We start from the raw sequence: 72,089 nt of genomic DNA, 5'->3' as shown, positions 1-72,089 counted from the left end.
GCCACAACGCAAGCAGCCGTCCTCAGGTGAGAAGACCAGGTCTGTCGGGGAGACAGACCTAGTCTACGTGACTTTACCGAAAGAACCAAGAAGAAGAAAATAATAAATTAAATACTTAGCGGAGGCTCCCTTATTTACCCACACCGACGACAAGGGCACGGTCTCTCTAACACCCGCCACCACCGAGACGACACGGGGGACACACTCAAAGCTCTGCACAGATTCATGAAACAATTTCTCGATGTGGCCACCTTCTTTCCACCCCATATCCACCCGACAGAGCAATTGATCCTGACAGCCCAAACAAGTACAAGAGCGAATGAATGAATGAATGCACGTGGTCTTTACACAGTGTCGAGAGAGGGTGGGCCATTATACTCGGCAGTGTGAATTGTCTTTTATTCATCCCTCCACCCGCCGCCCCCACACGAAATTAAGAAATCCGTGCCAATTACTTGTGAACTTGTGACTTTATTTGATTAAAAACACACACATTCCAGGGTAGATACATTACACGCACATATGTGGCCACCACTTTGAAGAAGAACAAACACAAAACTTAGTTCATGAATACGTTGCGACCGTATCTGTTGCGACGTCTCGCAATACCACGATTCACATGACGTGAAAATGGACCGTGTTTGGTCACATGATGGTTCCAGCAATATATGTTGCTAAATTTGAGATGTATACACACGGGTGTGGGTTTCAACCGGCGTTGTACTGTACTACCCACTCGGCTTTCGCACAGATTTCATTCCAACCAAAGACTTTGTAGCTCCAGCAAGTCTGCGTTGACGACGACGACGCAGTCAGATCGCTTTGTCTCGGCTCCATGCGCCCCCTCGCTCGCGTTAATGACCTCGCAGCCAGCACCCAACCGTTATTCTTTGGTTCTTTCGGTAAAGTCACGTATAAAGATAAAATAATAAATTAAATAATAGCATACTACGACGTTTCGATTGCAACACAAGCAACCATCATCAGGTATAAAAGAAATAGCAACAAAAATCTAACCAGAAAACTATAGACAGACATTATCTTTATACGTGACTTTACCGAAAGAACCAAAGAATAATTCCTGCAGTCACGAAAGCTCCAAAATTAAGATTAGCACCCGACCGGTTTGGCATTCGCATCTTTTGTACCGAGGACGCGTGGTCGGAACAGATTGTGTGGCATTGTCGGGCAAAGATCCCCCATATAGCCTTAACAGACTGTCGGGGCAAGTGTTGTTAGCGAGCACCTATTGAGGCCGGCACGGCACACGATGTGGTCGGTGGCCAGCACCACGCCCGGCCGCCTTTGTCTCCCCAGTGGCGATGTTTACACACCGCACCAGGAACTCATGTTAGGCTGAGTAGACCTAGGGGAGGCCCAGGACCGGTTCAGATAATCCTCACTGGGTGTTGGCCGTGAGCGGGAGTCGAACTCGGGTCGCCGGGTTCGTAGCGCAGCGCGCTAACCGCTGCACCACCGCTCCCCGCTCACCGTATGGCTCTGGGCATTGCCGCAACACACACACACGCACCTTAGGGATGATGTGCCACTGTTTCCATCCACTTACAGTTGAGGACATCAAACATCATCAACGACATGATGTTTCCACGCAAGAGAAATTGGCCTGCAGATATAAACACGAGCCAAAGATCATGCTCGATGGAAGGAAACCATTAATGTTGATTAAAAGTATTTAAAAAAATCAGGCTACAATGTAGCGTGATTGCACAAGATCACCCAGGGCATTCTATATTCTAAAGGTTTGCAAAACTCGTAAGGCTGCAGCTATTAATTAGTACAATTGTGTAATTTAAAAGGAGTAACATCCGTATTATGTAAGACTGCATGTTAATAATAAAAAAACACCCGTGACCTAGATCAATAAAGGACAAAACATCGTAAGACGTGCTTTCAAATGCGTGAACAGCTCTATATATAAGAAGGGAAATGTGTGAATGTGTGTGTCTGTTCGAAATGTTTAGCGTACTTCCCAACATGCAACAAACTTGAAATTTGGCATGTGGTATCTTCCAGACTGTACACAATGCAAACAAGTCTAAAAATAGACTTTTGTATTTTGGGGGGGAGGGGTGGCGCAAACACATTCCTGCGGAGGGAGCTGGTAGGAACGGTGGGTTGCTCGTTCAATGGCCAGGGTCAACGGCGGCGTGGTGTATTCCGCAAATATGGCCGTGGGCGGGCACAAGCCGGCGTGAGTTGGTTAAACGTTGAGTTTTATAAGGGCACCACGGGGTGACCAGCCCCACCCTACCCAGCCCCACCCCTCCCACCCCCCACCCAGCTCCACCCTCCCCACCCTCCCCTCCCCACCCAGCCCCACCCTCCCTCCCCACCCAGCCCCTCCCCACCCTCCCCTCTCCACCCAGCCCCTCCCCACCCAGCCCCTCCCTTCACGACGAACGGACGGACACAATAATCCCCTGTGGGCTGGTGGAACCAGTGGGTTCCTACCAGTATAGGCATCGTCTGTACTATACCACTGCTGTATGGCTGTGAGTAGGGTAAATGCATATCCACGTTCTACGTGGAAAATACATGGCGATCCATTGCAATCTATCCCACTGGCTTCTAATGCCCCTCCTAATTCTCTTCTCGACAGGCGATTGCATGTTGTGAAAGCGATGGCTCAATTTCTCACGGAGGCGCTGCGAGGTTTAATCGGTGTGTTGTTGAGATTGGTGGCGACCCACATCGAGGCTTAGAAACACACGGTGTATCGATACATGGATCATCACGTTTCATAATTGCGTGGGGTTTTTTTTGGTTGTTGCTTCAGATCGCGTCATGCACCCATCGTCTACCCGATCCAACAACGTATGATTAAACGCCGTGGACAACTTTATTAATTGGCTGCGTCGGGTGAGGACCGCAACATTTGACTCACGCGATGTGGCCCAAAAAATAAAAATTGTGAATCACAACGCTGCTGGCGGGACGACGTCGCTCGGCTGGCCTGGGAACGCCTGTGTATATAGTAGTGTTTAGTGTAGTGTTTAGTGTAGTGTTTAGTGTAGTGTTTAGTGTAGTGTATAGTGTAGTGTATAGTGTAGTGTATAGTAGTGTATAGTAGTGTATAGTGTAGTATATAGTGTAGTGTATAGTAGTGTATAGTGTAGTGTATAGTAGTGTATAGTGTAGGGTATAGTAGTGTATAGTAGTGTAGTGTAGTGTGTAGTAGTGTATAGTGTAGTGTATAGTAGTGTATAGTGTAGTGTATAGTAGTGTATAGTAGTGTATAGTGTAGTGTATAGTAGTGTATAGTGTAGTGTATAGTAGTGTATAGTAGTGTATAGTGTAGTGTATAGTAGTGTATAGTGTAGTGTATAGTAGTGTATAGTATATAGTGTAGTGTATAGTAGTGTATAGTGTAGTGTATAGTAGTGTATAGTAGTGTATAGTGTAGTGTATAGTAGTGTATAGTAGTGTATGGTGTAGTGTATAGTGTAGTGTATAGTGTAGTGTATAGTAGTGTATAGTGTAGTGTATAGTGGAGTGTATAGTGTAGTGTATAGTAGTGTATCGTGTAGTCTATAGTGTAGTAGTGTATAGTGTAGTAGTAGTGTATAGTGTAGTAGTGTATAATAGTGTAGAGTGTAGTAGTGTATACTAGTGTATAGTGTAGTAGTGTATAGTGTAGTAGTGTATAGTGTAGTAGTAGTGTATAGTGTAGTAGTGTATAGTAGTGTATAGTAGTGTATAGTGTAGTAGTGTATAGTGTAGTAGTGTATAGTGTAGTAGTAGTGTATAGTGTAGTGTATAGTGTAGTAGTAGTAGTGTTTAGTGTAGTAGTGTATAGTGTAGTAATGTGTAGTAGTGTATATTAGTGTATAGTGTAGTAGTGTATAGTAGTATATAGTGTAGTGTATAGTAGTGTATAGTGTAGTGTATAGTAGTGTATAGTGTAGTAGTGTATAGTGTAGTAGTGTATAGTGTAGTAGTGTATAGTGTAGTAGTGTATAGTGTAGTAGTAGTAGTGTATAGTGTAGTAGTGTATAGTGTAGTGTATAGTAGTGTATAGTGTAGTAGTGTATAGTGTAGTAGTGTATAGTGTAGTAGTGTATAGTGTAGTAGTGTATAGTAGTGTAGACTGTAGTAGTGTATAGTGTAGTAGTGTATGGTGTAGTAGTGTATAGTGTAGTAGTGTGTAGTAGTGTATAGTAGTGTATAGTGTAGTAGTGTATAGTGTAGTGTATATTACAGGTAGGAGCAACAGTTCCACACACCCCACCAGGGATTATTTGTCTGTCTGTCGTGCATAGCCCCGCCCCACCAGAGTCCTCCCATTGGCTCGGGGGCGCCGACCAATGGGAGCGGTGGGTTGGGGTTGGTAGAGGGGGGGGTTAGTGGTGGGGGGGGGGGGGCACCGCCGCGACTCGGGCCAATGAGGAGACGGACGATGTTTCATTCACTAAATGGAACTGGGGGAGGGTGTGTCCGCTAATTAGTAATCATTGGTAAGATGTTATCAACCATGCAAAAAAGATTTAATTACACATTTTTGGACCATCTTATCTGACAGGCACTATTTTACTTTACCGAGTGTTAACATCCCTAGCGTTTAACAGTATTCTCTTTATTGTCAGCCAACACTGGTATAAACATGGGCATTTTCGTTCCTTTTCTATTATGTACATTCATAGTGACTTGCGCACAAACACATCCACGACCACGAGTACCCCGTCCCTCTTTTAGCCCCCCCCCTCCCGATACGTTCCATTCATTGTCTACCACATTCTGATAAGCCCCTCTCCCCCTCTCCTCCCCTCCTTAACTGGTACTTAAGAGCTTGCATCTTGAATCCCTCCCTCACTTGATGCAGCAAATCTGGCTGTGACGGTCCCACCTGATGACGGACACTTGTGTTACCTCCGAAACGTCGTGATTTTATTGTTTTATTTTTATTAACTTTAATTTAATTTTTTACCTACGTGACTTTACCGAAAGAACTAAGAGTATGAATCCTTGCAGTCACGAAAGCTTCAAATCTAGAGATAGATACGCAGTCACTTGTATTAGACTGAGCGCGTGTATTTTGAAGCCCGTTTTGCACGAAGGCCTCGTTTGACGCCGTGCAAGATCGTAGGGGTTTGTTCGACCATACTTCACCACGTGGATCAGTGCGTATTTTGGTTGAATGGAGAATTCAAGACAAGCCGCAGCGGTGACATTTTTTGGCCATGTAACCCAAACTACATCGACCATAACAACCCACAGTGCAGGGTGGTCAGATGTCCTGTGACCCCTCCCCCCAATTAATTGACCCCCTAACATCTGTTTTCTCATGCACATTCATTTCCGTTTTAAATAAACCTTTAAAAAAAAACATGACGTTTCAGAGAATTAAATGTGGGTCACAAGACATATGGACCGTTTCGATTTAAAGCTTTCGTGACTGCAGGGATTCATCTTGTTGGTTCTTTCGGTAAAGTCACGTAGAAGGGAAGTAATAAAATAATAAAAATAAAACATAATAAAATAATTTATTATTATTGTATTACTTCCCTTCTACGTGACTTTACCGAAAGAACCAAGAAGACATATGGACCGCCCTGTAGTTGGCGCTCTCATTTAACGGAGGAGGACTGTCACAACGACACGACATCTCTTCTGAAGCCCCCTCGTCGTGGCCAGCATAGCTCATGATTAGCATTCGGCTCCTGAACACCTCGCCATACGCAAACATCGAATACCAATGCGCGTGGCGGTGGAGGTGACCACTGCAATACCTGGCAACCCCTTATCAGTGCCCTATCAGATCTTATTGGTCACCCCGTGCACTTATAAATCTCAACGTTCATCCTACAAAGTGCCATCGCAAGGGAGAAACACAAACAAATAGACACAATAAAATGTGCAGGTATTGAAACGAATATACGCGGTATGGACCTGAAAACTAAATTTTCATGTACAAGGGTTGACAGGCGTGACATACATACTGCCGACGTGAAGGCAAAGCAAGGACCGAACAACCGAGAAGTTACTGGGCTGCCTTTCTGCTATCCACAAACTGCCGATGACAACTTGCCATGCATGGGAGTGGTAGGTAGCCCATTGAAAGCCACATCCAAGGTCGACTTTTTTGCCCATCAGCAAAACATGGCTTCTGTGTTTACGAACTTTAGTTTTGATTGTCACCTCGGCTTCCTTTGTACCGTTTATTTTATTTTTAAATCCTTTATATTAAGTTCGCTTGCTTGCTTGCGTGCTTGCGTGCTTGCTTGCTTACGACCGTGCAAATCTTTCGGTCGTTTTTTAACCCACTTCCCGTGATCCAATCGAGCTGACATTTTGCACACAGACTCGTTGTGCGAGACAATTAATGTTCGTTTTTTTTCAAAATTTTACACTGTTTAGGGAAAACTAATTAAATATGTAATTACCAATTGCTTAATACTGGCAGACAATCATCTGACCCATAGGTGGCAGCCATCTCAAGCCAGAGGACGAGATGACTCTAGCCGCCACGCATATAAAGGATTTAGAGTGAAAAACTTTGTTTTTACGGGTTAATTTTTTACAACCGCAGTCTCATCCCCGCGGTCTGTACTATTACGTCTGCCAGCCCCTTCGCTGCGTCATCCGAGTGGAAGAGAAAACTCCCCAAGCGCTGCTTGCAGCAGGCGACGAGATAACGGCCGATACATCGCCGATGAACCACAAAAAACATCACCCCGGCTAATTAGCGATCGTTCCGTCGGATGTAGTAGAGGATTACGCACACTTTGCATAATACCAGATAATGCAAAAGTGCGGGCCGTTTATTCGGTGTTATTTTCTCACCCTAATCACGGCTTAAGGGTTCTCTTTAAAAAATGCACGTTTGTATGAATGCGTCATATACTTTAAAGGAGCACACACACACACTTCACCTTCATTAATAATGCGCCATGTAAGACTGCGTGTGCGTTTTGTTTTACCAACCTTTATATTATCATTAACATCAAAGCCGGCGAGAGCTTGCCAATATTGGTCTAACTATATTTTTTGTGCATTGTTAATTGCGAGCGGTGGCGCAGCGGTGAGGTCACCTGCACCCCGATCCTGGGGTCGAGCGAGTTCGAATCCGGCCCACAGACATCCGATAATGTCTGAAACGGTCCTGGGCTTCACTTAGGTTCGCTCAGCCTTAAATGAGTATCTGGTACGTGCCTTAACAGCACTTGCTCTAACCCAGCCGTCTATAACGCCGTGCTGATGATTCTTTATCCACGTGTATGTAGTGGTGTACTCGTGTCAATCCATGCGGAGTTTAATGATGCACAGGCGTTAGGGCATTTACACCTCACGCATAGCCAGAATCCAGCGAGTTGACTCGTTGTGATTTTACGATCAGTGTCAATAACTCCGATCACGATTTAGGGGTTTCCTCCCCCCCCCCCTTAATCGTTAACGCCAAAGGCGTTGGCCGAGAAAGTTTGCGTGTCAACGCACGCAGTGAGTGTCTCCACGTGGTCACGTCGCCCGCACATGCAGCGTGCAGTTCGTAAACAATTCTAGATTTGAAGCTTTCGTGACTGCAAGGATTCATATTCTTAGGTTTTTCGGTAAAGTCACGTAGGTAAAAAAATAAAAATGTATAAAAGTAAATTACTTTTATTAATTTTGATTTTTTACTTACGTGACTTTACCGAAAGAACCTAAGAATTCGTAAACAATGTTAGAACGTGCGCACGGGCCCTCAAAATTAATAAAAGTTATTTACGTTTATTAATAAAGTAATTTACTAATTTACTTTTATGAAAGTAATTTACTTTTATTATTTTTTTATTTTTTACCTACGTGACTTTACCGAAATAACCTAAGAATTCGTAAACAATGTTAGAACTTGCGCACGGGTCCCTCTGTAAACTACCTCGTTGTATATTTAAGAAGCCTGCACTGTTCAGGGAGAGAGAGAGAGAGAGCGAGATACAGTTTGCTATGCTAAATTATAAAGTGGCTTTACACTAGAAACAATACTACAACTTTCATCACCTTCAGTCACCTTTTTGCAGCGAGAGATGCAACGTGTCGACTAGCCCCTACTAATGTCAGTCCACCGTTGGACGAGGTCATTTCCAGGCCGTTGCGGGTCGTGAGGCTTATTTGACCATACTTCGCCACGCTGGTCAGTTCGGGTTGGCAACATAGCCCACCATTCTGGCGAATTGCCCGATGATGCTGGATGCAATTACCAGCGAAACGTCGTACTACTCAAATTGTAAATGTTGTGGTTTCACGCTTCAACACACCGGTGGGTTAAAGCAGTGAACTATTTGTCTTTTGTCAACGTGACACTTTTTTTACTGATTGGCCGTGTCGGGTGGTGGATGGTTACGATACATTTATAAATAACGCGATCTAAACCCAAAAACGTTGATTATGAATAATATTGGTCGCGAAAGCCTGCTACGTGTTAAACTGAGCATAGCCCAGTACGGCGTAGACTGCGGCGATAGATGGACTCTACTGTGCGTTGCACCACGTAGCCCCCGCATCCTAGAGCAATCCCTGAAATCTCCAAGACTTCTTTTCAAGAAAGCTTTCCTCTAGACGTTTGGCCCTTTCCCGTGCGGCTATAGTTTGCTCGTGCGAGAGACAAACCACGCGTACAACCTACCTGATGTACTGCCTTTACAGGCGCCATGATGGCCATGCAATGAGGTGCATAGGATAATGAACAGGAGACGGATGACACGAACCGACTAAAGATGGAGGGATACATTACAAGGCATTCATAGAATGTCTTATACAATACAATGGACAGTGCAAGATAATTATATATCTCTTTAAATGCATCCACGTCCCAAAAGTGCTGCGGAGAACAGTGTCCCGTGGCGGGGAGGAGGATGCAATGCTCGTTCATTTAATAGGAAGAGACAGTCATGGGTTGAGGGCAAATAAATAAAGTTTTGAATCTGGACTTGGCCATGGAATGGGACTGGGAGTCGATAGCACGGATGGCTGGAGGAGTGAGGGGTGGGTGGGGGTATGGAATGGAGTTCGAGGCGACAAAGAGCGAGAAGCAGACGGAGGGTGTCTAAGATCTTGTGTTCTGGGAATACAGATAAGATGAAGCAGTCCCGACAACGGCACAATTTACGCAGTGGTGGAAATGGGCCGGAACGCCGATTGTGGGAGTGAAAATGTTGAACCCTGTGACTGCGTTCCAAAAGGAAAGAATGATTCATCTGTTTGTTTTTATTTGACTCACAGATAGACCCCTGGACTAACAGAGAGACCCACAGAGATACACAGAGACCGACAGACACGCACAGAGACCCACAGACACGCACATAGACCCACAGAAACACAGAAAGACCCACAGACACGCACAGAAACCCACAGACACGCACAGAGACCGACAGACACGCACAGAGACCCACAAAAACACACAGAGACCGACAGACACGCACAGAGACCCACAGACATACACAGAGACCCATAGACACACACACAGACCCACAGCAACACACAGAGACCCACAGAAACACACAGAAACCCACAGACACGCACAGAGACCCACAGATACACACAGAGACCCACAGAAACACACAGAGACCCATAGACACACACACAGACCCACAGCAACACACAGAGACCCACACACGGGGCGAAGTTCCTCCTCAGATCTCCGATTTGCACGGTTGGCTACGTACGGTGCGAATGAAGTTTAGCATACATACGTACAGATCTCGGGTACGGTCCAGATCTAGTGGGGGGCGGTCAAAGTTCCCCCCCGTACCCCAACATACCGCTGCGATGGCGAGATGTTAGCTCCCTCGCCTGCTATGCAAGAGGTCGTGGGTTCGATCCCGACCGTGACGCCTGTTTATTTGGAGTTTGCGTGCCTCTCTCTCTCAGTGGGTCTTACCTGGTGAAACGTTAAAAGTTTAACGCCAAGGGCACGCTGCTGATGGGACAAGTTCGCTCGGCTAGTGTAGTAGTGTGTAGTAGTGTGTAGTGTATATTGTAGTGTACAGTGTAGTGTGTATAGTAGTGTATAGTAGTGTTGTATATAGTGTATAGTAGTGTATAGTGTGTAGTAGTGTATAGTGTGTATAGTAGTGTTGTGTATAGTGTATAGTAGTGTATAGTGTGTAGTAGTGTATAGTGTGTAGTAGTGTGTAGTGTGTATAGTAGTGTTGTGTATAGTGTATAGTAGTGTATAGTAGTGTATAGTGTAGTGTAGTAGTGTATAGTGTATAGTAGTGTAGTGTATAGTAGTGTAGTGTATAGTGTATAGTAGAGTAGTGTATAGTAGTGTATAGTAGTGTATAGTGTAGTGTATAGTAGTGTATAGTGTAGTAGTGTATAGTGTAGTGTATAGTGTATAGTAGTGTAGTGTATAGTGTAGTAGTGTATAGTGTATAGTAGTGTAGTGTATAGTGTAGTAGTGTATAGTGTATAGTAGTGTAGTGTATAGTAGTGTAGTGTATAGTGTATAGTAGTGTAGTGTATAGTAGTGTAGTGTATAGTGTATAGTAGTGTAGTGTATAGTAGTGTAGTGTATAATGTAGTCGTGCTGGAGTGTGTCGCCAGGCACAGGGAGGAGTGGACCCCAAACTGCTCAACACGCTGCTGCCGCCGCGACCCTCGGCGTGAACGAGCCAAGAAACGAACGAAACGAATGAACTGAACGAATTTCCAGCCCTGGATCCACGCGGTGATGAATGCCCCCCAGCTTGCAGTTGGAGCGATCGTGCGCGAGGGGGCGTTGCAGTGCCGCTCGCCATCGTATTCCATTACATTCGCACGTCTTGCGCCGTCCAAAACAATTATTCGGAAAAAGCTAAACGCCACGTACACGCTTGTCCGCCCCGTTGCTCCTGCACGATTGCAACAAAATGGGCTTGACAGCAGCGCTACTGCAGCAGAGCTTCGAGTTGAGTTTGCAGGGGACGAGACACGAAGCCAACTGCAGTGATCATCGACGCAAATTAGTCAATCAACGAGCCCCGTGTCCAACCCACTGCTGGATGAAAGCCACGCCGGTTCGGTCACGGGCTCTCTTTGACCATACTTCACCACGCTGGTTAGTACGGCGTTTGTAACGTCATGGTGGTGGTGGCGGTGGTCATTGATGGTGGTGTTAACAGTGTCGAAGTGGCGATCTTCGTATTTTGACCTGCGCTATGAACCCGGCGACCCAAGTTAGATTCCCATTCACAGCCAGCATTGGTGCCGAATACCTGAACTGGTCCTGGGTCTCCGCTAGGTCCACTCAGCCTTCAAACGAGAACCTGGTTACGGCGTTTAAACATCAGCACTGGGGAGACAAAAGCGGCCGGGCGTGGTGCTGGTCACCCACCCCCTCGTGCGCCGTGCTGGTCTTAATTGGCTCGCGAATTTCACTTAACCCACTAGGCGATCTTTGTCTGTCTTTCCCGTCGTGGTGGTGACAATGGTAACGGTGGTGGTCGCGGTGGTCGTGAAAATGACAATGCATGATAATAAAACAATGGTGATTTAAAAAAAAAATTATCCATGAAGCCTCACTGAGTTGCAAGCCTCTGTTTCTTTTCAGGAGGGTCCTGCAACTGGACTGTTTGGCCAGTGCAATTAACTCGTGATGGACATGCGGAGGGTAACCGGAGCACCCAGAGAACCCCCCCCCCCAAGGAAAGAATAACTCTGTGCTCTACATATATACACAGACTCAAGAAGCACTTCCAGTACTGTCAGCAATGGCAGCTACAATCATCGAGGACAAAAGATGGGCCACAGTTATTGGGACTCTACGAAACGCCACAATTCGATTTAAGACTCGAATCGTGTAGCGGCATTACGTGGCTGTAGTTACATTGTCCACGTGGTTCCACCGCTCATGAAATATTCACGCCGACAACATTGATTCTTAATTTGGAGCTTTCGTGACTGCAGGAATTACTCTTTGGTTCTTTCGGTAAAGCCACGTATAAAGATAAAATAATAAATTAAATAATAGCATACGACGTTTCGATTGCAATACAAGAAATCATCATCAGGTATAAATGAAATATAAACACAAATCTAGTATACTTAGAAATGGAATGTAATACAACAGAGAGTCGGATAACATAACAGTCTCTGTTGTATTACATTCCATTTCTAAGTATACTAGATTTGTGTTTATATTTCATTTATACCTGATGATGATTGCTTGTGTTGCAATCGAAACGTCGTATGCTAGTATTTAATTTATTATTTTATCTTTATACGTGACTTTAAAGAAAGAACCAAAGAGTAACATTGATTCTCACTCATGTGATTCGTTGGAAGGATGATGCAGCCTAAGCATCCTCATCAGCCACGATCCATCCCGTTGCTAGACTAAGACCGTGACAGATGGCATCAACTCGGACACAAAGTACCGTATCCGCATTAAACGCTTTCTCATGTTAAAACGTCTCGTACGTCGTCTTATATTCCCCCTAATTTGTACTTGCATAACTTTTTTTTCCCCTGGCATTCGTTTCATTTCTTCTATTTGAAATGTACAATTGTGTGTTGTTTCGTTACTTGATGTGGTTCTGTATTCATCGCGTAGACGTCTCCCGCGGAAACAAAGAGACTTCTGCTTTTCAAAGGGCGCTCTTACCCGGTTTAAAACAAAGCCAATTACACCAAATCACAATCTCAAATGATGTGACTGTGCGTACGATGTCTAGACATTCACTGTAGTCAAACGAGAACCCCACGGCGATGGCTACCCACGTGGCCGGCAATCCAGCGCTGTGAAGGAAGTGAGGGTTACATTTCGATTTAAAGCTTTCGTGACTGCAGGGATTCATCTTCTTGGTTCTTTCGGTAAAGTCACGTAGAATGGAAATAACACAATAATAAAAAATTAAACATAATAAAATAATTCTCACGACGTTTCGGCCACAACGCAAGCAGCCGTTCCTCAGGTGGAGAACAGGTCTGTCGAGAAGAGTCTGAATGACACACCCCAGGCTTGGAGCGACTATTTAAGCTGGGATGGAGGGGGGAAGAGCGCCTTGACAAAATAATTTGCATATCAAGAGGAATTTAGCATATTTATGCTAAATGCATCGCTCCAAGCCTTGGGTGTGTCATTCAGACTCTGTCTTCTCGACAGACCTGTTCTCCACCTGAGGACGGCTGCTTGCATTGTGGCCGAAACGTCGTGAGAATTATTTTATTATGTTTTAAATTTTTTTAAAATTTTTTTATTTCCATTCTACGTGACTTTACCGAAATAACCAAGAAGAAGTGAGGGTTGCTGGATTACCACACAAATGGCTCGATGGATCGCACACATGCTTTGAAACTCCCTGCACGAGTTTGCTGAGGTGCCATACCCTGGCTCTCCAGGAAAACGCAGTACAGCAAGTGGAGAATTCAGTACAGCAAGTGGAGAATTCAATACAGCAAGTGGAGAATTCAGTACAGCAAGCTGAGAATCCAGTACAGCAAGTGGAGCATTCAGTACAGCAAGTGGAGAATTCAGTACAGCAAGCTGAGAATTCAGTACAGCAAGTGGAGAATTCAGTACAGCAAGTGGAGAATTCAGTACAGCAAGCTGAGAATTCAGTACAGCAAGTGGAGAATTCAGTACAGCAAGTGGAGAATTCAGTACAGCAAGCTGAGAATTCAGTACAGCAAGTGGAGAATTCAGTACAGCAAGTGGAGAATTCAGTACAGCAAGTGGAGAATTCAGTACAGCAAGTGGAGAATTCAGTACAACAAGTGGAGAATTCAGTACGGCAAGTGGAGAATTCAGTACAGCAAGCTGAGAATTCAGTACAGCAAGTTGAGAATTCAGTACAGCAAGCTGAGAATTCAGTACAGCAAGCTGAGAATTCAGTACAGCAAGCTGAGAATTCAGTACAGCAAGTTGAGAATTCAGTACAGCAAGCTGAGAATTCAGTACAGCAAGCTGAGAATTCAGTACAGCAAGCTGAGAATTCAGTACAGAAAGCTGAGAATTCAGTACAGCAAGTTGAGAATTCAGTACAGCAAGCTGAGAATTCAGTACAGCAAGCTGAGAATTCAGTACAGCAAGTGGAGAATTCAGTACAGCAAGCTGAGAATTCAGTACAGCAAGTTGAGAATTCAGTACAGCAAGTGGAGAATTCAGTACAGCAAGTGGAGAATTCAGTACAGCAAGTGGAGAATTCAGTACAGCAAGCTGAGAATTCAGTACAGCAAGCTGAGAATTCAGTACAGCAATTTGAGAATTCAGTACAGCAAGCTGAGAATTCAGTACAGCAAGTTGAGAATTCAGTACAGCAAGTGGAGAATTCAGTACAGCAAGTTGAGAATTCAGTACAGCAAGCTGAGAATTCAGTACAGCAAGTGGAGAATTCAGTACAGCAAGTGGAGAATTCAGTACAGCAAGTAGAGAATTCAGTACAGGAGGACCTTGGTCGCGTGGATTTATTTTCCTCTGTGCCCTCCGGATTTTTTTCCCTTCCACATTTAGAAACAGACGTTTAGATTACTGAGATGATTTTGCTGCTATAAATTAACGCACGAACGGCCACTTCGTTGAGCTATCAGTTTTTTGCCAGGTCGCTTCTGAGAAAAGAAGCTAATAGCATAGTTAGCCTTAAAAATAGCTTAGTTTGATTCGTTTATATATTTAAGTGATTTGTTACTTTGAACTCCCATCGTGTTTTATTATTGTTTTGTTGTTGTAACGTTCTTAGCTGCCCCGACTGGACCTTTGTAACAAAGCGCTTCACAGCTCATCGAATTCCTTCAGTATGAATGAATAATTTCTGATTCTGAATTGCCTTTATGCCCAAACCCTCTTCCTCGCCCTCCCCCCTCCCCACAATGGACGGCCCTGACAACAGCCAACACTCCAACACTCTTTGATCAGCTGTAGGACAGTCTGCGCTGTGGAACATTCATATATGTGCAACGGGGAACGCGCGTGCGGTCGCGCAAGAGAATCGATCATCGCTGCGTCCCGTGCTCTTTGCACGAGAAGAGTAATCCACACGGACAACGTCAGTGGGGCTTGCGGGACGGACGCCCTTTGACGATGTCGGCTTCACGGCGTCACGACTCAGCGAATGGCATCGCGCATCAGTAGCAACCGGGTCGAAGACGCGACAGTTCTTGAGTTCGTCTTCTTGGTTCTTTCGGTAAAGTCACGTAGAATGAAAATAATAAAATAATAAAAATAATGAAACATGATAAAATAATTCTCACTACGTTTCGGCCACAACGCAAGCAGCCGTCCTCAGGTGAAGAACAGCGTCTGTCGAGAAGACAGAGTCTGAACTCAGGTGAAGAACAGGTCTGTCGAGAAGACAGTCTGAACTCTGTCTTCTCGACAGACCTGTTCTTCACCTGGTCTGTCGAGAAGACAGTCTGAACTCTGTCTTCTCGACAGACCTGTTCTTCACCTGGTCTGTCGAGAAGACAGTCTGAACTCTGTCTTCTCGACAGACCTGTTCTTCACCTGGTCTGTCGAGAAGACAGAGTCTGAACTATGTCTTCTCGACAGACCTGTTCTTCACCTGAGGACGGCTGCTTGCGTTGTGACTTTACCGAAAGAACCAAGAAGATGAATCCCTGCAGTCACGAAAGCTTTAAATCGAAATAAAAGTTATTGGGTTGGCCACCACAGTAAAAGTTACAGACACCCCCCCCCCGCGCCTCACTGCTCGTCGAAGGAGTGAAATGCCAAGGGGTGGGACGCCGAGGAGATGGAGCGATGAAATTAGCTCGTGTGCAGGTGCTAAGGTGAATTATGATTATTATTGTTCTTCTTCCATCGGTTTGGGGAAGCCTTCGTCCAGCAGTGGATTGATGATAGATGATGCACGACAAAGAATGCAGAGAGTAGGCTGACATTTCTGGGAAACACATTCCTGCGGAGGGAGCTGGTAGGAACGTTGGGTTGCTCGGTCAATGGCCAGGGTCAACGGCGGCGTGGTGTATTCCGCAAATATGGCCGACTGTGAGGGCGGGCACAAGCCGGCGTGAGTAGGTTAAACGTTGAGTTTTATAAGGGCACCACGGGGTGACCAGCCCCTCCCCACCCAGCCCCACCCCTCCCACCCCCCATCCAGCCCCACCCTCCCCACCCAGCCCCTCCCCACCCTCCCCACCCTCCTCACCCAGCCCCTCCCCACCCTCCCCTCCTCACCCAGCCCCTCCTTCCTCACCCAGCCCCCCCCCCCTGCACGACGAACGGACGGACACAATAATCCTCTGCGGGCTGGTGTAACCAGGAGGTTCCTACCAGTATGACACCGTGTGAAGAACAGAACGTAACCGTGCATCCTTAATGACAGCTCCGGTTAGGCTGTTTTGATCACATTAATTATTGCCCGCGCTGCCGTGCTACCGCCAGCGGCGTTCCCCGTACAATTCGCCTTTCCTGTAATCTCACAAACAGAATGACAACCTGGCAAGTAACACTTTGTTCCTGACTCGCATCAGCACCGCGCGGCTCCCAGCAGAGGGCAACAAACCATCGTCGCCTTTGCAAGATCCACTTTGGCCGGGCCGCCGGTATTTCTCTGTGAGCGTCTCTCCCATCCCATGCCAAATCCCAGCCCCCTTCGGGCAGCGTTGGAGGCGCGGGGAGTTGCCTGTGTGCCTGGCGCGGTGTGTGGGGAGACAAAGGCGGTCGGGCGTGGTTGCTGGCCACCCACCCCCTCGTGTGCTGTGCCGGCTTTCATAGGTGCTCGCAAAACAGCACTTGCCCCAACAGCCTGTTAAGGCTACACGGGTGATCTTTGTCTTTGTGGGGAGCGGTCGTGCAGCGGTTAGCGGCGCCGCGCTACGAACCTGGCGACCCGGGTTCGATTACCGCCTCACGTCCAACAACACCAGTCGACGATGACCTGAACCGGTCCTGATGAGCCTTCTCCTAGGTCGACTCAGCCTCAAATGTGCACCTGGTTGCGGTGTGTCAACATCGGCACTGGGGAGACGAAGGCGGCCGGGCGTAGTGCTGGCCCACAGCTGCTACTCGCTCGCAGCACTTGCCCCGACAGTCCGTTGAAGACTACACGGGGGACCTTAGCCTTTATTCTTCCCCGCCGCAGTGCCGAATTGGCCGCCTTCTCTTCGTTAGTTCACTGCTCCCCCTTCCCCTCCCCCCACCTCCACCCAACCATCCCGCATATCAAGTCCTGGAAATTGGCAAATTCCCTGACGGCTTGTCTGTCATTCGCCCTCCCGCCCTGGGTCCCGACAACAGCCGTGCCCTCGCAGCACCTTACTGATGGCGGATAAAAGCTGCCGATACAACCGAAAACATGCGGCCAATTTGAGAAATACAAAATAAGCATCGCCCAGTAACGTAACGGCCAACTCCACTCCATCCATCCGTCTCCCCTCTGTTGCACACTCCCTCCCAACACCGTAACCCCCCCCAACCCCCCACCAGCCATTGTTCGCTTTCTCTCACACACTCTCACACTCTCTTTCTCACACTCTCTCACTCTGTCACACTCTCTCACACTCTCTCACTCTGTCACACTCTCTCACACTCTCTCACACTCTCTCACTCTGTCACACTCTCTCACATACTCTCTCTCTCTCACTCTTTCTCACACAATCTCTCACACACTCTTTCTCACACACTCTCACACACACTCTCTCTCACACTCTCTCACACACAATCTCTCACACACTCTCTCTCACACACTCTCTCTCACACACTCTCACACTCTCTCTAACACTCACTCACACTCTCATACACTCTCTCTCTCTCACGCACTCACACTCTCTCTCACACACTCTCTCACACACACTCTCTCCCACACATTCTCTCTCACACTCTCACACATTCTCTCACACATTCTCTCACACATTCTCTCACACATTCTCTCACACATTCTCTCACACATTCTCTCACACATTCTCTCACACATTCTCTCACACATTCTCTCACACATTCTCTCACACATTCTCTCACACATTCTCTCACACACCCTCACACACTCTCTCACACACTCTCTCTCACACACACAAGACACACACCACACCTTCGCTCACCTCTTGCCCCCAAATTGGAATCGAAAGGGGGAAATGTGTTTTCCCCGGCGAGACGCTCGTTTAATTCCCTTGCTAATCTCGCTCGGCTCCTCGCATGGCCACGGGCTGCCGGTCGTGAAGGGAGCGCGACTCTGAGACGTTTGGGAGGGCGCAGCAGCAATCGCCGATCGAGGTGATTCCCCGGTCCAGCCGAGCACGGCGGTAATTACGGACACGGCTGCGACAAACTAATCCGCGCGTTGTAACTCGTGGACAAATGTGCCGCTTCTTGCTCTGCGTGTGTGTGTCTGTGTGTGTGTCTGCGAGTACCTGGTGCGGTGTGTAAACATCGCCACTGGGGAGACAAAGGCGGTCGGGCGTGGTGCTGGCCACCCACTCCCTCGTGTAACGTTCCGGCCGTCATAGGTGTTCGCTAACAGCCCTTGCCCCTACAGTATGTTACAGGCTATGTGGGGGAGGGGGGTGTTTGTGTGTGTTTGTGTGTGTGTTTGTGTCGCTCCGCACGAAGCTTCAGGTCTTCTCGGCCACAGTCATTCCCTCCCTTCTCTACGCTTGCGAAACGTGGACCCCCTAATGGAACATCTTCGCCGGTTGTAAACATTTAGGCTGGCCTGCCTACGATCCATCCTGGGTTTAACCAGGCTGGATTGTGTGAGGAGCTCACAAATCCGTGAAAGATCTGGGCAAAGTCCCATCGGTGAGCTCCTCCGGCAGGCAAGGCTGCGTTGGCTGGGTCATGTAGTCCGTATGCCCAGCCACCGCATGCCTAAACAGCTTTTGTTCGGCCGCATAGAGAGGGCTAAACGGGCGCGGCACGGGCTAGATAAGAGATTGAGTGATGTGGTACAGGAGGACGTGGAGCTGAGTGGACTTGCCGATGACTGGTACCAGCGGTGTCAAGATCGGCCTCTGTGGAGGAGGCTCGTGAAGGACGCTACTGGGCAGTTGGAGGCAGTCGCCCTCCAACAACAACGGAGGGCGGAGGAGCGACGCTCACAACAACGAGCGGAGCGCCGGGTGGATAAAACACAGCAAGTTGGCACAGTAGGGGGCACAGGTGGTGCATCAGCCAGTCATCTTGGTCATCTCAGTCAGTCGACCCGTGGCACCTGCTGGGTCTGCCCCGTGACCTCCTGCCAGCGGGCGTTCGACAATTCACGTGGCCTCAAGGTGCACATTGCCTGGCACAAGCGTCGTGGTGACGTCACCGCCACTTAGTGGCGAATGGCGGTTGTTGTTGTTGTTTGTGCCCGTTTGTTTTGCCGTTGTCACGGTGTCGTTCTCTCCGAATTCAATTGCACGAGACGATGGGAATGTCCACAAATTATGATGATCAATCTTGCATACAGCCAGGCGCGAATGTGTAACGTTGTCGGACAGCGCCCCCCCCCCTCTTCACGCAACACAACGTTGCATAACTCATTTAGAACGCACTTTTATAACTTTTAAAACTCACTTTTAGCATTTTTAGAACTCAGTTTAAGAACTTACTTTTAGAATTCACTTTAAGAACTCACTTTAAGAACTTACTTTAAGAACTGACTTTAAGAACTGACTGTTAGAATTCACTTTAAGAACTCAATTTAAGAACTCACTTTTAGAACTGACTGCTAGAATTCACTTTAAGAAACTCAATTTAAGAACTCACTTCAAGAACTGACTTTAAGAACTCACTTTAAGAACTGACTGTTAGAACTCACTTTAAGAACTCACTTTAAGAACTGACTGTTAGAACTCACTTTTAAAACTCACTTTAAGAACTCACTTTAAGAACTCACTTTTAGAATTCACTTTAAGAACTCACTTTAAGAGCAGACTTTTAGAACAAAGCCGTAATTGCAATTCCCCCGTGACATTGCAGAGTACGCGCCGAAACTTGCTGTTTGTCTCGCGACCCGATGTTCGTAATCGTGATTCTAACGAAGGTCCGTAACGCGAAACATTTGGAAATCTAAATGCAACCGCGACACAGATTCTATTATTTGACAAGCCGTTGGAGGAAGCGGTTCGTCGAACGTGGAATCAATCGTTCAAGTGAAACAAAAAGTGCATCGTGTACCACCGCTGTCTTTGTGGAGTCACTTGCGACTTGGCAGAGGCTGTCAAACTCGCTGAAACCCGAGGATTGGGGTTGAAACGTGGAGCGGACGCACGGATTTGTAATCGAGATTCTCAACGGTACCGGTTGGGTTGTTGGCGAACACGGCTCATGTACCATCAGGGGCTTGCCGTCGATCGAAAACGCGTCAAGCTGTCCGAAAGCCTGCGCTCAGAGGTCGAACTCGGTCTCGAACGGGTAACCGGTGTTTCGTGTGAAGATCAGCACTGGGGAAATAAAATAAAAAAACACACAGACGGCCGGGCGTGGTTCTAGTCGCACTCACCAACTTTGCACTGCCACCTTTTATCGCTAAAAGCTCTCGTCCCAATGGTCTGTACGCCGTTAGAAAAAAAAACAACCCCGTGTAATTACAGAAAGTTTATGGCAGCTACGTAGCCGTATATTTTATGCCAAAATAATGGGAGTCTAAACAATCGTTTTCTGTAAGATTTACGGAAATTTAACAGAAAATATTTGGAAAATTTTACACCGAAATGCCTGAATATTTCATGCAAATATTCCCGTAACATATTCGTAAATGTACACGCGCAACTATTCAACAGACTTCCGTTATTTTACATAAAAATGTATTGCCAAGCAGCTGTCAGCAATGTGTTTTTTGTGTGCGTGTGTAAATTTACGGAATTTTAATTCAAGGACATTTTGCGTACAATAAGGCTAAATGGCACGGTGTGTGTGTGTTTGTATGTTTGTCTGTGTTTGTGTGTGTGTCTGTGTATGTTTGTGTGTGTGTGTCTGTGTGTGTGTCTGCGTGTCTGTGTGTGTGTCTGTGTGTGTGTGTTTGTGTGTGTCTGTGTGTGTGTCTGTGTTTTGTGTGTGTTTGTGTTTATGTCTGTGTGTGTTTGTGTGTGTCTGTGTTTGTGTGTGTCTGTGTGTGTTTGTGTGTCTGTGTGTGTATGTGTGTCTGTGTGTGTATGTGTCTGTGTGTCTGTGTCTGTGTGTGTGTGTCTGTGTTTGTGTGTGTTTGTGTGTGTCTGTGTTTGTGTGTGTCTGTGTTTGTTTGTGTGTCTGTGTGTGTATGTGTGTCTGTGTGTGTATGTGTCTGTGTGTGTCTGTGTGTGTCTGTGTGTCTGTGTCTGTGTGTGTCTGTGTGTGTGAGTGTCGCGGTTAGCGCGCTGCACTCCGAACCCGGCACCCCGAGCTCGATTCCCGCTCACGGCCACCTACACCAGTGGCGATTATCTGAACCCGTGCTGGGCCTCACCTAGGTCGACTCAGCCTCAAACGAGTACCTGGTGCGGTGTGTGTACAACATCGTCACTTAGGGAGACAAAGGCGGCCGGTTGTGGTGCTACCCACCCCACCCCCTCGTGTGCCGTCCCATCCTTCATCGGTGCTGCTCGCTAACAGCACTTGCCCCGACCGTCTGCCAAGGCGAAGCGGGGGGAGCTTTGTCTTTGTGCTCAGCCTCACAGGGGCAGCGGTGCGGTCAGCATCTTGCTGGGGAAGGGGCCCATGTTTGTTTCTCACCACCCCCCTCCTCCCCCCCGGTGCTGATTCCAAAGAACACAGGATGAGATGTTGCTATCCTTTGTGCAAGCACTTCCAAGAGTTCATGAACAGTGAGCCTGGTGAAATTTGGGGAGCGCATCGTCAGTAGTGACCCTTTGGTTCCTAGGGTGTTTCGGCCTTTCATACTATACACCCTCCCAAAGGCGGCCAGCGACAGGGTGATCAATCCTACGCTTGCGTCCCATTCCCAATTAGTCATAGGAGTTGCCTTGTTGTTGGTAGCCAACATCCCATGGGACTATGCATGGCAGGGGCGTCCTCCTCCCTGAGTCAAGCATTGTTGACTGCATACCTCCTGGCCCTCTCACTTTGGGGCCCAGCTGGGGTCTTTCCTCTTCATCCAGAGCCACTGACTGCTGACTACCTTGCTCACTTTTATTCTTATTTGGTTCTTTCGGTAAAGTCACGTATAAAGATAAAATAATAAATTAAATAATAGCATACGACGTTTCGATTGCAACACAAGCAATCATCATCAGGTATAATGAAATAGCGACATAAAATCTAACCAGAAAACTATAGACAGACATATAAGCAGACAGATATCACCAAGATACATAGAGAGAGCAACACAGGTACAGAGAGGGGTGATCGTCTCTGTGGGGTGGCCTTAAATAGACAGAGGGGGGCGGAGGCAGAGAGAGGGAGGGGTTAGAGAAAAACTTTACATGTCAATGAGTACGAAGAGACGCGTAGTAAAATACGCAGGCTTAGAGGGAGAAAGAACACAATAAATTAAATAACCTAGCAAAGTATCGAAATGTTATGTAAAACGACACAGAGAGTCGGTCAACAAACAATTAACGCATAGCCTGGTCGATTACGTATTTCAAAGATTGCTAAGTTAGAATTTAAGTGTGAAAATGCTCACTAACAGCAGCGACGCTCACTAACACCGCTGTGTCAATTAAATCAATTCGATTACGGTTCCCTTATTAATTAACGACTTAATTCCAACGCACCAAACTCGATATTTGCCAGCGAAGCCTTGGTGGCCACGAACGCGCGTTGAAGCGTCAGATTTGCTCATCGTTAAATCGCCGTAAGAACTGACCTAACACACACGAAATGAAAAAAAATGTGCGTGCCATGCAAATGCGATTTAAACAAACAAAGAAAAATTTTACCCGTAAAAACAAAGTTTTTCACTATAAATCCTTTATATGCGTGTTCAATGGGTCACAACCCAGCCCACATTGGTCTTTGAAACGGGCGGCTAGACTCCTCTCGTCCTCTGGCTTGAGATGGCTGCCACCTATGGGTCAGATGATTGCATGGCAGCATTAAGCCATTGGTAATTCAATATAATATTTTTGTCCTAAAAAGTGTAACATTTTGGAAAACATTTTTCACGAACATTAATTATCACGCACAACGAGTCTGTGTGGAAAATGTCAGCTCGATTGGATCACGGGAAGTGGGTTAAAAAACGACCGAAAGATTTGCACGGTCGTAAGCGCGCAAGCAAGCAAGCAAGTGAACTTAATATAAAGGATTAAAAAAATGTGCGTGCCATGCAAATGCGATTTAAACAAACAAACAAAAAAGCGCCATGCACCGGCGACGGTATCAGAAGAGTTGCGTGGATCAGTGTCAGTCACAAGCTCAACTCAAGCGCAGATATCTATTCCATCCGTATCGATCCTCAGGGCCGAGTCGTTAGCAAGGGCACAGCGCCACACGCGCGCGCTTTGTTATTTCGCGTCTGCTGCGTTCACGGTCGAGTTTTGCGGTGCAGAGCTCCCGTTGGACGGAGAGAGAGAGAGAGAGACAGGGACGACGGGTTTAGGGTGGAGGGAAGAAGTCTCAGTTGGAACAAGACGCGAAGCAGATGCATCGTCCGAGTCCGAGCTGGGATAGAGAGAAGTTCGGGCAGGTTCGGGGATGTTGGGAAAGACGCAAGGAAAACAGGACAGCGAAATGAAGACGGAGAAATGAAGGCGGAAGCTCGAGATAGGACAGGATGGTAAAGTCTGAGCTAAAGACCTGCCACTGGGCAGAGGACTTAGGAAAGAAGGGCGAGCTACAGTATCTGTGTGCGTGTTGTGTGTCGTGGGGAGCGGTGGTGCAGCGGTTAGCGCTACGCGGCGCTACGAACCGGGCCACCCGAGTTCGATTCCCGCTCACGGCCAACGCCTGTGACGATTATCTGAACCGGTCCTGGGCCTCTCCTAGGTCAACTCAGCCTCAAATGAGTACTTGGTTGTGGTGTGTAAACATCATCGCCACTGGGGAGACAAAGGCGGTCGGGCGTGGTGCCGGCCACCCATCCCCGTCGTGTGCCGTTCCAGAATCTTCATAGGTTCTACACTAACAGCACTTGCCCCTCCAGTATGTTAAGGCTATACGGGGGATCTTTGTCGTCGTGGTGAAATGTTTCATATGAATAGCGAATCGCACAAGAAGCACATTGCCGAGATGGCTCAGTTGAAACATTTTTTGGAATAAAATTCCAGGAAATGTTACTACACTTGAATGAATACGAATGACAATGACAGATGTAACAATCAGCTGATCGGACAAGCCAACGGTGAAACCCATCAATGGCGTGTTAGCAGTAAATGATATAATGTCTTTAAGCGGAATTGTTATCAATGATATCCAAAGTAATCTAACATCTGGGTTTAATCCCATGAATTGTCATATCGACTACAGGGCAATACGTCTTAAAAAAAGAAACGTAGTGTTATTTTACATTCCCCCGTTGTGCGAGAGCCACATTTAGACAACATCAATCTCCAACTGCCTCGTCACTCCACTGCTGGATGAAGGCCTCCCCGCTCCGTGTCGCGTCATGTGCGTTCCTTGACCAAACTTGACCACGCAGGTTGGTGCAGAGAGGGTGGGGGGGGGGGGGTGCAGGAACGATGAAGAGATAATCTTATCTTATTTAATATTTACAGAGCGCCAAAGCGCGTTGTGTATAGTTTAACAGGCAGTAGGCTAACGCGACCAATATCATCCATAATAAAGGTGTTTTGGGTTATATCGCGTAAATATATAAATGTGTCACAGCCAACTAGTAAGGGTCGTCCTCAGATGGTAAATGTTGTGGCTTGGCTCTCCAACACACCGGTTAGTGCTGTACTAGTATACTACACTATACACTACACTATACACTACAACATACACTACACTATACACTAGTGCTGTACTCGTGACGAATTAGCCACGTTCTGTTTACGTGACAACCCTTACTAGTTGGCTGTGTCGGTGGTGGCGGCGTTTTAACGACACATTTATATATTTACGCGATCTAAACCAAAACACCTCTGTTATGGATTGTGTCTAGTTGTTTAAAATTGGTCTATGGCAAAGGGCTAGTGACGGTGCTGTGGCCGAGAACCAGTCTCAGGTCACGGGGGCTCACAGCGGCAACCCGCACGCGTTATGAAGTCTGGCAATTCACCGACACATATGATGCGATTAGATAAGAGCCATCTGCCATTAACCAAACAGAAGACGCAGCAATAAGGGCGATCACTCTGTAATGGCGAGATCACGTCGCATTTTCCACGGATGATAACAACAAAATAACCCCACACACACCACCCCTTCGACATTTGCACGGTGACATACGCTGAAACCAGGCCAACGCTATAACCACCCTCAATGCTATGCATTGTAAATGCGCAGAAATCAACATCGGCCGGGTCGGAATGGAACTTTCTCTTGGTCACAACGGGCGATGCCTCGCAAAGGAAGATATGCAGTCGCGTTTGCGAATGTGATTTGTAATTTAGATCCTTGCCTGTGGATAGTTCAATGTTAACGTGGCAATTGTATTGAGGGGCTACTGCTTTGTGGCGTTATCTTGGTGTGGTCTAGGACTGTTTTCATTTTGCCACCTTGCCCAATCTTGATTAATCGGACTTATATAAGTAATTGCGTTAATTGTTTATTCATATTTAGTGACTTGCTTCCAATTTTTGTTGTTGTTGTTGCTGCCTTATTTGCTTTCGGAAACTTTCTCACGCGCCCGTAACTGGACATCTGTGAAAAATAACTTCCCTAGCTCAGCGCATTCCTCCACTACAAATAAAGATCATGAGATGCGACGCATAAACCCCAGCTGGTGGCCTTGACGATGGCAACGCCATGAAGAGGGAGTACGGAGCTGAGTACGGCCGCAGCTATTTCACGCCACAAACTGGATGCGATGTCTGAGATTTGTCTCGAGATACCTTTTGACACCGACGTTGGATCCGATTGAACGAATGATTGCAATGCGACCATCTATAACGCGACGCACGTCTGTCAATGTGTGTGCGCGTGCGCTACTGGTACCAGCGGTGTCAAGATCGGCCTCTGTGGAGGAGGCTCGTGAAGGACGCTACTGGGCAGTTGGAGGCAGTCGCCCCCCAACAACAACGGAGGGCGGAGGAGCGACGCTCACAACAACGAGCGGAGCGCCGGGTGGCTAAAGCACAGCAAGTTGGCACAGTAGGGGGCACAGGTGGTGCATCAGCCAGTCATCTCGGTCATCTCAGACAGTCGACCCGTGGCACCTGCTGGGTCTGCCCCGTGACCTGCCAGCGGGTGTTCGACACTTCACGTGGCCTCAAGGTGCACATGGCCTGGCACAAGTGTCGTGGTGACGTCACCGCCACTAAGTGGCGAATGGCGGTTGTTGTGCGCTACGAACCCGGCGGCCCGAGTTCGAATCCCGCTCAAGGCCAACGCAAGTTACGATTAACCCAACGGGTCCTGGGCCTCTCTTAGGTCGACTCAGCTTCAAAATTAGTGCCTGGTGCGATGTGTAAACATCGCCACTCGGGGGACAACGGGTTCCGGGCGTGGTGCTGGCCACCCACCCCCTCGTGCGCCGTGCCGGCCTTCGTAGGTGCTCGCTAACAGCACTTGCCCCGACAGTCTGTTGAGGCAACGAGGGGGATCTTTGCCTTGTGTGCGCACAGGACAAATGCGTCAACACCTTGCCTGCACATACATCACGTGGACACATGAACTTGCCACCTGATTAATTTGTTTCGCTATATTTTTTCATTTGATGATGCGCACGTGATTGTGTCATACATTACGAGGCAATTCACATCGTGCAAAGTAAGGTTATGTAAAGACGTAATGCTCAATTCCGCTAATGCGCTGTTATACCGGAACATTGAGAATATTTGCACGGCTCCATAAACCTGGGAACATATCCTGCTAAAAAATGTTGATGCAGATACTCATCAAATACCAATTCCAAGATGCTAGCAACGTCACACGAGTTAAAAACGCACGCACGCACGAGCCCCCGTCTACTCCATCTGATAAGAGTCAGCGGCAACCATAACGCTAATTGGCCACTTAAAAGGCCGCAAATTTTGCACTTTCACGCGACCAACCAACCGCAAACCACGAACCCACCCAACACAAACTTCCCAACACCTCCCACGACGACGCAACTGTAAGAGGATGGGACAGCGAATGTGTCGGGGGAGGAGGTGTACGTGTGTGGAGGGGGGGGTGAGGGCGAAGGGCGGGGTTGGGAGGGGGGGTGAAACCGCACAGCTTCCATGAACGTCTCTAAATAGGGCATTGTTCTCAACCGTCTCTCATAAATAATTCAGAGCGAGAAGGGCGAGAGGGGCGAGTGAGAGAGCGCAGCGAGAGAGTGAGGAGAGGGAGAGGCGAGAGAGAAAGAGAGGCGAGGGTGTGAGAGGGCTCCACACAGGGGGTGTTAACGTTGGAGTCGGTGTTGGTGCGCTGGAATGGACAAGCGCGCAGCACCGCGCACCGAGCGCTAGAACTCGGCCGGGAGGGTGTGTGTGGGGGGGGGTCCGATTGAGCAGCCCCAAGACAGCGCGCCGCACGCACGATACGCAGGCACCCTCCTCCTCCTCCTCATCCTCCTCGCTCGCTCGCTCGGAGCGCGCGGCACGCGCAGCGAGCGCAGTGGGAGGCGACTCGGCTCAGACGCTCGGAGACGGCGCGCACCGCTGAGACGACGCCGAGAAGGGAACGGCGCAGTTCGTGCGCTCGTCTGTTCCTCGCGCGTCTGGTTCTGTTGTCGTTCAAACTCATCCCCGACACCCCCCCCCTCTCCGCCACCCCCCCCCCCACGCTTATACGCGCCGCGCGTGTACGCACGTGCGCGCGCGCGTGCGTGTCGCGTTCCTCGAGCCGCAACTCGTTATCGACGACAATAGCCGCCTTCTTGACAGTCCTCCGTTCGTTCGTTCGCTCACGTCGCCGCCGACACAGAGTGGGTCCGCCGTTAGCCCGGTGCCGCGTCCCATCACGATACGCGGCATCCCTCGCCCCCCTGAGCGAGGCGAGGCGAGCGAGCGAGCGAGTCGAGTCGTGAGCATGGCAGCGCACGGCTGCCACGATCGTTGCGCGATCCGCGCGGGGCTTCTGCTGCTGCTCGTCGGGTGCGCGTCCCTGCGGCCACGGACTCGGCCCCCGTGGGCTCTGCTCGCCGCCGCCGTCTTCAGCCTCGCCAGGGTCGCGCCCGTTCTCGGGCAGAACGAGACGGAGCCCATCGTGCTGGAGGGCAAGTGCCTGGTCGTGTGCGACTCGAGCCCCTCGGTGGAGCACGCCGGAGCGGCTGGAGCCTCGTTCGGGATCTCGGTTCGATCCGGCAACGCCAAGGTGGCCTTCTCGGTCATCCGGAGCACGAACCACGAGCCGTCGGAGATGAGCAACCGGACCATGGTCATTTACTTCGATCAGGTATTGAGTGTTGAGTGTTTGGGGTGTGTCTGTGTAGGCGCGCGCCTGTGTGTCTGTGTGTGTGTGCGGTAGTGCAGTGGTTAGCGCGCTGCGCTATAAAGCTGGCGATCCGGGTTCGATTCCCGCTCACGGCCAACACCAGTGACGATTATCTGAACCGGTCCTGGGCCTCCCCTAGGTCGACTCAGCCTCAAATGAATACCTGGTGCGGTGTGTAAACATCGCCACTGGGGAAACAAAGGCGGTCGGGCGTGGTGCTGGCCACCCACCCCCTCGTGTACCGTCCCGGCCTTCATAGGTGCTCGCTAACAGCACTTGCCCCTACGGTCTGTTAAGGCTATAGGGGGATCTTTTGTACGGTGGGTGAACGGTGGCGCAATGGTTAGCGCACCGCGCTACAAAACGCGCCACCCGAGTTCGATTTCCGCTCACGGCCAACACCAGTGGCGAATAAATGAACCGGTCCTGGGCCTCCCCTCGGTCGACTCAGCCTCAAATGAGTATCTGGTGCGATGTGTAAACATCGCCACGAGGGAGACAAAGGCGGCCGGGCGTGGTGTCGGCTACCCACCCCCTCGTGTGCCGCCCCGGCCTTCACAGGCGCTAAGCGCTAACAGCACTTGCCCCAACAGTCTGTCAAAGGCTATACGGGCGGGCGGGTGCTTTGTCTTTGGTGGGCGAGTGCGCGCGCGTGTCCGCTCGTTCCCTGCGTGTTCGCCAACTTCAAGGTGAGGCCTCGTAAGAGCAACGCAACTCGACACGGCCCCCAGGCATCAGAGTTGGGACATTACATATTTCGCTGCGATAAGCGGAGCTAAATTTGACATTATACCCAACGACGCGTGCCTTGGATGTTACCGCAAACTCGAATAGCGCTGTGCTGGCACGGTGCGCTATGGGCAGTGTCTGCGCGCATATGCCAGGTGCGTAAAATAATAGGACCGCACCTCCTATTGGCGCGGTGGTGCTACGTACGGTGCGAAAGAAGTCCAACACACGCATGCATACATACATGGACGTTACCGTGCGCACTTTGACGAGAATTTGCACTTCTTGGCGAGAAATGGATTCCTCACTCCCGGTGGATATTCGAATGGGGCAGGGGGTCCATGCGTCCAGTGAGCCAATACGCACGCTATAGAAATATAAATTATTGGTAGTGTTACATAAAGAGAGCCGACAGCTCACGTGTGCCAATGTGGGGCTCCCGTACGGCGAAGGTTGGTAACGCGAACAGCGAGGAACATGAAAGGGGTTGGCAGCGGGGGGGAGGGGAGAGATTTATCACGGAATGAAATCTTGACTTAAGGCTTCCGTGACTGCAGGCATTCATATTCTTGGGTGTTTTGGTAAAGTCACGGAGATTGGTTCAAAGAAAATAACAAGAACCTATCTGCGTGACTTTACCGAAAGCACCCAAGAATATGTATTACGGAATTGTTTTGAGGGCTCGGTAAGGCGCAACGGTTTCGGGTGTCGTGACGCCCACTGTCGTACATTCGTATTTGCCGAATAACCGAGACTCGTTACAGCTCTCTGCCGTGTCAAGTTGCGGAGTTAGAATCAAATCATTCCGTCTTCCTCTTCAGATCGCACTCGCCAAGACACAAAACAACTCTTTCCACACGACGACGATGACGACGATGATAATAACGACGCTGAATATTCTTATCTTCCACGCTTTCTTCATCAACTGCACGCACTCAACATTGCAGTTGGGGCTACTTTGGTGACGGCGGATTATTGGCATTCATCGCTTAATCCTGACCGCTTTACGAGCGGCCCGTGATAATTACATCGACTTTACGATCGCGTCAAAAAATATTAATGATGTCACTTACACCTTAAGTGCTGTTAAGAACGACCTGTAATCATGATTACAGAAACATGGCAACTTTGATGATAATGAAATGGTTTGTGTTATCACTTACTCATGAGCATTAGTTTCGAAGTGGCGATGATGATGACAATGATGCTTGTGGTGGTGGGGAGCGGTGGTGCAGTGGTTAGCGCGCTGCGTTACGAACCCGGCGACCCGAGTTCGACTCCCGCTCACGGCCAACACCAGTGACGATTATCTGAACCGGTCCCGAGCCTCCCCTAGGTCGACTCAGTCTCAAAGTAGTACCTGGTGCGATGCGTAAAAGTCGCCACGAGGGAGACAAAGGCGGCCGGGCGTGGTACTGGCCACCCACCATCTCGTGTGCCGTGCCGGCCTTCATAGGCGCTGCTCGTTAACAACACTCGCCCCAACCGTCTGCTAAGGCTATACGGGGGATGATTTAGTCTTTGACGGTGCTCGTGATGGCGATGGCAATCGTGCACACAGAAGGTATGTGATGCCATGGAGGCGTTCTCTCACAGCCTTTGTTCGCGATCCAAAACGCCGTTGTTCTCGACTCGGAAAATGCGAACCACCACCGTCTAAATGGCTTTCTCGATGTCCTCGGCTCGTGTTCGTCGGAGCAGCGATGTGGGCCGAGTATTCTAAGCCCGTTGTGTGAACGTCCCAAAAAAAGAATTAGCCTCTGACCAGATCACGCAGAAATGCGCCCTGATCTCTTCAGATCTCGGAAGCGAAAATCTTTTAATTCCTGGATAGTGCCTGGATTGGTGGGCACGTGTTGGGCACGTGTTGGGTGCATCGTCATCATCATCTGCGGGGTCTCACGCTGTTGACAATAGAGGGCAGGGCAGTTAAACATCAATTTGTTGTACGGTACTTCTATGCTCCTCCACCTTCACCAACGCGCACTGAGCAGTGTTGTGAATTACGATCAATTATTCTGTCAGTGGAATGACCGAAAGGGCTGTGCGTTGCTTTACGTCTTCTGTGCTCTCGAGTGATAGCAATAATCATACTCGTAACCCTGAGGATGATGATGATGACGATGCACCTTTGCATTATTGGCAGTCTCCCTGCGCTTGCTCACTGCGACTAACGCACGCGCGACACCTTCACGCGCTGGTTAACCGATCGTCCTGTCCGCCGTGGCGCGGCGATGAGATGACGCACGGGGTAGTTGTGTTTTTTTTGACATCTCCATTAGCGTCTGCTGCCTTTCTTTAGCCAAGCAAACTAGGCTAGTTGAGGGTCAAACCGACCCGCTCGCTTTGCTGCTCACAATCATTCATCGAACACCGCGGCAAACTTCCGGCAGATGCGATGCACACCTTTCGTGTGCGGTGTTATATTTCTGCTCGCGTTTCTTCCCTTCCCACCCGCGCAGCTGGTGTCTCGGAACATTGCAACACCCGTACCGAAGAGACCATTGCACCGTAGAGAGTTGGCGTGCGTATTTGCGCGTGTATTACGCATGCCTTTAAATGTGACCTGTCGCTTATTCTTAGCGATGGCGAATGTGGCAAATAATTTATTTCGGCGAGCACAATCGACACCACGATCATCAACATCGCCACCACCATCCCGATTATCACCATCTTTATAATCATTACAATATCATCATCACCACCACACTACCACCACCACCACCGCTATTCCCACTCTAGCGTCTAAATCATAAATGTGGGTCACAATGGAAACCATCGACAAAACTGCTGCCGATTCATTCAAACATCCTCTGCCCGGCCTCGATTAGAAGTCGTGTTGGGGCTCTGCTTCCCCTGTGGCTTACCACGCAGCCCCCCCACCCCCCTCCAAAGGGTTAACCACAATGCTCCCTCCAATTGCTCGTGGGATGCCGAATTTCAATGCTCGCGCAGTCCGACCCACGACGATGTCCAAACGCGACCGCAACCGGTGGCAGTAGCTACTATCGAGTGTCCAGGGCGGGGCAATTGCACCGCGACCCCCCGGGGTCGGGAGAATTCGATGCGCCGGATGACGAAGAGAAGCGGTGAGTGGACATTGGGGCCCATTCCATTTACCCCCAGGCAGGGCCGTGGGGGCGGGGGGGCGGGGGGGGGGGTGTGGGGGCTCGGGCAAATCTCACTTTGGGTCCCCACGACCCCTTGAAACTGAGCGGGGAATATTACATCTGACACCGTGACGTCAGTCACAGTGCGCTCCTCCGCCCCCCCCTCCCCGCCCGCCAAAGCGCGGGGCCCGGGGCAGTCGCCTCGATTCGTCGTACCCAAAGGAACCGGGCTCTCTGACCCCCACGAGCCGTGCCGAAAGCAAACAATTAACCCGTAAAAAGTTTTTCATTATAAATCCTTTACATGCGTGGCGGCTAGAGTCCTCTCGTCCTCTGGCTTGAGATGGCTGCTACCTATGGGTCAGATGATTGCCTGCCACCATTAAGCAATTGGTAATTAAATATAAAAAAATTCCCTAAAAAGTGTAAAAGTTTGGAATTTTTTTCACGAAAATAAATTGTCACGCACAACGAGTCTGTGTGCTAAATGTCAGCTCGATTGGATCACGGGAAGTGGGTTAAAAAACGACCGAAAGATTTGCAAGGTCGTAAGCGCGCAAGCAAGCAAGTGAACTTAATATAAAGGATTTAGAAAAAGACAGGAGCTGGGAGCTAGAACGGCACACGCGTGATCGCCAGAGGCTGATCGCGCGATTTCTCGTTCTGTGGTGGCGTTCACCGCTATGTCAGAGTTGGTTCACGCGTGCCGTGCCCCGCCCACGACTCTTGTATGACCTCCCCCCCGCCCGTGTTAAACAAGGTAACGGCTACAGGGTTGGGTGACACTGACCCTAAATGCACTCACAGGCGAAGGGACAATGAACAAAGACAAAGATAAAGACTCCCCGTATCGCCTTAACAGACTGTAGGGGCAAGTGCCGTTAGCGAGCACCTATGAAGGCCGGCACGGCGCACGAGGGGGTGGGTGGCCAACACCACGCCCGGCCGCCTTTGTCTCCCTAGTGGCGATGTTTACACATCGCACCAGGTACTAATTTGAGGCTGAGTCGACCTAGGGGAGGCCCGGGACCGGTTCAGATAATCGTCACCGATGTTGGCCGTGAGCGGGAATCGAACCCGGGTCGCCGGGTTTGTAGTGCAGAGCGCTAACCGCTACACTACCGCTCCCCACAATCAACAACAACAACCGCCATTCGCCACTAAGTGGCGGTGACGTCACCACGACGCTTGTGCCAGGCCATGTGCACCTTGAGGCTGCCACGTGAAGTGTCGAACGCCCGCTGGCAGGAGGTCACGGGGCAGAACCAGGTTCCACGGGTCGACTGACCGAGATGACTGACTCCACAATGAACGCACACACACACACGCGCGCGCGTATCCGCTATACTCTCCATATCGCTGAAGTGCCGCAAAAAAGCGTTAACGGCTTGTCATTGCGCCAAGTAAATGATCGAGATCTCATTCCGACCTTCTCTCCCGTCCTCCCTAATGAAAGCAATGTACTCGCCTTCACTGGAGCGACCCCTGCAAATTGTTATTGATTAGTAACCAGTCTATCGGACTTAATAGTAGAGAGATGTTACGGAAAGATGAAAGGTGGTGTGTGCGTAAGTGTCACGTCCCGGTGTATTGTACAACGAGATATGTATGTGCGTGATGCAAGGCTATGGGCCCTTTGTCAATCCACTGCTGGATGAAGTCTTCGAGTCACTTATGGGCCAATCAAACGCACATGTCTCGTAACTCAATAGCGCACTCGTTAATGCCGCCTCTTTCGAGGACAAATGCCTATTGGGGAGGCATGCAAAGGTACAGCAAATATAGGTCTGTGCAGACTCAGCTTTAGCGAGGCATGGCATCTCAGTTGTCATCCGTTTCACCCGACGTGATTGACCACGGCCTGTTTAGCTGGAGAAGTTGTTCCATTGACCGGCGACACCTGAGTTTGCTCTCCGTCAACTACAGCGCAGTGTGCAAATAATAGCATGCACGTGCACAGGCAGTGCCGGATTATCCTCGTAGCAAGAGTAGCTACACATGTAGTAGCTACTACACGTGTAGTAGCTACTACACGTGTAGTAGCTACTACACGTGTAGTAGCTACCGACCCCGCACTTTCAAGGGCCCCGCGCTAAATTCTTTCAAGCTATCAGTTTCGGTTCGGTGATTCTGCACTTGCTCTATTACTATAGTACTATACTGCCTTCAACTTTTATGAACGACTGGGTGTTTAAGGTTAGCGATTTGTCGTATTATCTGTCTGTATAGCAAATGAAAACATAAAATTACTTTACTTTGCAAGTAAATTTTTTACGTGTTTCAATATTTTTTTTCTATATTTAGGGCCCCTTTATAGCCTATGCTACAGGCCCCGCACTAGCTTAATCCGGCACTGTGCACACAGCCCTGTTGTCAATCCACTGGTGGACAATAATAATAATAAGTCCAACTTGTAGCGGGCAAAGCCGTCGCTGATTCACGTAGAGAGCAGAATCATCAGAATATAAATCCTAGAGGAATCCGATGAGCTATAAAGCTTTTTTTCACAGATGTCCAGCAAGGGGCGGGTAAGAACGTCACGACAACAAACAGTGCAAGAGACACGATAGGAGTGCAAAGTCCAAGCATGGCAAACTAATCACCCAAACGCCTGCAAATCAAACTAAACCATCCTGCTAGACAAAGCCCACCGAGGTATTCACTTATTTCTCACAAGCGACCTGGCCACACATGATAGCTCGGAGGCGCGAGGATGAATCACGGACACGCGGGCTAAGGCAGCCGCGCGGTGACTCGGAGCCAAAAGATTGCCCAAGTTCTGCGCTCCTCTATGAATTGAGGTGTTATCTGCTAATGAATAAGTAAACACACTAATGCGAGGGGGAAAAAACACTCTCTCTCCCATTCGGACGGAAAAGGTGAAGTACGCATACTGTACAGGAACTGAACCGGTCCCTTGGGGCAGGCGGCGGCGCTCCCCTAGGTTGACTCAGCCTTAAAGTGAATGCGTAAAACATCTGACACCGAGGGGAAGACAAAAAGAGTGTGGCCGGGTCGGGCACCTTGCGTGGTGCTGGCCACATCACTCCAGGTGCTCGCTAACACCACTTGCCCAACAGTCTGTGTGTGTGTGTGTCTCTTCCTTCCGATATTGAGAAATCACTGGAGCTATGCACTTTTAAATCGAGCTTGCAACCTCACTTGTTAAGATCGAATTGTTGTGCTTAGTTTGTTGTCCTTACCCCCGCACCTCCGATTAGCGTGGCTGGCTACGTACGGCGCGAAAGAAGTTCAACACACACACAGCACCTCCGATTAGCACGGTTGGCTACGTACGGCGCGAAAGAAGTTCAACATACCCTAACATACAATACATCTCGAGCGCGTACGTTAAGGTATGCAGGGGCAGTAGCGGGCCTTTGCCGGGAGCGCATGCAGTTTGAGCGATGAGTGATTTGCTGCCGTGAGATACAGGACTTTGACAAACGAGATCGCTGCGTTTGTACCCGATGGGGTTTCTCTCTCTCTCTCTCTCCCGTTTCTGGTTTTTTGCCTCTCAGTCAACGCGTCCGCTAGGATAGATCGCCCCCGGCGCACACGTATCGATGTTGATCCGCGCGTGACAACCCATCGCACGATTTAGGCTTCGGCAACAATAAGTCGGCACCCCTTTAACGCCACAAGTCGCAACAGCAGCGGCTTCCCTAGCAGGCGCCGCGCGCGAGTCCTTTTTTAAATCCTTTATATTAAGTTCGCTTGCTTGCTTGCTTGCGTGCTTGCGTGCTTGCTTGCTTAGGACCGTGAAAATCTTTCGGTCGTTTTTTAACCCACTTCCCGTGATCCAATCGAGCTGACATTTTGCACACAGACTCGTTGTGCGTGACAATTAATTTTCGTGAAATTTTTTTTCCAAAATTTTACGCTGTTTAGGGAATTTTTTAAAAATATTTAATTACCAATTGCTTAATGCTGGCAGACAATCATCTGGCCCATAGGTGGCAGCCATCTCAAGCCAGAGGACGAGAGGACTCTAGCCGCTACGCATATAAAGGATTTAGAGTGAAAAACTTTGTTTTTACGGGTTAATTTTTTAACGGCGATGTCCCGTGCTGTTCAAGGGGTTCATCACAACAATAATCGCGTCCAACAGTAATGTCTGGACCGGTCCATAGACACCCCCCACCCCCACCCCCCCAAAAAGAAAAAGACAAAGATGCCCCAGTTTGGCTTTTTTAACCGGCTGTTGGAGGCAAGTGCTGTTAGCGAGTACGCGCTGCACGTGCGAAGGCCGACTCGTCACACGAGGGTCGCTGTCGACTCATCGTCGTAGCCCTGGGCCCGTGTGGATGCAGACTTCGCCGCTGATGTCTTGAGGCGTTTGGGTGGGAATACAACTCGGGTGGCGAGGTTCAAGGTGCAGTGCGCATACGAAGACTAAGACCAACCCCCCCCCCCCCCCCCATATACCTTACACGCACACTGAATAGATGAGTCCGATAACCGAGCAGCTATCCTGGTTAAATGTACAGATGGACAGCTTTGGGATAAAAAAATACCCCTCCCCCGTAAAGCCTTTACAGACTGTGGGAAGCAAGTGCTGTTAGCGAGCAGCTATGCAGGACAACACGGCACGCCAGAGGGTGGGTGGCCAGCACCACGCCCGGCCGCCTTTGTCTCCCGAATGGCGATGTTGACACACCGAACCAGGTTACTCACTTGAGGCTGAGTCGACCTAGGAGAGACCCAGGACCGGTTCAGATAATTGTCGTGAATGGTGTTGGCCGTGAACGAGAATCGAACTCGGGTCGCGGGGTACATAGGGCAGCGTGCAACCCCCTGCGCTACCGCTCCCCACAGAGACACACACACGCACACAGAGACACACACAGAGACACACACAGAGACACACGCGCACACAGAGACACGCACACACACAGAGACACACGCGCACACAGAGAGACACACAGAGACACACGCACACACAGAGACACGCACACACACGTGCACACACACGCGCACAGAGACACACGTGCACACACACGCGCACACAGAGACACACACGCGCATACAGAGACACGCACGCGCACACAGAGACACACACGCGCACACAAAGACACGCGCGCACACACAATGCGATGTGACTGCAGGACGTGGAGAGGGCGGGTAGCCTCTGTATTGAAAGCCCTTCATTTTCGATTGATGAAAATGTTAAGGGAGTTCGTTATGCCAGGAACGTCCTTCAACACTCTATTATAGATACATACAACACACCCGCCCTCCTCCATCACACTTAACCAGTGACTCTGCGTCCCGTTTATGTTAACAACCTCGCCTGGTATACAGGAGGTCGCGGGTCCGATCCCGACCCTGACGCCTGCTGTATATTTGGAGTTTGCGCGTGTCTCTCCGGGTCCTCTGATTTTCCCCTCCACATTTAGAAACGTGCGCTTGGAGAATTTGGCTGCCATAAACTTCCACGTGACCAGCCACTTCGTTGAGCTGTCATTGGTTACCAGGTCGCTTCTGAAAAAGAGCTATGCAGCTCAGTGGGCCTTAGCTGGTAAAACTAAATATATCTACTTAAAATAGTCAACCAGCTCAGACAAAAAGCAACGTCGCTGGAATTGATGACAGTGGCGGCTCCTGCAAAATCTCTCAGGGGGGGCAAATGTCTGGATGATTGATAAGGATAAGGTCCACCCATGCAATGGATAAATTAACAGCTTAAGCATGTAAAGGCAACTTCACTTCTTTAATATTAATGAAAAATAAAGTGACTCTTACAATACATCTTGTTTGTTTCTATACTCACTATTAAAACAAACCACTCAAGTTTCTTTTATTAAAGATTCAACTAGGTGGCGACAAATTATATTGTTGGATGAAACGTGCTTATGTATGATGACGTAAGCACGTATGATGACGTAAGCACGTTGGGGCTTGCCTTCCCGGAGCCATAGAGAATGCATGGGAGCGCCCCCGTTCGAAAAAAACATCTTTGAATGTAAGTCTATGGGGCCACTCTGGGCGATTCTCAGCCGGAGTGAAATCGCCCAAAAAGAGGCGGTACTCCACAGAACGTAGCATGACGCTGATTGGACTATATCCAGAGGCACAGTGACGGCTAGCGTGACTCTGTGGTTGAATGACATTGGTGGTGCGTCGCCCAATCGCCCTAATGAAGAAACCGCCCCTGATTGATGATGGCCGAAGTGAAAGACTGCTGACGGAATGACAGCCAAAGGAGAATCACACCCCAGAGGACTGCCGCCTGCGACACGAGCGATGTGTTCAGTGTGCACAGGAATGAGATGGATCGTGACCTCTCGGGCCTGCGAGGGATGGTAGTGGTGTAAGCGGGGCCTGCACGTGGCAGTGGATAGATAACGGCCGATCATTCGCAGCGCGGTTGGCCACGTACGGCGCGAAGGAAGTTCGACACACGTGCGTGCATGATTTGTAAACAGTACTTTGGCGCGGTATGAATTGCGGGAGCTGGTTTTCCAGCCTCACAAAGTGATGGAAAGCATCTAAACGCAGCTTGACACGCTTTGGGATTCAGCTGGAGGCTTTGATCCCATCATCTGGAAGCTCTCCCGCAATCACTCCTGGTCCTACAGCCTCAGATTCATCAAGCTCCCGACCGCTCCCCAGAGCCACTTCCATCACGTGCTGTATACATACGCACGCACCGCAATTACGCACAAATAATGACTGGGGACATAGAGCTACGTTTTGTGGCGTGCAGTGTGAAATCACGAGTTGGAATTACCAGCCCCATCCACCCGTCCCACCGCTCATACCCGCAAGGGGTCAACGCAGCCCAATGCATCGCCCATCGTCGATACGGGACTGGTCAATTAGGCACCACCTCGTAATGTCACGTGACTCGGTTCAAAGGTCAGCAGCAGTTGTTTCTAACAAGCGGCCGGACCTCGCCATGGTAACATGGGATTTCCAGCATTGGTTCAAAGGCCAGCGCTGAAGACGACCGACCCACACGTGCTTTGTCTGAACATGAGACAACTTTTCTGTTGGTGTCACATGCCAAACAAAAATAAATATACATATTGAAAGTGTGAAATCAAACAAGCTGATTTCCAATGTGCTTTGGTTGATCGGAGGCGGGAGGGGGGAGGGGCGCGGATTTGACGATCTGGCCACGGTAGCCTTCGCTCGGCTACCTTTGGCAATGAAACCAGTCCCGACGCAGTGCCTGTGAGTTATCGTATTGAATGAGGACTGCAGCGGACCATAGCCTCCACTGCGAGGCACGTGCAAAGACTTCGGCGCCGAGCAATTAACTCAACGCACGGATTTAAAATGACGGCCAGCTATTGGCATTAATAAGGGGCCGTACGCATCACAGACTTTTACTGGCGATGGAGTGGAGGTGCGGTGCCACGGTCCCTACGCAGTCGTGGAGACACATTGAATCATCCGTGCAATTATTCTGCAATGCCGACCCAGAGGCCATCGAGACCACGCATGCATTTCATTCACAAGGGAGGCCCTAGAGAGAGAGAGAAAGGGGGAGAAAGAAAAACATGATTTGTGGGATGAAAGATGCCAAATAACCGTTCAACCCCCATCCCCTCCCCCCAACTTATTCCGCATGCAAGGACTGTTTTGTCTGTGACAGACGTTTCTAATTGACGCCGCTGGAGGCTGGGTACAACAAAACACCCTGTTACCAACATGATTCAGTCGTGTTACCTATCCCGGTACTATATATACGCTATATATAAACCGATGCGGAGCATGTAATGAATAAAACACGGGAACAGACAGAACCCATTTCCCCCCCAAACCAGCTTCGCGTCTCACCGCTGAGACAACCACTGTGGTATTCATTTCTTATGGGGCCCCTCGGTCCAGACTGCTTATGTCAAGTCGGGTTACCGTGCCGAGGAAGCTGCGGGAAGAAACACTCCAAACATCGGGGGACTCCCATCCACAACTCTTTTCAAATTGGAAGTAATCTCAGTAGAATATTTTATTATTGCCGGACGTAGTGGCAGACGATCGCACCTGTGGTCTAAGATCTTGAGGGGTGGGGTTGGAGGATTGTGCAGAGATGTAGGCTTCCCAAGTGTGAGACTCACACCCGTAAGGTGACAAGGCGCCCGCTGGAGGCGGTACAGAAAGTAGGCCGTGGAGCTGTCTGTGTAGTCTAACTGTTACTGTATTTATCTTCTTGGTTCTTTCGGTAAAGTCACTTAGAAGGGAAATAATAAAATAATACAATTTTATAATATTATTATATTAGTTGATTATATTATTATATTATAGTATTTTATTATATTATTTTATTATGTGAAATTTTTATTATTTTATTACTTCCCTTCTACGTGACTTTACCGAAAGAACCAAGAAGATGAATCCCTGCAGTCACGAAAGCTTTAAATCGAAACATAAAATATTTTTATTTTTATTATTTTATTACTTCCCTTCTACGTGACTTTACCGAAAGAACCAAGAAGATGAATCCCTGCAGTCACGAAAGCTTTAAATCGAAATGTTACTGTATTTGCTTAAATTTTGTTTCGTCCATTACTTCAGTATTCCGATTTGAAACAAACTTACTCAACAAGAAACTTGCCGGATGTTTTACGGCATAGGCCGCATTTACCTGGTAAAAAAGAAATTGTTCGTCATTTTGCAAGCACCTATTTGATTAGCAAACTTTAAAGTTGACCTTCGATGGCCTTAATCACTGGTGACTGATCATTAGAATAATATAATATAATTTATTTATATTTGTATTATTTTATTATTTCCTTTCTACGTGACTTTACCGAAAGAACCAAGAAGATGAATCCCTGCAGTCACGAAAGCTTTAAATCGAAACTTGATCATTATAACTTAATATATTTTTTTTCATCATGAATATTTACACCAGCTTTTAAGGGTTTTCTCGCGTCGACGGTAAATAAATGATGAACTAACGTGTTCAAGAATGCCGAGAGGTGAGCCCTGTTAAGAAATAAACATACGCTGACTGGGTGTTATAACGGCTTGCGAGGTCAGAGGGCGCGGCTCTCTACATTAGCGAGGGGCTGACGCAGGGTCAGCTGACGCAGGGCACGCAATCTGATTGGACGACGGTGGAGGGACCGTTCCAATCTGATTGTGTCGTCACTGTCATTTGAAAGAGCCCGGGGGGGTGGGGGGGGGCGGGGGAGCCAATTGAAATGAGGGGTCGGTTGTGAGACCGTTAGGAAGAAACAAGGGTGGAGAGTCAGGGAATGTTCGAGAAAAGACAGAGATTCTAGATTTGAAGTTTTCGTGACTGCAAGCGGTTGTGCTTTCGCTAAGTTGTCCCCACCTGAAGAAGGACGCTTGTGTTGCGCCCGAAACGTCGTGATTTTATTTATTTTAATATTTTTTTACCTACGTGACTTTACCGAAAAAAACAAAGAGTAAAGAACAGAGAATAGGATGAAAGGAGCGGATGGAAGGGGTTTAGGGGGCCTGATCGGAGTAATTCCCTGCCGTAACAAAGTGCACGTTCAAAACTTACCTGGGTTGAAACTCATTTGCAGCACACACACACGACAGCCTAATCGGATTAGCAGCCGCGCGAAACCTGAACAAATGACCACGTCCGTGGCGCGGGATCTTCCTAGACTACGTTCAATATCCTAATTGCACAATCCCACTCCGAGGGGGCGAGAGAACAATGTGTCATGTCGCACCGTGCCGTTGTCAATCCCTCCCGCGGATTAAACCAGGACGGCACAAAGAACGACGCGGAGATTCATCGGATTAAAATGTCCATACTTTGTGTGCATCCATTGCTGGATGAAGGCCTCCCCTTGCTACGGCTGTCATGTCATGGGGTTTGCTTGTTTGTTTGTTGTTTTCGGCAATACTTCACCGCGCTGGTCAGTGCAGGTCGGTTGAAAGGAGGAGGCCCCAGGACCGGTTTTGTTTGATCATCCGCCAAAGAGGTTAGCCGTGGCTGGGAATTGAACTTGGGCTCGCGGAGTTCACAACCCTCGCCGCTCTGCCACTACTCCCGCAACCCTCGCCGCCCGTCGGATTCAAAGACGTCGCACTGAAGAGCAGCGCAACGTAGCGACGAATTAAAATGATAAAAAAATAAATCCCTCGCAATCTGCTCCACAAAGAGTGGGCTACTCGGATTTGAGTGACGGGCCACAATTTGAACACACGTCGACCAAGTAAACTTGCGTACATGCGGCACAAAGTCACTGACTGGAAGCATCCAGGAAAGAGGAGCACACACTCGCAACCGATTACACATCAGGCTAATCGTGCAGTGCGCGTTTGAACAGCAAGGAGAACACAACGCTGACATTTCCGCCACACGTGTGCGGTTAATTGACCAATGACCTACTTGAACAAGTGGGAACCGTTGAGCTGCATCCGTGTGCCGAATGCCATCCTCATAAACGACGGTGGATGACCGTGACAGCTGCTATCCATCTTTCACAATCTTCAGCATCCAACGCAAGTCTTCCGAAGGCCCCAGAAAGAAGCAAGAATTACTGCAAAAAGTTTGACATCATGGTAGCAACTAATTAGCCAATCCAATATCAGAACAACAAAACACATATTAATGGCTGACATTCACAAAATTGCAAATTCAATTAGCCCTCAGGCCCTTGCATAAGTTTCAATTAAACCACATTCCTGCGGAGGGAGCTGGTAGGAACGTTGGGTTGCTCGGTCAATGGCCAGGGTCAACGGCGGCGTGGTGTATTCCGCAAATATGCCCGACTGTGAGGGCGGGACACAAGCCGGTCGTGAGTAGGTTAAACGTTGAGTTTTATAAGGGCACCACGGGGTGACCAGCCCCTCCCCACCCACCCCCACCCTACCCTCCCAACCCAGCCCCTCCCCACCTTCCCCTCCCCACCCAGCCCCTCCCCACCCAGCCCCTACCTCTCCACCCAGCCCCTCTCTGCACGACGGACGGACACAATAATCCCCTGTGGGTTGGTGTAACCAGGAGGGTTCCTACCAGTACAAACTCACTCCAACGAAGAAGAACAAAAACCATTTACAGTAAAATTTTCGGGTTGAGCGAGGAAGAGGCAAGGCTGATCCAACACTCATGGGAAGCATGCAGTACGTGCGGATTAAACAAACGAGCTGACAGTGGAGCTGCCGATGGACACCCTCCATCTACCCGAGCAAACGCAGCCTAAGGAGATGCAATGCTATGCTGAGCAGAGATTGGTGCTCGTAAGCCGGGCCCAGTATCCCAGCTCTTGCGCTCCCGAATCGACGAGTCGGCAGCCTGCCCGGTGATGAGAGAGGCACCGCAAACATTTAGTGACCACGGCGGAGAGGTCCGTCCTGGTCTAACCAGACTCGACTGCCCCTTGCCGTGCCCATCAGCTGCACATCAGCCGAGCAAGCCGCAGGGGAAGGTGCGTTGAGTTATTGGCAAACTGCGCAGTGAGGTCCTCCGTCCAGTGGGTCACAGCTCTCGATCTGGGGACTCATTTCTCTCCACAATAGGTCAGAGGTGAGCGCAAGTAGATATGGGAAGGCTGAATAAATTGTTCCCCAGGTTCCTCCAGTGGGTCCCCAGTGTTCGATGCGAGCTATAATTCGTCTCCGTTTTGAGAAGGTGCAACGTCCGTCTTATTATTTACGCGTTCGTAAGAAAAGAAAAAAAATCTGTGGAAGGCCTCCACAATTCGAGAGTGCCGCGGGCAATACTCTGGCAGTGCCAAGCTGCCCAGAGGCTGACATCACCACGGGGCCAGCTGGGTGAAGACAAGCAAAGAGTCCTCGAGAGAAATTGAGGATCCATTGATATGAACAAACACTGAGAATTAAACACACACACACAGAGAGATTCGAGCAGGTGAGGTTAGGAGAAGCAGCACGGCTGGCTACGTACGGTGCGAAAGAAATCCAACACACATTGAGTACAGGTGATGGTCACAGGGAGTCGTGATTTGTACGATTGTAACAAGCACGGGCACACTGAGCTTCGTGATTAATTCAAAGGCAGAGGCTCGAGGCTGCTTTTGTGACTCTTCAACCCCTTGACTTGTTTCATCTAACACAGATACACAATGGCCAGCCGGAGCGAATAACATCACCGACCATTCACTTCCTTCTCAATATTGACTCCACCGCAGATCGTGCACGTTGGTATCATCCCCCCCCCCAAAAAAAAACATCACCTCCCGACTCGTCTGGGATCCGTTCCAAACTCTGCCCACAGCCGTTTCAACTCCTGCCAGTGTGATCCCCCCCCCACCACCCCCCCCGGCGTAATCCATCAGGGGTCGCGGAGGATTAACGCGGTTACGTTGGTTCTCACTTTCCTCTCTCCTTAAACGCAGATCCTTGTGAACCACGGGGCGAGTTTCGACGCTGAGCGGAGCATGTTCGTCGCTCCGCGGAAAGGGATCTACAGCTTCAATTTCCACGTCGTCAAAGTGTACAACAGGCAGACGATACAGGTGGGTGAGCCGGTGGTGGCACGGATAGAACAAAGGGGATTTGCACTCGCCGACAATCTTAGCAAACCAGCGTTGGGCGATCGCGTGCGGGCATCGACACGATGGCTTTCGTGCTGCGATGTTTTTTGAAAACATTTTATTTTAGCGGGTAAGGCCCCCACTAAGTGCTATGTGGAGATATGTTTTAAAGAAACGACCTGGCTATCACAAATGATAGCGAAACGAAGTGGCTTTTCGCGTGGACAATGTACAGGGTGTTTCAAAAAGATGGACCCAATTTCAAAGCAGTAGATTTCACGATTGGCAGCATGTCGCGATTACACGAAAAGTTACAAACGGTTTATGTATAGCAGCCAAATAATCTGAATGCGTGTTTCTAAATGTGGAGGGGGGGGGGGGGGAAACCCGGAGGTCCCCGGAGGTCCCCGGACCAAAAATCCACGCGCCGACAGGGAGAGAGACACACAAACTCCAAATATACAGCAGCAGCAGGCGCCAGGGTCGGGTTTAAACCCGCAACCTCCTGCACACCAGGCGAGGGAGTGAACATCCCGCCACCGTGGCGCCCCCTGACACGAGGGAGCTGTTGGCATGGCAGTAGGAGTTGGGCCACTAACGTGCGCTGATGAAATCGGTGGATCGTTTGCCGATAAACTTGCGTGGATATCTTCTCACCTTTGGCGATTCGACGGCCCGATTCGAGGTCACGGTTCGATCCGAGAATCATTTTTTCTCCCTTTTTGCCATTGAGGTCTTCGTGAGCAACAGCAGCAGCAGCAGAATGGAATGAAGCCGGCAGGATGGAATGAATGAATACAGGATGGAATGAATACGGCGTATACAAGTCGAGATAATTGCTTGACTCGTTTTCGTACAACGCTTTTACGCTGAGGAGAAGAAACAATTTTAATTGATGGATCAGGCAGATAGGTAGATAATCATAATTGTCAATAATGGGGGGTGAGGGGGTGGTTGACCATACTTCACCACGCCGATCTTGCGAGGATTAGCGAAGGGGCAAGAGGGGCATGAGTGTTTTTGTACACACCACTCGATACCGACGTTAGCCACGGATGGAAATCGAACACGGGTCGCCAGGTCCATGGCTCTGCAAGTGCGCTAACCACCGTGACGCCACCCCCCCCCCCTCCCCCAGGCAGATGAGTCTTCTTTATCGAGAGCCAACCAAGCGCACACTCAGGCAGCAACATTGCGTTGGCAATGGGATAGTTGCAGGTACACAGGAGAACAAAACAGAGTGTTGGCCAAAGCGACGAGCATGAAACAATACAGGAGGAGCCATGCTAAGTAATGGCGAGTTAACATACTTTTCGATTTAAAGCTTTCGTGACTGCAGGGATTCATCTTCTTGGTTCTTTCGGCAAAGTCACGTAGAAGGGAAGTAATAAAATAATAAAAATAAAACATAATAAAATAATTCTCACGACGTTTCGGCCACAACGCAAGCAGCCGTCCTGAGGACGTCCTCTTTACCGGAAGAACCAAGAATAGTTAAATACTATCAACAATTAGCATGATCATCTTAAATAGTACAGTGTCGTGGCGACACACACCACCCCACTCCCCAGAGATTACATCAACAAAATTCAACGTCACGATTCGATTCAAGAGCCAATTTTATTTTCATCTCACCTTTATTATTGTTTATATTGCTACTACTCTTCTTTTGTTGTTGTTGTTGTTGTTGCTGCCGAGTTTGACGCAGTGTCCTTCGTGCAACATGAGCAAACACTCTGTGCACTAAAGTTGAATTAAGTTCGTAACTCAATTGCACAATTTGATTGACCTGTCACGTGCCTAATAATTCATGTGCGTCAATCGAAACATCACGCAATGCCTATTAAACCACAATCGTACAGTTCCAAGGCCAAATAAAAATTACACGTACACCACGATAACCATCATCCAATTCTAATTATTACATTCAAATGAAAATGTACTTCACAATCTGCCTGCATTCGTAGTCAAGCCGGGCAGTGGTGGCTTCGCACGCGACCTGTTATCCAGCACTGTGGAGGGAGTCAGGGTTGGTGAATCACCGTACACAAATGTTGTTCAACTGCCATCCCTTGGCACTCCAAGTGGCATTACCCTTCAGGACTGTGCCGCAAAACACGTGGGCTTTGCCTGCCCCGCCTGTGTGGGACGTAGTGTCTGCCCTATTCCCCCCTCCCGCTCCCTCTCTGGGTGCTACCGGTTTCCTTCCACAGGTGAACATTCGCTAATGTGGTCGATTTCTTCATGCGCAGAGGATCGCAGAGCTTGGGAAATTGTCGGTGCCGAGTCGCTGCCTCTCCGTTTGCCTCTCGTTCTTCGCACTTCTGAGCCATTTCCGTGCCTTCGCGAGCGGGCGGCTGCCGTGCAACATTTCAAGTTGACACCATTGTTAGAAAAAAAAAGAAACAAACTCAAGCTCGCTAAAGCATCCAGATTCAATAAATGACATCAACACGCAACGTAATATTAATTTCGCAATGTAATATCATTGAGAGATCTCTTGAGTCTTACACTTACCGATGACAATATTAGCTTCAGCCTCTGAAGTATCAGGTATGGCCAAATATCATCATTACGACTCAATCCAAGTGAGCAATTTGGACATACTCGTTCCGTGTCAACACACGCTGGATTGACGAACTTCAGGTGTTTGTAATTCCCTGGAAATCACGTAAAGTGCATTCCGCCCCGGCAACTCGAGCTGAGCAGCACCTATCTGCCGCACCTCCGATTAGCACGGTTGGCTTACGTGCGGTGCGAAAGAAGTTCGACCTTACACGCTTTGGAGAGGTCCTCGCCTCGGACAATGAGAGGTTGAGGCAGGGGAAGGTTTGTGTGTGGGGGGGGGAGGGGGGGGGGGGGTTTGCGCTACGCTGCGCTACGAACCCGGCGACCCGAGTTCGATTCCCGCTCACGGCCGACACCGGTGACGATTATCTGAACCGGTCCTGGGCATCCCCTACGGTCGACTCAACCTCAAATGAGTGTGTAAACATCGCTACTGGGGAGACAAAGGCGGCCGGGCGTCTTGCTGGCCACCCACGCCCTCGTGTGCCGTTTCGGCCTTCATAGGTGCTGGCTAACAGCACTTGCCCCAACAGTCTGTTCAGGCTATACGGGGGATCTTTGTCTTTTGATTTAAAGCTTTCGTGACTGCAGGGATTCATCTTCTTGGTTCTTTCGGTAAAGTCACGTAGAATGGGGGAAAAAACATAATAAAATAATATAATTCTCACAAATTTTATTATTTTAGAATTTATTTATTATTTTATTATTGCCATTCTACGTGACTTTACCGAAAGAACCAATATGATCTTTGTCTTTGTCACTCCTGGCCCTGCGGCACGCAAGTCTGTCTGTTCAGGGGACTTCACTTTTTATTTTTAAAATTCTTTAAACTAATACGGACTTCGGGGGCGAGTCGGGCCGCTGGCTGGCAGAGTGCCGGCGTTCGCCTGCGGTCAATGTGATTTGCGTGTCGCGATGAACGGATTTGTCGCACGTGACGCCAAGCGCGGCCGCCGTCGCTTGCCAGCGGACGCGCGCACATTGCTTCTGGCGTTTGCTTCAGAGAGACGTTGTTAGGATTTATTTTTATTTGGGGGGGGGGGGTGGGGAGACTGAAGAATTGTGGCAATGAGAATTGGTCCCTCGTTACATGCTGTAAATTTGTTATAATTACATTTTTCATTTTCACGAGGCGCGCACGTAGAGGCAGGTTTTAAGGAAGCTAATTTATAATACAGAATATGCAAATGGAGAATACTTGACCGACGCCAAAGGGGTCAAGTCAAAAGTGATTTCCTGTTAAAAGGAGCATTGCAGCAGTGGTCATCTCACTGCCTGACCCAAGCCAGCAGTGGAAAGTTCACGTTCCTATGGCGGGGGTGAGTCTGTCTGCAGGGGCGAAGCCTACGCCACTACCTATTCTGTAATATCACGAAGCATCATCCTCAAGTGGGATATATAAACAACAAACAAAGACAAAGCTCCCCCGTACAGCATTAGCAGACTGTTGGGACAAGTGCTGTTAGCGAACACCTATGAAGGCCGGCACGGCACACAAGGTGGCAAACACCACACCCGCCCGACCGCCTTTGTCTCCCCATTGGCGATGTTTACACACCGCACCAGGTACTCATGTGAGGCTGAGGATATGTACACACACACTCTCCCACATGGCCATGCCCCGAAGAAATGTGCTTCGCTTGGCAGCGCAAGCGATATTTATTTTTAATTCTCAGGGATGTGAAATTTTACCAAATCAAGTGTAAAACCACACTTAACATTATTGTGTGTTTGTGCAGTCATGGGTAACTAGGTGGATGCCATCAGCTCACTCCACTGGAGAAGCTGGTTTTCGACACGAGTGCTGAAACCCTGACGTTAGGTCAGTACTCTGTACCCTGAGAAGTCCAGCCAGCTCTCTGGACTCTTTGGAGTGCGGTTACAAGATGGACTTATGGTCAGCAGACTTTTATGAGTCGATCTGAGTGTGGGAGGACGCCAGACAACTCAAACTCGAGGCAGTTATCCAATCAAAAGCCCTTTCAGATGTACGACTTATTCTCGTGTAGAGTCTGTTTACCCTTCCACGTATCTTCGATTAGTCTGGTTGGCTATGTACGGCGCCAAAGAAGTTCCACACACGTAGAGTACTCCTCGGCAAGATATTTCCCTGAATGTATTTCCCTGAATGTTTTGCCTCGTTTGCGCGACGACTCTATCACTGCATGATCCACGCACCGCATCTACAAATATCCAGATCGCAGGCGTGCATTGACGCAATGCTCAGCAATAATCAAACAAACAAAATGTACGTTGCATTTCGGAATATCAAGTTCAAGTTCATTTATTAGGTATAGCCCTGTGAGCCATTCGGCGTGCGTGCGCATCCATGACGAATTCACCACGAATCCGCTCGATCTCGTCGGAAGACTTGGGCCGTGAGGTTCGCCAAACAAGAGCAATGGTACAACCAGAACCTTTGGGGGCCCTAAGCAAAATTTGGTTGGAGGCCCCTTTGATGTATGATTTTTTTAACCCACTCGCTAGCAGTCACTCTAGGGGGCCCTGTGCTGGCCACGGGGCTCTTTGCAATTGCAAGGGTCGCTTAGTGGCTGGGCCGGCTCTGGGTACAACAACGGATCCTCGAACATATTCGCGCAGAGATTTGAGTGCCACCCCATTCGCACGTTCGAATTTCCCTCCGCACATTCCAATGTCCTCCCACGCGAAGCCCCAGCCGCTCCTCGTTAGAATTGGCCAAACGTTCCAAATGGCGGGGACCCTCCTGGTATAAGGAAGGCGTCGCGAGAAAAGGTGAGGCTCTCTCTCTATTTTTTTTTACGATCAGTGGAAACAAGAAGATGCTCGGTGTATTGGGCACTTTGCTTCGTTCATCATTTCGTAATTTTTTTTTTAAACTTTTCTCTATGTAAACCCCCACCTCTCGCTCTCTCTCGCTCGCTCTCTCGCTCTCTCGCTCACTCTCTCGCTCTCCACGGGGTGTAAACAAAGAGGAACATCCACGACCATTAAATCATCAAGGAGTAGGCGCCGCTCTCTCGTTTGGCGGCCGACGTTATAGTGAGTCGCCCGATCGCGGCATGAGTGATGACCTTAATCTAAGTTGTCTTGTGGTTGTTGTTGGTTGTTTGACTTGCATCCCACTGGGATTTTTGCACACAACGTTGGTGTACACGGTGTTTTTTCTGCAATATTTTGCTGTCTTTTCTTAGATTTTCTGTTTGCACTCAGTCACATATTCACTTTAAGATGTTTTTTTGTTCATGTTTTTGTTTTCTGTTTGTTGCGGTTGCACCCGATTCAAGAGCCGAATGGCTCACAGGGCTATACCTAATGAATAAACTTGAAACTTGAGTATAGCCAAACCGCGTTGGCTCCAGGTCTCCAACTACCGCAGGTGGCACACGATGCCACCGTGAACGTATCGCCCATTAACGCGGCAGCGTCTCGCTCCCTCGCGATGGCGCGCGCAGATTCGCTGGAAAATTGGCAAGCTCGCGCAAATTGATTTTACCGACAGCTGGAGGCAGCGTTGAGTAATTAAAAAAAAATTATAAATGCGTATTGTTTTCATTTGTTGCCATGCCAACGGCACAATTTTTTATGCAGTCGTCGGGAAATGAGAGCTCACGTTTTGAGCCGGCGCAACGCCGAATAAATAAAAAAAACTGCACTCTCAAAGAAAAAAAAAATCCCTGGCAGCACGCAGTTACTTATTTAGGGTGTACCGTCTCGACACATCCAATCGTGATAGACAGGTACATGGAAATCTTTTTAGTTGTATTTATAGCACGACAGAAGAGGGAGCCACAGAGAGTGGGCATAGACGCCAGTAGCAGGTGGGCCCATTAACGCAGAAAACAGTGAATTTCTTGGCAAGACCTCTCCCCACGCGTACCGCGCCAAAGCCACGTCCTCTAGCATTTACGCTTCGCCAAAGCTGTAAGTTACACGCATAGGCAGACAAACGCACACTCACTCACCGACCCATTTACGCTTGAAGCCATGGCTTAGCAATGCAGAATGCGGCCCATTGTGAGCCGAGTGAATTTTAGCTCGGTGCAACTAAGATGCAATTATTCGTACTTCGTCCTTCTCGTACAGTTTGATTATTGAAAAAATTAACCCGTAAAAACAAAGTTTTTCACTATAAATCATTTATATGCGTGTTCAATGGGCCACAACCCAGCCCACATTGGTCTTTGAAACGGGCGGCTAGAGTCCTCTCGTCTTCTGGCTTGAGATGGCTGCCACCTATGGGTCAGATGATTGCCTGCCACCATTAAGCAATTGGTAATTAAATATTATTTTTTTTTCCTAAAAAGTGTAAAATTTTGGAAAAAAAATTTCACAAAAATAAATTGTCACGCACAACGAGTCTGTGTGCAAAATGTCAGCTCGATTGGATCACGGGAAGTGGGTTAAAAAACGACCGAAAGATTTGCACGGTCGTAAGCGCGCAAGCAAGCAAGCACGTGAACTTAATTTAAAGCATTTAAAAATACGGTATTCACTGCCACCCCCCCACCTCCCTTCGCGAATGCTATCCAATTGCGTCGTTGGTGTCGTGTCAGGAGAAGAAGCGTCCGTTTAAAACTCTCGGTTGTCGTGTCCCGTGTTAGAGAAGGGCCCGCGGAAGGGGATATCACGGAACTTACTCTGAGATCCGTTCAAGTAACCTCTGTTGTCACGTGGCAGTCAAGCAGATGCTCTTCATTCCTGGAGCTGGATTTTAGTCAAATTGAGTTTACTTCGAAGCCAACGCCCCAATATCTCAGACTGCTAGGATTGTCTCTTTCCATCCACCGCGTTTGCAATCTGTGCTCTTCACTCATCACATCCACCACTCATATCTCGTTCTACCGCATCCCTCCATCTCACACTCAGTCTCCTGCCTATACCTCTTCTGCTAATCTATGTGAGTCTATGGGTCTCTGTATGAGTCTATGGGTTTCGATGTGAGTCTTGGGGTCTCTGTATGAGACTATGGCTCTTAATATGAGCCTATGGGTCTCCAATCTCCGTAGCCCTTCTAATCTATGGGTCTCTGTGTGAGTCTATGGGTCTCTCTGTGAGTTCATGGGTCTCAATATGAGTCTTGGGCTCTCTGTATGAGACTATGGCTCTCGATATGAGCCTATGGGTCTCCAGTCTCCATAGCCCTTCTAATCTATGGGTATCTGTGTGAGTATATGGGTCTCTCTGTGAGTTTATGGGTGTCTCTGTGAGTTTATGGGTCTCTATGTGAGTCTTGGGCTCTCTGTATGAGACTCTGGGTGTCAATTTGAGCCTATGGGTCTCCAATCTCCAGAGCCATTCTCATCGCATCCACTCTGTCTCTTCTCAGCACGTGCCCAAACCATTTAAGTCTCACCTTCCTCACCTCGAAGATATTAGTAATTTCTGCTGATGCTTAAACTTTTTCATTCCGCCAAATATTCCTTACGGCTATTCTCAACAGCTAAAATTGGTGTAAAACGAAATTTAATATTTCATGTTTTTTTGCAGTCATTGGCGACCAGGCTGAGGCCATCAACTCACTGTGGCAGAGAACTCAGTTTAATCTCGGGTGGACTACCTTGATACTAACTAGGATCTCAGTGGAACTGGCTGAGTGCTCTGCCCTCTATGCCAGCTGGCTCGCTTTTCTTCCGTATTTTTTATTTTCCAAAATGTTTAAAATATCGGGACAAAACTGTGCACATCTAGAAATTATAACTTCGTATGAAAATTAGCAACAGTGAGCTCGTAAATCCTTTATTAATTTTTTTATCGCGAAACATTAAAAAATAAGTCCAGACATTGCTGCTGCAAAGCATTGACGATTGAGCAAGGGCTTTTAAAATAAAAGTGGGAAGGTGATTACTGTACATAAAAATAAATCCAGCCTCACTATCCATCCAAACAATTTCCCCAAATTACACTGTGACATATGCACAGTTTTGCTTTGTGTACGGTAGATCCCTGACACCCGCAAAAATGTCAGTGCGGTTCTTGACAGTACCCGGAATGTTCTGTCAGTGACGTATGTCAATGCAGGTCAAACTGCGCTAAACTCTATACATTTTGTGCGATAGTTCTGACCTGGACCCATTCACTTTCTCGTTATATTAACGGCTATAACGGAAAATGTATGGAGCCTGCATTCCCTGTACACTTCTCTGCTTCCCTACCGCCCCACGCTTTCACTCTGCCTCTCTTCACTTTCAACCGACCAAACGGACTCCGTTCCAGTCAAAACACAGAACCCGTTTCTGGATTTTTTGAGGGGCGCTCAGCAGATAGCTGGAAACCTATACAAAGCTCCCTGTACGTTTTTTTTTTGCGTTGTTGTTGTTGGCCTCGTTTAAATAGAGACACCCACTGAACCCAAATATATATTTCACAAGATCCACCTGGTGACTGTTTATTGGTATAATATTATTAATGATGCCTTGCAAATGACACAGAAAAGCTTAGCCATGCCACAAGACTCCTTTTCAGGTTTGGTCCTGCACTGATTTATTGAATTTTGAGTGCTTGCAAAAAAGTGTCAATTATGAGGAGGTACCGCTCAGAGTTCCGCACAGATGGATTCAATAATCCCGTGCTGGACTGACATCTCAACACTACACCACTATCCTAGCTCTAACCAGGCTCAGTTCTGCTTAAGCTTTTGATATCGAAATCGGATAGATTTCAGGGTGATTGATCGGAGACATATGTTGACTGCTACCTGTGCTAAACCAGTGAAATGATTCTAAAGATCTACAGCTTCGTTGAAAGGTTCATGTTCTCTTAGAATTGTCCTTATATTACTAATGACTTTAACCTACCTCTCATTGAGGCCTTGACCCAGATAAACACAATAATTGCGTGCAATTTAATGACAGTTTGGCAAAGTAGACGTGACATTGTGCGAGGAAAGGCTTTTACCATCATTACAGCCACATTATGGAAAGCTGACATAAAACACAGCATGCCTTCACTTTAGATATGAGGCTGGGCCAGTGTGCAACAATTCCAGGGGTGCATTTAATCATTGCATTCGTGAGCAAACAAAGGGTTCTAATTAGAAGCACGTGACAAAATGGCGATGGTAATTTACGAAGCCACATGTTTCAAAAACATAATACGCTGATTGTGCGCCCCCCCCCCCCCCACCAATTTCCCCAAAAAAATTAAATTCCTGGACACAACCGTGAGTGCAGATGTTGCTGTCAAGCAATCAATAGGTAGACATTGATGACAGTCTCCCCTTCCACATGTCAACAACCGAGTTTCTTTCAGTTTCAGTTTCATGTATTGGGTATAGCCCTGTGAGCCATTCGGATCTTGAATCGGGTGCAACCGCAACAAACAAAAACATGAAACAAAAACATGAGCAAGGAACACATCCTAAAGTGACTATGTGACTATGTGCAAACAGAAAATCCAGTTGACATTGGCTGGGCTCAGGCCACGGTCAAAATCTTCCCGAGTTGATGACAATGTGGCCGAATGAGCGTGGTTCCAATGTCCACCCTTCACGTTCTTCCACGGTCCACCTCTTCACGTTCGCGAACCTTCTCACCCGAATGAGCATCAGGCCGTTGGCGAGCTGCATGCATCTGGCGATTGGCAAACCGAGGCAGATGTGGCCGTGACGTCAAAAATATCGGACCGCATAGCCGTGCAGAGATGAGTTCGAGTTTGGGGATAAGGGGGGTGTCGCAGTTCTGTCCGTCTCGAAACGTCTCGTTGACTGCCCGTGTCAGAATGTGAATACCCTGAGTGCAACTGTAAACGGCATAGCACAGGTAGGCCATTCGGTTGGCATAACCGCCTGCGTCGCATGTGGCAAAGAAATGAAACAGGGAGACAACATATTCTTAGGTTTTTTTCGGTAAAGTCACGTAGGTAAAACATTAGAATTAATAAAAGTAAAATAAAATAAAAAAATAAAAATCACGACGTTTCGGAGGCAACACAAGCTTCCGTCTTCAGGTGGAACCGTCACAGCCACGACAGCTGTATCAAGTAAATGAGAGATTACAAGAGCTACCACTCCGTATATATAATGGTTGGAGAGGGGAAGGGCCAAGTACGGCACACTTTTTATGAATATGGTAAGGTGAGGCACCCTCGCTCCATCTCTCCCAATCAACCTCGTATCTCACCGCTGCTGCTTGTGCTTAAATAGTACAGCTCATGAACGTTCGTGAATAGCCCAAGGCTTTTAAGCATGTATAAAGAGGCAGCGCCGATTGCCGAAAATTCGCCTGCGGGCTTGCTGCATGATGCATGCGCTCAAAAAGCCAAGCCGGGGATGGAGCTATGAGCAGATCACCCAAAATGCACTTGATCGCATCAATTTCTTAAAAGCTAAGTGGAGTTTGAGCCTGGACAATGCTTGGATGGGTAACCGCGATGTGCACAAACAAGGTTGTCACATTCTATATTCTTAGGTTTTTTCTGTAAAGTCACGTAGGTAAAAAATTAAAATTAATAAAAGTAAAATAAAAATAAAATATAAATCACGACGTTTCGGAGGCAACACAAGCTTCCGTCTTCAGGTGGAACCGTGACAAGGTTGTCACAGGCCTCGCATGGACTGCGTGACGGGCTGCAGAGTGCAGCGTGGCAAATACATTGCTGCGTTGTACTTCTATGACACCACTTATGTGCTCCGCACCTTCACCAACCAGCGCTGACCAATGTGGTGGGGTATGGTCAAGTGACCTTCACAGCTGAAGATGCCATGATCCAGCAGTGGGTGTTCTGTGCATGTGTCATTCAAATGAGGTTGTCATTTGAGTAAAAACGTAAAATGCACGGTAGCATTAAATGATTGTTTGGTAGGGACACACTCCTGCTTCCATGTATGTGCGTGATGAATGAATTTCAGGGACACATTCATTAATTTATTAGTCCGAACCTACTTCTGTGCAGGATTTTTGCAGTCCTGGTGTTGAGCTCTCTGGCGTGTTTCCGGGTGGCACTGCGTGTTGCTCGGCACGATGTCCGACGTTTCTCTGCATGTGCTGGGAGCTTCGTCAGCACCCGTCAGTTCCTGCAGACGTTCCCGAAGAAGCTCCCGGCAATGTGGAGCGAAACGTCGGACATCATGCACATCAGAGAGCTCTCATTAGACAACCAGTCTCCGAGTTCAGAATCGTAATGTTCATTTATACTGGAGGAATCCGATGAGCTATGCTCTTTGTCAGACATCCAGCAGTCGCAGGTTGTCCGGTAGTCACCCTTCACCCCAGCTCATCGCATTGCGTCCCCACCCACCCACCTCTCTCTCTCGCCCTCTAATGTACAAGTCTCCCCCTGTAGCCAAACGCTGCGGTGACCTCCAGTGGAGATTGGCACACTGCACGTTGCCATCGGCCGTGTGGCTCAGCCGAATCTCGCCAGGGGTAACAGACTTGTGCATTTCCTGCGGTGCCAGGGAGGATCTGCCCCACCGGTACTTATGCTGTCAGCGGCTCAAACCAATGTTCCGCCTTTTGGGGGACATCTTCAGGAAACTGGGGGTGCCGTTCTACAACAGCGGCTTCGTATATGGGTGGTGCCTTACCTGGCTAACAAGCGCCATGACCTGGCCAACTTTGCCTGTGCTCAGGCGAAGATGGCGGTGTACAGAACGAGGAAAAAGATGCTGCAAGGTGACACTGACGGCTGCTCTGTGCTTCCAGTGTTCAGGGGCCTGTTCAAGGCGCGGCTCCGGCTGGAGCACGCATATCACACACATGCCGGTGATGTGCGCGTCTTTTTCGAACGCTGGGGGGTCGGAAAAGCCCTCTGTACCAGCGTGGACGGCACCCTCGTGTTCATCTTCTGAAGCGCTCGCTCGTCACCGTGGCGTGCGCGATGACCACCACCACCACGTGACTTTTATTTTTTGTTGTGCGCGGCGCATTTAGCGCCACAGCGCGTGGATTTGTAGCGTTTATTATTTGTTTCCTGGTGACTGTGTATTTCATATCGACATCGCCTCCAGTGCTGTTGCTGCAGGCGGCAATAAAAGTTCTTTAAAAGTCAAAAGTCTATCTCTCTCTCGCCCTCTCTCTCGCCTTCTCTCTCTCTCTCTCGCCCGCGCCACGCGCGACCAGGTCAGCCTGATGCTCAACGGGTGGCCCATCATCTCGGCGTTCGCTGGGGACCAGGACGTGACGCGGGAGGCGGCGAGCAACGGCGTCCTGCTGCTCATGGAGAAGAGCGACCGCGTCTACCTGAAGCTCGAACGGGGCAACCTCATGGGCGGCTGGAAGTACTCCACCTTCTCGGGGTTTCTCGTCTTCCCGCTGTGAAGGGAGATCGGAGGGCAGTTTTTGGTTTTTTTTGCTTGGTGGGGAGGTGGTGGTGGGGGGGTGCAAGGCAAGTGGGTGTGGTGGGGGTAGAGTGGCTGGCCGTGTGTGTGTGTGTGTGCAGTCGGGGGCAGGGCGGGGGGAGATGTGAATTTAGTTTGAGAGCTGGCAGGGAGATGGAGGGCTCTCCAATGGGGCCATTGCCGTCTGGTCTCTCCTCCCGAGCTACAAGCGTCAAAGCGTCGCTGCGCGTACAGCGAGCGGTGTAAGAGACTCTGCGGCAGCACGCAAAGTGCGCGCCTTCCAAGCCCATCTCCCCGATATTCGATGTGCACCCGTGCGGAAGGTTTTTTTTTTTAGTTTGTTGTTGTTGAATTTTCGTTGAAAAAAAAATGATATACAAGTTATTATTCAACATTTACTGTCCTCATTGCAGTATTTATCTTTGGCCGTGCATACTATACACGACACGGGGACTTGACAGTGCACAAACGCAAACAGAATTTGAGTTGTGCCGATGAGGCCGTGGATCTGCAAAGCTTTCCCCTCCCCACTTGATGTCCAAGATGCCACGATGGCAAAGCGCGAAGACAACAGCAACAACAACACAGCAGCAACAACGCATCCCACACGCGCGGATGCTGAGCGCGCAGAGGACAATTCAACTGACGCTCCTGTATTGAGGTCTCTTTGGTCGTTTGTTCGTGTTATGATACGTACAGTACATAAATATGTATATGTAATAGTGTGTGAGCCATCGAACGCAGATTTGATATTCGCTTTGCAAGATCGTGGGCATCGTTAAAATCTATTGAAATGAACGGAACGCAAACAAAAAAATAAAACCCGAATAAAAAAGCCGTATTTAAAACTAAGGAGTCGTTCTAAGAAAACACATTCCTGTGATCATGTAAGTGTTTATCGTGAGCTACGATGTCATACGCGTTCTCGTGTCCCCCCCCCCTTCACTCTCCCTCGACCGCTCACCCCTCGCACGCCTTGCCTCTCTCACGCTCACAGCTCCCCCACGCGCGCCACGTTCGCCTCGCCTGACCCCAAGATCCCTGACCCCAAGATCTCTGACCCCAAGATCCCTGACCCCAAGATCCCTGACCCCAAGACCCCTTGACCCCAAGATCCCTGACCCCCAAAACCGCTCCGCCTCGCCTCTGAACCCGCGCGCATCACGGCAGCGAAGAGGTGGTTTGTTTCGGTTGTTTTTCGTTGACTCACACAATTGCGAGGCGTGTAGACACAGAGGCGAGCAATGTGTGCTGGGTCCACGGACTTGTACAACGATTCACGAATACAGAACAATGTAACTGCATCCCCCCCCCCCCGCTTCCCCCATCGCCCGGCCTATGTTGGCAACACTCAAGTTTCATTGCCATTGAGATCCCGGCACGAAAATGTGCGTAATTTAGACCCTCCAATTTTCAAAGAAAACTGCGATTTGGTTTTTTAGAAGGGTAACGCGCATTTCATAGGAAGATTTAAATTATGATAGTTTACCGTAATTAAGATTAACATTAAAGGCGAATTGTTCTAAGCACATTCGATTGTGCTAACCCAATATTTTTAGTTTTTGTAATTTTTTATTAAATTGTCACCCGTATTTTTTTAAAGCTTCAGTTTATTTTTGTTTGTTACCTGCAGAATCGCAAACGAGCGCACGCACGCATGCACTCGCGTGCGTACCTGCAGCGAATTGATTAATACGCGAATTTCCCAGATGCAATGTTGATCAAAAAATAGATCACACGCTGCGAAACGGAGCAAACAGCAAGTGCCAGGCACATTTCCCCATGAGAAAATCATCCCCCCCCTCCCTGTCCCCACCCCCCCAACTCTTCAGCAATTACACGGTTATTTTGTCGTTACTGTATCTGTGTAAATGCGACCCTTTATGTGTACACCCGCATGAGAACAAATTTAAACTATAAACTTTTTTTTATTTCAACAAGTAAGGCCCACTGAGCTATATAGCTCTTGTCAGAAGTGAGCTGACCACAGATGATAGCCCAATTCAGTGGCTTATCATGCGGACAATTAAATCAGTCAAATACTCCAAACGCACGTTTCTAAATGTGGAGGGAAAAGCCGGAGGAGCCGGAGAAAAATCCACGCGACCACAGGAGTGAACACGCAAACTCCAAATATACAGCAGCACGCGTCAAGGTCGGGATCTAACCCACGACCTCCTGTAGAGCAGGCGAGGTAAGTTAATATCTCCTAGCCACCGTGACGTGTCGCGTTCAGGATGCTTCGAAGTCTCAAGCTGTAAAATTGATCAACATTGGCCCTGGCGCTAATGCGCTTCTGAACTCTTTTTCGCTTAATTCATCCATTTTTAAATCCTTTATATTAAGTTCACTTGCTTGCTTGCTTGCGCGCTTACGACCGTGCAAATCTTTCGGTCGTTTTTTATCCCACTTCCCGTGATCCAATCGAGCTGACATTTTGCACACAGACTCGTTGTGCGTGACAATTTATTTTCGTGAAATTTTTTCTCTCCTAAATCTTACACTTTTTAGGAAAAAATAAATTTCATATTTAATTTAAAATACCAATGTGATAAAAATGAAACTCTTACTCAAGAAAAACAGAAATGAATAATAAAATAAAACCGATGCTACGCATATAAAGGATTTATAGTGAAAAACGTTGTTTTTACGGGTTAATTTTTTAAAATTGCATTTCTCCATCTCCACCACACAGCAGCTTTCGCTCCGCTGCGTAGCCCTTCCACACACGAGTTGTGTGCACGACGCCTGTACAAGCACTCGTCGTTGTCGCCTTCGTGTCGGCAATTCTGATCGCAGTGCCATTGAAAAGCTACTTCCTCTCGAAGCTATGCCTTTCGCGTATCCCAATGGAGTGCAATTACCAATTGCTGTTAAAGGCCATTTGAAAACTGATCTTGTGAACGCCGGCCCGATGTTAACGTACAACACATCTATGCTGTAGATATAAACAAACATACTATAGTGCTGTATATAGAAACTTTAATCTATATATAGGCAGCATCGAATGTCTTGTACAGATCTGTATGTGCGGTATATTGGTCTGTATGTGTGAATTAAGACAACGTATGTATGACACATATACAGATATTATATAGGCATACAGTTTATGTATATATAGAGTCGATGGTGTGTGGGTGGGCTGGTGTGCAGGGCTATACACTATGTGTGTCTAAACGCTAACGCTCAAGAACCCTGGTGTTTATTTTTAATGGCATAGGCATATACACATAGAGATGAAGACTCCCCGTATAGCCTTAACAGACTGTTGGGGCAAGTGCAGTTAGCGAGCACCTATGGCGCCGGTACTACACATGAGGGCGTGGGCGGCCAGCACCTCGCCCCACCGTTTTCTGTGGCGAATATCTGAACCGGGCCTGGGCCTCCACTAGGTCGACTCAACCTTAAACGAGTTCTTGGTGCGGTGTGTAAACATCACTGGGGAGACAAAGGCGTTTCGGGCGTGATATTGGCCATCCACCCCCCCCCCCCGCTCAAGTGCCGTGCCAGCCTTTCATAGGTGCTCACCCAACAGCACCTGCCCCAACAGCCTATGTAAGGCCATACGGATGGGACCTTACGCCTCTATAGCACATACGCACATACAGACATACACACGCGCGCGCGCGTTTCTGTTGCATTGCAGGTGTGTGTCGAGGAGTGCGATGGCGGCAGATTAAAGAGACGAACGTTGGTTCTGTCAAGAGATGTACATCTCGTGTCGTCTTGCTGGCTGTCACGATCAATCTGCGTCACGGTTCCCACGCATTAACCACCCCCCCCCCCTCTCTTGCAAGCCGCTCCCCAACCAAGCTCTGTCTCCAGCATTGCCCGTCCTGCAGCCAATGATAAGGGCGGTCGCAATGCGCGCGCTTAATAATAAAGTTCGATGTACACCCCTCGAAATGGGCAGCTTCGCAAGAGGACAACTTCATGGGACGTTAAAACGCTCGCGGGGACGTCCCCGAAGCTACAGAGCGAGACGTTGGCACGGCACGAAAGGGCATTATTGTTTTTAATGAACACATCATTGAGATCAATTTGCATGGTCGAGCTCACAGACGCTTCGCGTGCACTGCTGCCCGTTGCCACGAGTGAATCAGATGTTCGCAGATTATAACCAGGTAGGAGCAATTACAGGCAATGTCTCTATTTCAACGGAGACCTGAGATTCAACATAGAGAGAATGAAACGCAATAACTGGAGGAAAGAGGGGAGCGAGTCGAGTGTGCGGTGGTGCAGTGTTTCGCACGTTACACCCTGAACGCGGTGACCTGAGTTCAAGTGTCAGCCACGGCTAGCATCTCCGTCGAATGCTGTATAACTGAACGGGTCTTGCCTGCCAACACCTTCAGATACAACCGACCCACTCACCACTCCACACACCGCCGATCCTAATCACTGGGTATTTAATTGCCGTCGCGTTATTTTGCAATTTTCTTCACGATGAGTCGTTTTTGTCTTCTTCATATCCAGGCAGTGCAAGTGGTGAGCACACTGCGAAATAAACCTGGCAGCCCGGGTTTGACACCCTTCCCAAACGGAATTGTGCCGTTCATTCAGCGACCCGTGCTCACTCAGGTGGTGAAGTATGGTCAACCAAGCGGCAGCTGCTCGCACGGCGTGGGGAGGCAGTCATCAGACAGCGGATTGGCAAAGGGCTAACCATCAATGTATTTAACGTAAGCAGAAAAAAAAACACCTACAAAAAACCGGTACAAACAATCGACATGCACACAATACTTACTTGCTATTCTGTTTAATTATGCATGAGTACAATGTGTTGACGTGTAAAGATAAACCACTCCGCCTTTGTGCTAGCGGCATACAAGGAGCCCATTCGGGGTAATGTATACAGCAGGGAAAGGATGACTATAGAGGCACGGCGACCTGCATTCAGCCGACGCGATGCAACAGCGTAGAGTTATGGCGTTTCAGGACAAATGGATTCGAGGAGCTGCAGCGGCGTTATCTTACGGAGCTAGCCAGCGCGCCCCCACCCCCCCACCACCCGCACCCTGGCCGAGACTAGGAGATGAGAGAGTCCGTCTCTGTGGTGTGTCCCACTGAGTCGCTCGACACGGCAGTCAGCACTCCGCTTCATTAGCGCAGTGCAAGGGGGGGGGGGGGGGGTGGCAGCCTTTAAAGCACGGTGAGATTACACGAGAGTGAAGGATCACTTTCCTGCGTGTTTCCCTTCGCCATTATTTATTCTCCGCAAGGAGATAAGCGCTATGCAGGTGTTGTGTTAATTAGTCCAGGTCCGCAACGTGAGAGATAAATTGGCGGCCGCAGTCAATCGGCGCTATATATTTTTTTTCTCTCTCCGCCTAATGAAATGAATGTTGTCCCTTTTGTTTGCTTCGCTAAGTCTCGGCATTTATTTTTTATACAGAGGATCCTGCGATGGAATTTTTGGCAATTTCCTTTCGAAAAAAATATGATTGTTTGAGATATGAATGCACGTAGCTGGGGGAGGCGGGGTGGACAAAAACAAACTATCACATACTAGCAAAGACCACTCAAACCTCTCTACGAAAAGATGAGAAACCCACTTTCTACGCTGTCGATATCGACACTCGGGCGTCCACGCAAAGTCTTCTCGTCACAACGCCATCTCAGCACGATGCACAAACCTCACTCGCGTGGCCTGCAATCGAGAGGGCCTTTGCGTACGACCCGTGTATTTACTGTCATCGACATTTTGACCATAATTTCCACACGACAAACACGCTTCTTTATTTGCAATCACGTTCACAAACTATTTATTTTGAAACAACCCTCACTGCCTGCAGGGTGCATCAGGGGAGGCTCTCATCCAGCAGTGGATTGACAAACGGGCAGTGCGCGTAGCCGCTCAGTTTACATTCAAAGCTACAGCCGGCATTAATCGTGACGGGCAGTGTCGACTTGAGACCCTTTTCCTCGCAAATGGAAATGCCCCGGGGTATATGAAATTTGTAGGAGATGACACACTACCACTATACAGCGTCACATGCGTTCAGTGCAATACTCATTTTATACTATCGGATGATAAATGTGAACATGTGATATATATTTTGTGTGTGCAAGAAAGCCTTACTAATTCTCAATATTCATATTCAGGAGGGTCCTACATTGGGATATTTAGCCAGTTCTGGTATGTATGTTGGACTTCGTTTGCGCCGTACGCTGCCAACTGTGCGAATTGAAGGTGCGGGGGGAGGAAGGAAACTAAACACGTAACGCAGTTCGAAAGAAATGAGTTTTCAATCAAATCTTCAAATAATTGAACATATGTTACGAATATGTTCCCCTGCACTCACAATCCTATTTCATGCAACGACTCAGTGAAATAATATTACATAGTTGTAGTAATAATAATTACTATTATTTACAGATTTTGATTTCACGGCCTTGGATGAAGGCCTCCCCATGCGTGACCATACTTCATCATTTCGATGTAAAGCTTTCGTGACTGCAGGGATTCATCTTCTTGGTTCTGTCGGTAAAGTCACGTAGAATGAAAATAATAAAATAATACAAATAAAACATAATATTACGTTTAATAAAAAGAAAACATAATATTACGTTTAATTTTAATAAAAATAAAACATAATATTACGTGAAATTAATATTATTTTATTATTTCCATTCTACGTGACTTTACCGAAAAAACCAAGAAGATACTTCACCATGCTTGTGAGTGCGGGTTACTCGAGGAAGGTGACCATGACCAATTTCGAGATCACTCGCCACTGACGTTAGCCGTGGCTGGGAGCAGAACTCAATTTTCGGGATTCATAGCGCAGTGCACTAACCGCTGTGATGCCGCTCAACGCATCAAGTAATATCATTGCCCTGCATTTATCTGGGAGAACCTCGGGATTGTTTCTCACGAGGATCCTGCATTGGGACGTTTTGTCGATTCTATTAATGCGTATTTAGCATATGAGAGGAAACCGAAGGACTGGTTAAACACACACACACACACTTCAGCCTTTGGCTTGTCTTACGCATGTACTATTGCACTGAATTGACATTTAGGGTGTCTACACTGCAATGAACAGTAATCTGCGCCGAAATTAATTGCACAAACACCGAAGCTAGGTTCCTGTGCAAATCTGACATCGAGTTATACGATTCTAGCTGAATCCACGTTGCTCACGTAGAGTTGTATTCTGTGGAAGTACTGCTGTGTTAGAGCTCGGCTGAAAACAGCTCTCCCGATGTGTTTTCTGGCTGCCACTGCGCGTGCCTTCTTTGGGGCCTGAAAGCCTTACCGAAGCTTCCCAGATGCTGGAGCTGTCCAGGGTTCTGAAAGCCCGAAACCATATCGGAGAGCTATGATGTCGCATTGATACAGGCCTGGTGGGTGGGTGGGTGGTGGGTGGGTGGTAGGGGGAACTCCTCCTGCGGTTGTGAAATCAACTGCAGGTTCAGGGAAGCGTCTGTCAGCGAGCGAGAGGAATTGGCGAGGGGGAATAACCGTGCACGCAGGTAAGCTCCTCGGTTTAAATGCATCTTTATCTCCAGCCTTGTTTGCAATTCATACGTGGTCGCGCAACACTGTGCATTCATTATAGACAGGGCTGGATAACTATTAGAGCGGCTTAATAAGATGTGCCTGTCGATGTTGCATTTTAAACACAGTGGTGCTTAACTATGAAGTGCGCAATTATGTAAGAATGGTTTCACAAGTGGCGGTATAAAGGTTTCGGCTTTAGGCGCAATAAAAAGGCAGTTAGCCACAAATTAATCACGTTAACGCTCTTGTAATTGGCTGCAGTAAAAATGAAAAATCATGACACGAATTAGCCCAGCTCTGACGCGTGTTTGTCACGTGCGTACGTATGTGTGACTGTCTGTCTAGGTCGACTCAGCCTCAAATGAGTATCTGGTGTGATGTGTACACATTGCCATTGGAAAGAAAAAGGTGGCCGGGTGTGGTGCTTGCTACTCACCCCCTCGTGTGCCGTGCCGGCCAATCATAGGCGCTCGCTAAAAGCACTTGCCCCAACAGTCCGTGCAAGGCTATATGGGTGATCTTTGTATTTGTGTGTGTCAGCATGTCCGTGTGAATGTACGTATCAGCACATCTGTATGTATGCACCTGTGTCGGCACGTCTGTGTGGATGCATGTGCGTGTGTGTGTGTGTGTCAGCACGTGTGTGTGTCAGCACGTCTGTGTGTGTGTCAGCTAGTCTATGTGTGTGTCGGCATCGTGCGTATTTCTGTGTGGCCACATTTCCTTATTGGCCGCACGTAGCCAGAATAACTCGCTGTGGCCTCACATTACCAGCCATGTTTACTGTTTTGATTGGGAATCGGCTAATGAGCAACGGTTATACGGGTGCATATCGCTTGGACAAATAGCATCTTTGTTGACTCATGCAAATGATTAACAGCCAACGTGTGTTCGTTTCTTTTCACCCAAAAGACATAAACATTCGCCTTCGTTTAAAGACCCGTGGCATTGAGATAGTAGCCAGCCGCTCTTGTCAAGACAACTCAATGCATTTGTGCAGAGCCGTGAGCAGGCGCGTCTTTAATAACTTACGCGGGGTAAAGCGAGGGCTCTTCGTGTTACACTTACACCACCTTGAACGCGAGCGTGGGGATTATTAGCTGGGGCAGGGTGGAAGAAATGGCGTGCAGGAAGCTATTCTCTCCGCGCGTATAATGTGAATTAAACGGCCATCTAAATCGTGAATTAAAAACGTCACCGACATTTAAACATCACACCCTCCTCAAATGAAGCCATGTCCCTCTGCGCCAAAGCACTACGGCAGGCGCTCTTAAATCCGAATGAAGTGGCGTCCCTACGTGCACGCCCCGGTTCTGTCAATCCACTGAGAGATAAGATTGGCATCCGCCGCGTCTGAGCCATACATGACCGAGTTGATCCATGCGAGGAGTTGGCGAAGGTATTGGGAGCACGGAACAATAACGGGGTTTGCTCTACCTCCATCGCCTAGCTCACAACGCCCACTGCAACTGGATGCTGCTGCACAGCAGTGGCCCATCCAAGCACTATCCAGGCTCAACCTTGCTTCGCTTCCGACGTCTAACGGGTAAGATTTGGTTAAAAGGCAATTAATGAAAGCTTCTTTGGAACATTGTTTAGGACGCATGCAAATGCGGACGTCCTGCCGGACAGAAAAAGTAATCCCACCCTCGAAAAGGACAAATGTAAACGCTCTGAATATTTATCTGAATAATATGGAGCACGTAGTGAAGACTGTTTCGTTTTTTGAGTTCGAACTAAACTGCACGCGGCTTAATTCTGTACGATTAGAGTTACACTTGGGACGTTGCTAGAATAGCAAACGCGTTAACACGAAACAACAGTAGCGGCCGCGTCTGCAGTAAATATGCAACCAGCGGAACGCGGATTCGATTACGTGTTGATTAGAATCAGCTCATGGTGTTTCTCAGTATCGGTGACGCTGTGGATGAGAAACAACGCGCCACCGCTACGTACAACACCGCTTCCCAATACATGTTCTACGTACGCATGCATGTATGTATGTATGCATGCATGTTAAACTTCTTGCGCACCGTACGTGCGCGTTGTTCAGTCTTTAATACAAAACAAACACAAAGGATGTCGCGCAATCGTCGTGGCAACATCAGCTACCCCTTGTCGTGCCCCTTCAGGCCTGAGTCGGGGTGTGACGATTCATCCGCCCCACGCTATGCTATGAATTGTCCAATTGAATAATGTTGTTTTGCCTTCGGGCGAACGTAGTGGCCTCTGGCGACTGGCATGGGTCACGCCAACTCATTAATACAACACGCAGCGTACGAATGGAAGAACATCGATTATTATGATTGCACAATGTATGCGATAATTCTATCGTGATCTGACAGAATTGAAATTAACAATGTGATCGTTCATAGTAAGTGCGCTCTAACAGCAATTGCTCGTATAAACATGTCCCCGTGATTAGCCACGTATCCATACATACCGTCGCAATACAAGTGCTCTTGGTGATCGAACCAATGTCACTCACATATTAAATAGAGGTCTGGCTAGGGCCTGACGTAACAATGTTTATTTAATGCGCAGAGTATTGGCTTTCTGAATCCCATTACATTTGTTTACACCAGCAAATGCTGTGCTGGTTTCGCCTGTCTGGGTCTCATCAGCGATCAGGGGTTGTCAAACAAGCTACTCTACCGGTTGGTTGGCTCACGTCATGGGCACTCCACCTTCACGATGGGCTCCCGTTTAACACAACACGCAACCCTCCATGTGCTGACAACACTCAAGCTCTTATTTGCACGTGTAAAGACACGTGAAAGTCCGTTCAGTGGCTTTATTATTCTTGAAATGCACACACGCCTGGACCTCTAACATCGGACAGCTCAGCGGGCAAAGCGGGTGGGCAAGGGATGGACGGGGGGAGGGGGCTGATATTGGTGTCGATTTTCGTGACAATTCATTTCCCCACTGATTGGGCCTCTCCGGGATGGATATCAACAGCATGCACGGAGCCACGTGACCGGCAATCACATCATGCCGCACGTGGGTGCTAGGCTTGCCAACTCTCAGACGCGACGCATACTTGCAGCCTTGGTGATGCATTGGATGGGAGCACGCCCCTATAATATCAGGCGGTGTATGCTTGGTGGCCAGGAGATGGGAGTATTGCAATAAATTCTTCATTCTATCTGTGCGGAGCTTTTTTACTTATTCTTCACCACGCGTGCATGCGTGGGGTTTTCTCCGGGTTACTCTGCTAAACTCTCACATACGGAACCCTTTTAATGAATGAATAAATTAACCTGATTAAACATCGCGACCCTCCTGGGTGAGTCTAGAGACACAGGCGGGCTTTCTTGATAACATAGCGTTCGGGTAAAGTCGAGTATTAATATAGAATATAGTTGTTGCTTGAGTCGGCGCTGACGGCACTGCCAATGCATGAGCGCAGCGATGATGTAACGGTAACACGTAATAATACGTCGGGATGTATTTTACAACGTCAAATTTTAATAACACGTTAGTCCATCAGCCTCTAGAACGCCTCTGCGCATATTTTCCAGCTGGATTTAATCCAGGGGGCTGGTAGATGTAGTGGCACTGTAATTTGTACACTTCATTGTGAAACTGACAATATGAATACGATTCCCGTTCACGGCTAACATCAGTGGCGAGTGATATACGAACGTTCCATGTGCACTGCCGTCCTAAACGAGCGCTCCAGCATCTCTATCCCCTGCTCCTATGCGGGGATAAATCGAGGATCTCGGTCTTGGTGCGGGAGAAATGACAGCTATTGTAACTCCGATGAACACGGTTGGCTACGTACGGCACGAAAGAAGTTCAACACACAATATAATTATCGCGTTCTGCTGCTGTAGGCTTTCCGGCAGTGACCGTGCTAGGCAAAAATGCGTATCGTCACCCTGGGTGATACGATTAAGTTTGGGGCACGCGCTCGCATGGGCCACTTTATTATTTAGCATTGGTCACAAATGCAATTGTATCCTAGTTTGCATACATTGGGTGGAGCGTACGGTGCCGTGGTCTTCTCACCGCTGCACGAATTCGGCGAATTGGATTCGAGTCTCGTCAGTAGCGAGTGATAGTTGAACCGGCCCGCGTCTCCCCGCTGCAGCTCGCCTTCACACACACACACACAAATAAGTAATATTTAAAAATACTTTTAAAAAAACACCCTTTAATGAAATGTACCGTACGAGTAATGGCAGAACTCCACGACTCCAGGAAGTGGCCCCGAAGATTGCCATCAACGTAAGGGACCGTGGTGATTTACAGCCAACGTCAGTTGAGCGTGTACAATTATAGCCTAGGCAAAACATAACATATAAAAAAGATAGTTTTAATTTATTTTATTTAATTTTTCATGATAGAATATAGTATTGTCATCAGTAAGACATAATTATACCAAGTCTGCAGTCGATACCACGTTGGGAAGTGGGTTAAAATTGAGTTACAGGATTTGAGGATACGACAACAACAACGACAACAACAACAACAACAGACAGAGTGAGTTAAAGAAAAGCGTGTAAAAAAAACACTCGCACTGACCAGCACGGCGAAGTATGGTCAAAAAACGAGACTCACGACCGACGCAGCGTGAACGAGGCCTTCGTCCAACTGTGACGGGTTGACAAAGTTCTGGCTGTTGCCTTGCACAGAGTAGGTCTGCGAGACCTCCCTCTCGTGGAGGCCCTGCCCACCGGCACTGGGGTAGCGCACAAACTTGCAGGGCTGCGCTTTCACCCACAAAACCCCCTTTGAGACTTTGCCGAACCTTGAACATAGTGGTACATCGAGCGCGTGATTCCACGCGTGCCTCAATATTGTCCCAACCACGATGCAGAGACGTATTTGGGTTCCCCCCCCCCACCCCCACTTCTATGCGCACAATCTTTGAGATGTGATTGCAACTTGGACGCTATATGAATCAAAATCGCGTTGTATCGTATGCCATTACACCGCTGTGCTGTTTTTGAGAAAGGTTCGCCCGCAGGGAAGGCAAAGGCTAAACATACGAGATTTATTTTTTGTGCCCATGGTGGAATTCGCATGAATGTCCTTCCTTAAATATGCGGCGATCTGCATATGGACAGCCTGCGGGTCAGTGTCGGCAAAGCCTTCAATCCCTGTGATGGAATTCCCTCGATTTCTAACAGGGAACTGTCGATGCGGCAATTACAAGACACATTATATCGCGTTTATTTAAATGGCACGAGAAGAAAGGTGGGGCTTAACTGCCACAGTATGTCGTATTTTATCTTAAGGATTTACCAAAAAGCTAAATGTGTGTGAGAGAGAGAGAGAGAGAGGAAATGCTAACACGGTTTCTTAAAACTTGGTACGAACGGATGATCGTTTATAAAATGTCCTTACACATCCACGGCCGGGTAATGAGACATCCATTTCGCATGCACCCCGAGGGATCATCGGTGCGAGAGCTGTGGAGCAGCGGATTTTGGCTCAGCCGTCGAACAAACACGGCGGTGTCATTGCATCGCGCGGCGCTTTCAGATGCACTTTTGCGGCCGTCTGGAACGCTCTCTCCCTTCCGATGTCAGGAAGCCAATGGAGCTACGCACTTTTAAACTTAGATTGAAAACTCATTTCTTTAGAACTGCTGTTTTATGTTTCGTTTGTTTTCTTACCCCCGCACCTCGGATTAGCGCTGTCGGCTACGTACGGTGCGAAAGAAGTTCAACAAACATACAGAGCACAACTGCACTATGAACCTAGCGAGTTGAACCGGATTCCAGGCCGCTGCTAACATCAGCTGGTGAGTGATACTGGTAGGAACCTCCTGGTTACACCAGCCCACATGGGATTATTGTGTCCGTCCGTCCGTCGTGCAGTGAGGGGCTGGGTGGGGAGGGAGGGGCTGGGTGGGGAGGGGCTGGGTGGGGAGGGTGAGGCTGGGTGGGGGGGGGGGAGAAGCTGGTCACCCCGTGGTGCCCTTATAAAACTCAACGTTTAACCTACTCACGCCGGCTTGTGCCTGCCCTCATAGTCGGCCATATTTGCGGAATACACCACGCCGCCGTTGACCCTGGCCATTGACCGAGCAACCCAACGTTCCTACGAGCTCCCTCCGCATGAATGTGTTATCTGAACTGGTTCTGGGCATCCACACTCACACTCTATACCAACTGTTACTGACCAGCAAGGTGAAGTATGTTCAGACAGCCCCCATGATTGGAACAGTGCGAGGGGAGGCCTTCATCCAGCAGCGGATGGATGAAGTGGAACAAAATAAGTGCTCATTTTCAAAGACATGGTGGGGAAATCCACCCACATTTTACCAAACCGTAGAAGACCCAACAATGGATGAATAATCAGGTGTGCTGAGATATTATGTGTGGATGAGTTTATGCACCAAACACAGACAACGTGTTCTTGGTTCTTTCGTTAAAGTCACGTAGAAGGGAAGTAATAAAAGAATAAAAATAAAACATAATAAAATAATTCTCACGACGTTTCGGCCACAACGCAAGCAGCCGTCCTCAGGTGAAGAAAAAATACAGACAACGTGATTTTGGTAACGCTGCATCAGTGTTGGCACTGGTGCACAAGCATAGATGAAGAACAGATCCACGTACATCAAGAACACGGTGGCATCACTCCGCTGATGGGTCTCATCAGCGGAGTGAGGCTTATGAACAAGTTCTGCTGGCTTATCAGACGTTCTCGGCATTACCTCTCCATCTAAACTACGGAGTGCTGCGAAACGCAAAAAAGGCAACATTGTACTCACATTCAGCATGCGCAATATATCAATATCGTTTCATTTGCATGACGCTCAATACAATGGTTTGGAAAGCCAATAAATAGGCCGATTGGGGGGGATTGTTTTCTTGTTAAGTGGCTCATTTGTCGGTTCATGATTGAAATATTGCCTTGTTTGTGACTGCGCATGTGTACGAGTCAACAGCGTGTGTGCGTGGTGCGTGGTGTGTGCGCGCGTATGTTAGAGGCATTTGTAAACGCTTTCACCTTCTCTCCCAGGGGCTGAGAACGGCGCTGGAAAACGACTTAATTGAGGAGCCGCCGGTTGTGACGGCGGCATCTTTAAAGAGCGCGCATTTTAACATTCGCAGCCGAACGGAGCGGATGCAGCTGCCGCCAATTAAAACCCATACCACGCTCTGACTGCATCACACACAGCACAGTCAAACACCACCCCTCCCCC

At 48.6% G+C, this 72,089-nt stretch overlaps 1 protein-coding gene across 1 annotated transcript; it reads left to right on the top strand.

Moving 5' to 3' along the window:
• The first annotated feature begins 27,179 nt into the window (after nt 1–27,179).
• Nucleotides 27,180–61,102, top strand: LOC133340457 (cerebellin-1-like). Its single transcript, XM_061548722.1, has 3 exons — nt 27,180–28,279; nt 44,451–44,570; nt 57,197–61,102. Exons 1-3 carry the CDS (start codon nt 27,914–27,916, stop codon nt 57,392–57,394), a joined length of 684 nt encoding a protein of 227 aa, XP_061404706.1. The 5' UTR covers nt 27,180–27,913; the 3' UTR covers nt 57,395–61,102.
• Nucleotides 61,103–72,089: the final 10,987 nt, after the last annotated feature.

Source organism: Lethenteron reissneri, chromosome 9 (assembly GCF_015708825.2).
Source record: "Lethenteron reissneri isolate LAM-NWPU_2019-01 chromosome 9, ASM1570882v1, whole genome shotgun sequence".
Classification (NCBI taxonomy): domain Eukaryota; kingdom Metazoa; phylum Chordata; class Hyperoartia; order Petromyzontiformes; family Petromyzontidae; genus Lethenteron; species Lethenteron reissneri.
Note: the sequence above shows the minus strand (reverse complement) of the source record. Positions and strands in the feature narration are given on the sequence as shown.

Bases quoted from the DNA above. Each gene is read 5' to 3' on its own strand.
- LOC133340457 (XM_061548722.1), top strand. From the start codon at position 27,914: ATGGCAGCGCACGGCTGCCACGATCGTTGCGCGATCCGCGCGGGGCTT. The intron at 28,280-44,450 runs GTATTGAGTGTT...CCTTAAACGCAG, and splicing joins TGGTCATTTACTTCGATCAG to ATCCTTGTGAACCACGGGGC. The intron at 44,571-57,196 runs GTGGGTGAGCCG...ACGCGCGACCAG, and splicing joins ACAACAGGCAGACGATACAG to GTCAGCCTGATGCTCAACGG.